General features: G+C 37.3%; 3 protein-coding genes and 2 long non-coding RNA genes across 6 annotated transcripts; all 5 read left to right on the plus strand.

The window, feature by feature from the left end:
- Positions 1 to 26081: 26081 nt before the first annotated feature.
- On the plus strand, positions 26082 to 27110 carry LOC114286610 (uncharacterized). Its single transcript, XM_028229785.2, has one exon. It carries the CDS (start codon positions 26082 to 26084, stop codon positions 27108 to 27110), a length of 1029 nt encoding a protein of 342 aa, XP_028085586.2.
- Positions 27111 to 27331: 221 nt separating this feature from the next.
- On the plus strand, positions 27332 to 27952 carry LOC145821614 (uncharacterized). Its single transcript, XM_082918149.1, has one exon. It carries the CDS (start codon positions 27332 to 27334, stop codon positions 27950 to 27952), a length of 621 nt encoding a protein of 206 aa, XP_082774275.1.
- An 11932-nt stretch (positions 27953 to 39884) lies between these two features.
- Positions 39885 to 41706, plus strand: LOC145821036 (uncharacterized). The gene is made up of 3 exons (XR_014363074.1): positions 39885 to 40280; positions 40363 to 40432; positions 40584 to 41706. It is a non-coding gene; the product is annotated as an uncharacterized LOC145821036 (long non-coding RNA).
- Positions 41707 to 45811: 4105 nt separating this feature from the next.
- Positions 45812 to 48910, plus strand: LOC114263894 (uncharacterized). 2 transcript variants are annotated; one of them, XM_082920097.1, is made up of 8 exons: positions 45812 to 45969; positions 46052 to 46236; positions 46633 to 46730; positions 46852 to 46974; positions 47059 to 47173; positions 47573 to 47692; positions 47857 to 47946; positions 48571 to 48910. In XM_082920097.1, exons 5-8 carry the CDS (start codon positions 47060 to 47062, stop codon positions 48664 to 48666), a joined length of 420 nt encoding a protein of 139 aa, XP_082776223.1. In that variant the 5' UTR covers positions 45812 to 45969; positions 46052 to 46236; positions 46633 to 46730; positions 46852 to 46974; position 47059; the 3' UTR covers positions 48667 to 48910. The 2 variants fall into 2 exon arrangements, 1 of the variants encoding a protein (XP_082776223.1); XR_014364158.1 differs by having other exon boundaries at positions 45815 to 45969; positions 47799 to 47946.
- A 189-nt stretch (positions 48911 to 49099) lies between these two features.
- On the plus strand, positions 49100 to 50075 carry LOC145822615 (uncharacterized). The gene is made up of 2 exons (XR_014364159.1): positions 49100 to 49277; positions 49622 to 50075. It is a non-coding gene; the product is annotated as an uncharacterized LOC145822615 (long non-coding RNA).
- The last annotated feature ends 22014 nt before the right edge of the window (positions 50076 to 72089 follow it).

Raw genomic sequence — 72089 nt, forward strand, 5'->3', positions numbered from 1 at the left:
TTGAAACTGTTCCAGTGCCTATTCATTCTCAGTAAGAGATGCAGTCTTAGCCTTACCCTTAACGGCAACTTCTTCTTCTCTCCCGGTCTCTCCTGTCTGTTCCTCTACATCGGACTCTTCCTTACTCAACCACTCATTGCTAGTTTTTGGCTGGCTCGGGTCCCACCATCCCATATGTACACAACTTGTGTCTTCTTCTTCGAAGAAGTAAAGATCCTCCAGATCCTCTTCTAATTCTGCCAGATCCTCCTCTAGGTTTACTAAGTCATGCAGGCCTTGCTCGGGCCACTCATTCTGATTCTGTGTCATTTGGTCTTCCCTGATAACATTAATGCTGAGAAGGTCCGGCAATATAACCACTGGTTTTGACTGATCGATGACCACAATATATAAGCTGGGATCATAATCCTCTACAAGTGAGACCCCCTTCTTTATGACATGGGTATCAAGCAACCCTGTCTTCAGTACATTCTTTCATTTCTCCATTTCTACTACCACAGGTTTGGATTGGGTTTATGGTGTTAGATCCATCATGCACATGTCTGTGCTTTCTGGAATGATCACCTCTGGTTTTGGTAGGTGGGATGAGATAATGCATATGCTGGGGTTGAAGGTGGGCGGTAATGTATGGATGTGGTTAATGTTTCTGGGTAGGGGACTTGGTTATTACGTTTGGTTTTACGGGTGGGGCGATGACTTTGTTGTCGATGAGATCCTGAATCTCAGGACATAAGCGGTAGTACATGTCTGTGGAATGGCCATGTTGTTGGTGGAAGATACAATGCTGGGTAAGGTCATGTTTGGGTGGCAATGGGTCTGGAAGTAGACGAGGATCGAGAGGCTTGAGATGTCCCTTTCACATCAATAACTTGAAGGCATGAGTTGGGCTTATATGGAGGGGGTAAAGACTTTACGGTTTCGGGGTGGACCATATTTTGTAAAGGTTGTGAGGTTGTGGCAGTAGCAAAAGGATCAGCTATCTTGGCCAGTGAATAGTGCTACTGCTAGCATTGATATTCTGAGAAAACGGCCTTCTTGCGAGTTCACCTCGATGTTTGTGTAGACACCCCATTTTTGACCGACCTTAAGACTCAGACGTCATCGATTGAGCGCTCAGTGATTGCCCATGTTGTGCTCGTTTCGAGGTTTCGGAGTTCTTGGCTGAGAGCCTCACCTCTGGACCTCAGGACTCTTTGCACTTTGACTCGGTCTGCGGAATAAGTCTTGTTTTCTCTTCCTAGAGGGAGGGAGAGGTCTTGTAGGCCATCTCTTAGTGGTTATAGACTACTTTTCGTGGTCGTAGGCCACTGTTCCCGTTTGGAGACTAGTTTCCGGTTTTCGGAGTCGTCGGCCGCGCGCCTTGGCTCGGGACTGCTTAACACTCTCCGTTTGGCACGATTTTTGGAACACACCTTGTTTCCTCTGTCTAGATGGACACTGTGGCCCGGGAGACCACTTTTATGGCCGTACGCTACTTTTGGTGCTCAACAGCCAGTTTTCATGGCACCCGGCCGCGTGCTTTGCCCCCCGAACTCTCGTTTTGCATCCGTGTTTGTTCATTTTTGGCATGAACCTTGTTTTCCTTGTTTGGGAGGTGGTACAAGGGTGGGCGACCACATTTTCTTCTTGGAGACCACTTTCTTCCCGCCAGTCGATTTTCTTGTCGGGAAGCTGGTTTTCTTGGTCTTTGGGCCACATTTGCTGGTCTCCCGCCACATCACTAGCTTACTTTCCATGTGGAGACCACCATTTGCCTTGGCCGACCAGTTTTTATCTAGGAGACCACTTGCCCTGGTCGGCCGACCAGGGGAAGTGGTCGGCCGACCACCTTTTCTGGTCGGCCAGCTCCCTCTTGTTTTGTCTATTTGAGTAGGTGCCAGTTATGCCAGCTGGAAGGCACAAACTGTATCCTCCATACACGTGTATGGAGGATCTTGAGCCTTGTTTTAGCTTCTTGAAGAAGCTTTGGCCTTGTTTGTCTATAAGAGAGGCCCTCCCCCTCCTTATACTAGGTTGAAAAAAAAATGCTCTAAGGCAAAGCTTATATCTCTCTCTTTGTCTCTATATTTTAGGCTTAGAAAGTGCTTTGTTCTTGGCCTATTGCACACCACCTCATAACCACACACCTCCACCATTGTCACTGAGTTGCTGGAGGGTTTTGAGAGGTCTCAAAAGTCGGGTTTTGGTTCAGAAAAGTTGCTGGTTTTGCTGAGCTTCAAGGGTAACTCTTTTTCCCTCTTTTTAAGCATTGTTTTGATCCTTCTCTTAGCCGCATTTGCATGCTTATTTGAGCTTTGTTGTCAACTGAAAAAAGCTTCATATTTAAGTGTTTTTCATGTTTGTTTAAGGCTCTTTTGGTGTTGAGGGTCATCTACCCTCTTGCATGCTCTATTTAGCCCTGTTTTGTGCCATGCCATAAGGCATTTGAGCTAGTCTTTGCTTGGACTTCCTACCATTGAAATCTAGTGGATTTTCAGTGGTGAGAATGTGGCTTTGAGGGCCTAGATCAGAGAGAGATGACCCTCTCTCTTGTTGTCTTGTTTACTAGCATTTTTTGCCTACCAAAGGAACATATGTTTATACCATTTGGAGGCCTAGTTCAAGCACTTTTTGGTGACTTCTAAGACCTACCTAGGCTCTGACCATGGCTGGTTTGGTCCCCTTTTGCTTGCTTCTTGCATGTGTAGAGTAACCCCTTTCATGGCTTATCAAAGGAGCATGTCATTCTTGCATGTATTGATCTTGTTTCAGTGGGTTTTTGGCCATCATTTGGCATGCCATGATTATGTTTTTGCTTGGTTTGGTAGTCCTTTACATGCCTCATATGCTTGTAGTGTAAATCATGTTCACTAGCTTATAATGCATGTTGTTTTGGCCCTCTATGCTAGCATATTTTGGCCATGCTCCAAACTGATTTTGTTCATATTTTGGGCTGCCTTAGCTCTTTTTTGAGGTCCCTTGGTCGAATGATGCTTTCCATGTATGGTTGTAGTGTAATAGCCTTGCTTAGCCTTGAGTTTTGAATCCCCTTGCATGCTTAACTTGAGGTGTTTGCATGTTTTAGCATCATTGAGCATGATATTTCAGAGCCTATAGGGGTGCTACACTCCCATATTTTCCATGCTTTAAGTGCTCTTTAGAGTTGTGCATTTATGCCCTATTTGCGAGCCATTGCATGAGCTTCACTTTTGTGCCTTTCAAGCCATCATCCCAACCCATTTTGCTACTGTTTTGGGCCTGCATAGGGTCTATTTGGGGTTGGTTTCATCATTTGAGCATCGCTTTGCATGCCTATAGTGTAATGCACTTCACTAGATTCAATGCTTGAACCATTCAACATGCGTTATGTGAGTTGTTTACATGATTCGGAGTCATTTTGGAGTCATGTTATATGCCATTTCAGAGCTAGAATATACCCCATTGTACTCCATGTTTAGTCCTTTCAATGCATGTGCAAAGTTGTGTTTTTGTGCCTTAGGCTTGGGTCATTGCATTTTGTATACTTGTATGTGTTTTGGTGCCTTGATTCCGTCATCATTGGCCACTAATTTGGGTGTGGCCGAGGCCCATTCATTTTGGTTTAAGTCCATTTTGCATTGAATATGCCATTGTAGTTCATAGCATTGCGCATGCCATGTAGTTCGTCGCATTGAGTATGCTATTTGATATTCGCATTGTGTATGCTAGTCGCATTTTGTCATATTGTTGCATATGTTGTCTTGCATTGAGTATGTGTGGTTTAGCATTGTGCATTGTGCATGCCATTAGCCTTGTTAGGTTGTCCATGTTGCATTTCATATTGGCATTGTGTATGCCATCATGTCTCTTGCATACTCGCATGCTTAGTTGCATAGCATTTAGGTTGCATACCTAGAGTTGCATCGATGCATGCCATATTTGTTGCATTGTGTTTGGGATAGGAGTTAGCCCAAACACGAGAAACGAGGGACGTTTCATACTTGAAGTGATGAAACGTGCCTCGATTCCCAGTTGCCGACACTCTTGATTACACATGATGGAGTTTAGGCATTTATGTATTCATATGTGCATTCATTTTATATTAAGTTGTGCAATTCGGCTCCTCGGCCATCATGCATCGAGATGCGTGATTGGTGGCTAGATTATCGAGACCTACACTCCCTTGAGCTTGTACAATGATGGGGAGAGTGGTCGTGCATACATATGTTGAAAATACCTTGCCATGCCTCTCTCTTGCTCCTTGTTGCAGAAAATCAGAAACCAGAGGCAAAAACTAGTCGGTCGACCAGCTTTTCTGGCAAGCCGACCACCCCTTTTGGTTTCTTCCACAAAAAGTGGTCAGCAGGTGGTCTCCAAGGCCAATAGCTAGTCGGCAGCCTTCCCACAGATTCCTAGGGTGAAGTTTCAGCCTTCTGGAGCCTTGTGAAGTGTTCTGAGGTTAATTGCAAACAAAGGCAAGTCGGGACGTCGCGAGGGATTTCCGAACAAGGCAATTCAAGCATGCATGCATCCTTCATCATCCAAGGCAGAGCTGAAGCAGTCCACATTCATGTAGCTTGCATGCTAGTTTAATTACTTACTTAGTTAGTTTGTTAATTAATTAGAGTTGGGTAATAATTAGCTGTAATTTATTATTCATTTTGGTTGTGTAATAACTAGCTTAATTAGATTAGCTAGTTGGTTCTATATTATTCATTCGGACCCTCCGTCGGGAGGGCGAATTTTGTAATACATGTGCGTGTGTGTGAAGCATGTTTTCCAACCCCACGTCTTTCTTCCTTTTATTTACCTGCTTTCGATGGTTAGTTTTAGGGCATGTTTCAATTAGCATCCTTATGCTTCGCATGTTTGCATTCATTCATCTGTCTTGCATGCACCGGACTCGGCGCATCATACTAACTGCATTGTATTTCAATTCCAAGTTGAATACATATTATCTGTAGCATCTCATATGCCATCTTAGAATAGCCGAGCCTATCTTAGTTGCATTTTGCATGTGTTGCATTAGCCATCTCAACATGAACTAAGATCATGCATTGATTACTAACTAGCTTCTGTTTTGGCTTGGAGTACTCGGTGAGTGTTTATGCTTTAGCATCTTTGCATGTATGTGAGTGACTGCCATGATAACATGCTTGCTATGAGGCTAACTGCTTATGTGATATACCTGCCTGAATGCCTGTGGGTGAAGGTTGGATTATTTAAATTGGAACAATTTACCGATTGCGAGTTTCAAAGCCCACTTGAGAGTGGCAAATCACCATGTTTTCAAAGCCCACTTGAGGGTGGCAAAATCCACATTTTAGCCTACTTGCGAGTAGCAAACCGCTTTAGAAAACAAACATGAGATGTTTTGTTCCAACTTAGACGATTCAATCTATACTTGTAATAAACAGAAATAAGAGCACATATGTTTTCAAAAACAAGATATCATGTTTAGTAGTGGCCGATCTTTGATCGGGCGAACGGGGGTGCTCATTACATGACCTTTCCCAATCGTACCCAAGTTCCCGAGCCGAGGCAACTTTGGTGATGACGGACACGTGGCCTTAGGCACGAGTCAGGGTTTTCTAAATTCCCTCAAAATAAAATATTTAAGTGGCGACTCTGTATCTGGCAAAGCAGTTCATGTTTGGCACTTCTTTCTAAAAAATCAATTTTTCAAAACGATTTGCCGGATTTGGACTCTTTGGTGATTTATCAATCTCGTATTGCACTTTACGAGATCAGATTAAGAACCGTGACATTTGAGTTCGAACTGTAGTGAGCCCAATGAACAAAACGAGATTTTTCCCGGGACGTTCGGGTGCGTCTGCAGTTTGCACCTCCCCCACCCCACCCCACCCCTGTTTTTATTCCTTTATTGATGTATCGCTTTTGCTTTGTATTGGTTGATTTATCAATAAAGGTTCTCTTTTGATTGATCCAAAAAAAAATATTATTTTACAAATTTTTCATAAAAATAGTTTTGGAAAACTGCTTGTGAAAAATTACTTGTGTGTTGAAATAAAAAATTTAAAAATAGAAAACAAAAATAATACCAAAAATACTTATATTTCAACATAGGTCACTTTTTTTAGTCCTTGGTAAGTAATTTGTAATCAAATTTAAACAATATCATACCAGTAAATGTTTATATGCTACCCAAAAAAAAAAAAAAAACACCATGTTTGGTTTAAATTTTTTTAATTTATTTATTTATTTATTTTTTTCTATTTTTGTTTTTATTTTTTTTTTCCTTCTATATTTTAGTCAAATTTTTACTTTTTTATGCATATAATTTAGATGTACTTTAAAAGTAAAATTTTGTGAATAAATATAAAAAATAAAAAAAAAAATAGTTCATCAAAGACAAAAAAAAAATTTAAATTAAATTAAAATGGGCATTTTTTTCCCTTCCTTTTTGTCTTTAAAAATAATCATATTTCTTCTCAAATGTTTTACTTTTACGTGCATCTAAATTTTTTTTAAAATGATTAAAATATAAACAAAAAAAAATACCCATTTTGAAAATCAAACAATTAGATGTTTGAATCTTGAATTTGTCAAGGGAAAAGAAAAAATATATATAGTATTAATTATATATACTCATTTTTTATATGTAACTATATAAAATTATGATTTTTTGACAGATATATATTTACTTTCTTCTCATTCTTTCACCCAACCAAGAAAAGAGAAGAAAAATAAATAAATTGCTACTTAATCATTTTTGCCCTATCTTTTCTTTTTACTTCACTTGACAAATCCAAGAAATTCAAAAGCAGTATAAAAACGAGAGATTTGCAACAGCATAAATAAAAGAATACGCAACATAAATATATAAAATAAAACAATCAATAAAATTATTACGAATATAATTACCAAAATGAAAGAAAAAATACTTACCAAAATTCACTTTCTTCTCCTACTTGAGTGCACTAAATCCAACTCAACTTTGCAAAGGAGAAATATTTAATATTGGTGACGATGTAACCATATATCTTCTCTATTCTAATAAGCTCTATGAAAGCTTAAAACAATGATCTGCAGAGCCTAGAGCCTTCTAACAAGTAATTTTATTTAAACATTTTTAAATTGAAACATTGAGACACTAGGGGTCTGTTTGGTAACGTTTACGTTTTCAGTTTATATTTACAAAAATTTTATAAATTGATTTTTGTTTATTTTTAGAAAAACATAAACTACAAACGCGTTTGATAATTGACAAAATATTTTAAAAAATTTAAAAATATAAAAAAGAGTGAGAAATGGCAAGTGGTGGCAAGTGGCGGCGGAAGATGGTGGTGGAAACTGGTGACGGTGGGTGGTGGTGGCGGTTGGGTGGGTGACAGTGGTGGGTGGTGGGTGGTAGGTGGTGGTGGCAGGTGGGTGGCAGATGGCGAGTGGTGGTGGGTGGTGGCGGGTGGTGGCGGGTGGGTGGTGGTGACGGGTGGTGGTGGTGGTGGGTGGGTGGGTGACAGTGGCGGGTGGTGGGTGGTAGTGAGTGGGTAGTGGTGGTCGTGGTGGTGGTGGCGGTGGCGGGTGGTGGATGATGGTGGCAGATGGGTGGCGGATGGCAGGTAGGTAGCGGGTAGTGATGGTGGGTGGATGGGTGACGATGGCGGGTGGTAGCGAGTGGGTCGTGGTGGTGGCGGGTGGTGGGTGGTGGTGGTAGATGGGTGGCAGATGGCAGGTAGTGGTGGGTGGTGGCGGGTGGTGGTGGTGGTGGTGGGTGGGTGGGTGACGGTGGCGGGTGGTAGCGAGTGGGTGGTAGTGGTGGTGGCGGTGGCGGGCGGTGGGTGGTGGTAGTATGTGGGTGGCGGGTGGGTGGTAGTGGTGATGGTGGTGGTAGTGGCGCCGGGTGGGTGGCTAGTGGCTGGTGGTGGTGGGTGGCAGGTGGTGGATAGTGGTAGCAGGTGGGTGATGAGTGGTGGTGGCAGGTAGGTAGCGAGTGGTAGATGGTAGTGGCGGGTGGTGGGTGGTGGCGGGTGGATGACAGGTGAGTGGTGGGTGGTGGTAGTGGTGGTGGTGGTGGTGGCGAGGGGTAGGTGGTGGTGGCGAGTGGGTGACAGGTGGGTGGCGGTGGCGGGTGGTGGGTGGTGGTGGCGGGTGGTGGGTGGTGGTGGTGGTGGTGGTGGAAGGCGGTGGTGGGTTGTGGGTGGTGGGTGGTAGTGGCAGAAGACGGTGGTGGAAAATGGTGGCGGGTAGTGGCTAGTGTTGGGTAGTAAAAAAAAAAAACTCAAAACTCAAAATGGAAACGCATTTTTTAAGTTTACATTTTTTGGCCAAATTTATAAACTGAGACCACTGATTTATAAATCAAAAATTTACCAAACAATTTTTTGTTTGAGTTTTTTTAATTTTTGTAAATATAAACTGAAAACTGAAAACGTAAGTGTTACCAAATGGCACCTAGACAATCTGATGGTCAGATTACCATCATGCAAAGCTACTTCAATTGAACACTTGTACAACAATTCAATGAAAAGTTAACTATTAGTTTTCAAAAAATCACTATGCAACATTTCTCACATTGGTGATGCTATTAATGTTTGATACAAACACGCACTACAAATGACTTTTTTGCGACGGCAGATGACTTTTAACGACGGCAAGTGGGAGGTCGCAACAAATGGCGTTGCTAAAAGGTTTTAGCGACAACACAATCCCGTCGCCTTTTTTTTACGACGGTAAAGTTGCCTTTTTGCGACGAAACTCTGCCATCACCATTAATATGTAAAAATCTAAGATTTTTTTAGACGGCACTGTGTTGCCGTCGCTAAAAGTGTTATTTGCGATGGCAAAAATGCCGTCGCGAAAGTGTTTTATTGCGACGGGTAACCTGCCGTCGCTAAAAGATTATTTGAGACAGCACGACGACGCCGTCTCTAAAAGGTTATTTGCGACGGCAAATAATACCATCTCAAAAGGTTTTTTTTCAACTATTGTCAATATCTTTTGCAACGGCATTGCTTATGTCGCAAAAACAATCTGATTCTAATGTTTTTTGAGACGGTGTGGTGCCGTCTCAAAAAAAAAATGCAATAAAACTATTAAAATATATGAAAATTACCTGTATTAAATGAAAAATAACTGAAAAATAAACTGATAATTACATAATAATATAAAAATTCCAGTATAAAAATAACAATTCATCTATAATAAAAATATTCTTCCATTCATAACAACACATCAGCAAAATTATCCCACTACATAATGTTGCATAATACATATACAATGTTTAAATACATAATGTTGTTCACAATTCAAAATAACGTAAATCAAAAACAAAAGTTTTCGTCATGATCCTTCCGTAGGTAACAAAAACAAAAGTTAATCGCAATCTTCAAACACCTGCATTCCACAAGAAGCAAACTACTACTGGGGAAATATCTGAAAACAAAAAATAAAAATAATTAATGACAATATAATTATGTGTTCATATTTTAATTACAAAAAAAACATAAAAAAATTAACTACTATATAATTACAAAGATAATTAAGTAAATAATTTTGGCTATACAGAAATTCGGCTCTAACTCCCAAACCGGGAACCCGATTCGAGCCCCGTCTTCTCCAATAAGTCTTTCGTGCCTAGGTGGTCATGTGTGCTAAATTCATGCTAATCTGACCCCGTTTGATAATTTTGGGGTGTCAACACCTCAAATTCAAGTTTCTTAAGGAACTAGTTTGCCTAGAGTGGAATTCGGCTCTAACTCCCAAACCGGGAACCCGATTGGAGTCCCGTCTTCTCCCACAAGTTTCTCGTGCCTAGGCGGTCGTGTGTGCCAAGTTTCGTGCCAAACCGACGCCGTTTGGTGATTTTAGGGTGTCAACGCCTCGAATTCAAGTTTCTTAAGAAATTAGTTTGCTTAGAGCAAAATCCGGCTCTAACTCCCAAACCGGAAACCCGATTGGAGTCCCATCTTCTCCCACAAGTCCCTCGTGCCTAAGCAGTCGTGTGTGCCAAGTTTCGTGCCAAACCGACGCCGTTTGGTGATTTTGGGGCATCAACACCTCGAATTCAAATTTCTTGAAGAACAAATTTGCCTAGACCGAAATCCAGCTCTAACTCCCAAACCGGGAACCCGATTCGAGCCCCATCTTCTCCCACAAGTCTCTCATGCCTAAGCGGTCGTGTGTGCCAAGTTTTCTGCCAATCTGACCCCGTTTGGTGATTTTGGGACATCAACACCTCAAATTCAAGTTTCTTAAGGAACTAGTTTGTCTAGAGTGAAATCCGGCCTTAACTTCCAAACTGGTAACCCGATTGGAGTCCCGTCTTCTTCCACAAGTCTCTCATGCCAAAGCGGTCATGTGTGCTAAGTTTTGTGCCAAACCAAAGCCGTTTGGCGATTTTGGGGCGTCAACACCTCGAATTCAAATTTCTTAAGAAACTAGTTTGCCTAGACCGAAATCTGGCTCTAACTCCAAAATCGGGAACCCGATTCGAGCCCCGTCTTCTCCCACAAGTCCCTCGTGCCTAGGCGGTCGTATGTGCCAAGTTTCATGCTAATCCGACCCGTTTGGTGACTTTGGGTCGTCAACACCTCGAATTCAAGTTTCTTAAGGAACTAGTTCGCCTAGAGTAAAATTTGCCTCTAACTCCCAAATCGGGAACCCGATTAGAGTCCCGTCTTCTCCCATAAGTTTCTCGTGCCTAGGCGGTCGTGTGTGCCAAGTTTCGTGCCAAACCGACCCCGTTTGGTGATTTTGGTGCGTCAACATCTCGAATTCAAGTTTCTTAAGGAACTAGTTTTCCTAGAGTGAAATCCGGTTCTAACTCCTAAACCGGAAACCTGATTGGAGTCCCGTCTTCTCCTGCAAGTCTCTTGTTCCTAGGCGGTCGTGTGTACCAGGTTTCGTGCCAAACCGACGCCGTTTGGTGATTTTGGGACATCAACACCTCGAATTCAAATTTCTTAAGCAACTAGTTTGCCTAGACCGAAATCTAGCTCTAACTTCCAAACTGGAAACCCGATTTGAGCCCCGTCTTCTCTCACAAGTCTCTCGTGCCTAGACAGTCGTGTGTGCCAAGTTTCATGCCAATCCGACCCCATTTGGTGATTTTGGGGCATCAACACCTCGAATTCAAGTTTCTTAAAAAACTAGTTTGCCTAGAGCGAAATCCGGCTCTAACTCCCAAACCAGGAACCTGATTCGAGCCCCGTTTTCTCCCACAAGTCTTTCATGCCTAAGCAGTGATGTGTGCCAAGTTTCGTTCGAAACTGACGCTGTTTGGCGATTTTGGGGCGTCAACACCTCGAATTCAAATTTCTTAAGAAACTAGTTTGTCTATAGTGAAATCTGGCTCTAACTCCCAAACCGGGAACCCGATTCGAGCCCTGTCTTCTGGCACAAGTTTCTCGTGCTAATCCGACCCCGTTTAGTGATTTTGGGGCATCAACATCTCGAATTCAAGTTTCTTAAGGAACTAGTTTGCCTAAAGTGAAATCTTGCTCTAACTCCCAAACCGGGAACCCGATTGGAGTCCCGTCTTCTCCCACAAGTCTCTCGTGCCTAGGCGGTCGTGTGTGCCAAGTTTCATGCAAAACCGACCCCGTTTGGTGATTTTGGGGCGCCAACACCTCGAATTCAAGTTTCTTAAGAAACTAGTTTGCCTAGAGTAAAATCCAGCTCTAACTCCCAAACCGGGAACACGATTCGGGCTCTGTCTTCTCCCACAAGTCTCTCATGCCTAGGCGGTCGTGTGTGCCAAGTTTCATGCTAATCTGACCCTGTTTGGTGATTTTGGGGCATCAAAACCTCGAATTCAAGTTTGTTAAGGAACTAGTTTGCCTAGAGTGAAATCTGGCTCTAACTCCCAAACCAGGAAACCAATTGGTGTCCCGTCTTCTCCCACAAGTCTCTCGTGCCTAGGCAGTCGTGTGTGCCAAGTTTTGTGCCAAACCGACGCTGTTTGGTGATTTTGGAGCGTCAATACCTTGAATTCAAATTTCTTAAGAAACTAGTTTGCCTAGAATGAAATCCGGCTGTAACCCCCAAATCGGGAACCCGATTGGAGTCCCGTCTTCTCCTACAAGTTTCTCGTGCCTAGGCGGTCGTGTGTGCCAAGTTTCGTGCCAAATCGATGCCGTTTGGTGATTTTGGGCCGTTAACACCTCGAATTGAAATTTCTTCAGGAACTTTGCCTAGACCAAAATCCGGCTCTAACTCCCAAACCGGGAACCCGATTAGTATCTCATCTTCTCCCACAAGTCTCTCGTGCCTAGGCGGTCGTGTGTGTCATGTTTCGTGCTAATCCAACGTCGTTTGGTGATTTTGGGGCATTAACACCTCAAATTCTAAGTTTCTTAAGAAACTTGTTTATTTCTTAAAAGTGAAATCCAGCCCTAACTCCCAAACCGGGAACCCAATTCGAGTCCCGTCATATAATGGTGTAGCAATGGGGCCCACCATTATAATACACAATATTTCAAGAAAACCTAGAACCAAAAGAAAGCCAAACTCATCCAAGTGCTAGAATTATCAGACATTTCCCCCCAAAAAAAAAATCTAGTATAATCATGATTTTCCAAGATCCCCCTTATATTTCCACAAGGATTTGTAGTTTATTTTAGTATCTTTGTAATCTATGGTCAAAGAGCCAAACTTTCAAGACTATGCAAGTTCATCTCACATAAATGTTCACTATTGGGCGAACGAGATTAGGAATAATAACATAAAATGGAAAATCAAATCCCAATTTCCTCTAAACAACATAATTGTCAAATTTTGGGAGGTTTGCAAAGGAATAGCAGATATGTATACACATATATGTTATATATATATATATATATATATATATAGAGAGAGAGAGAGAGAGAGAGAACCTGTTCTACTTTTCTTAAGTGTACATGGTTCCCTCTCTGAGAAGCTATTTCTCCATTCCACATCACCACCTAAAAGACAAATCAGTGTTTATGCACCAATTCAAATCTTATAATATAATATAGCAACACAAATAATTGACAAGATTTTTAAATTTAAAGAAGAAGGAAAAATAAGGAGCAGAGCAAGTATGATCCAAATAGTATTCTAGAAAATATAGATAAGGACTGAGGTATATTCACTAATTTATTTGGCTGCCAAGAAAACTTGAAACTAAAGATTTTCTTTACTTTTTGGGACATTAAAGGACAAGAACCTCCACTGAGTCGAGCCAAACCAAAGGTAAGAAATGAGATTAGCAGCTTGAACAATGGAGGGCCAAGCCTTTTGGAACCCTAAATTGAATAAAAGGAAACAATTTCAAGAAACCTAGACAGAAACAAAATGTACTCACCCCCATAACAACTTCATGATCTGCTTGAAACTCCTCAGTTTTTCTCTTGATGTTGAACCATTTCCTAACCAATTTCTGTGACCAGGAGAGCTTTACCAAACAGAAGATAAAACATTTCAGAAGTGCATAGAGAGGGGGAGAGAGAGAGAGAGAAAATCATCATGTTATTTTCTAGGAAAATGAGGGGGGGCATAGAGGGAAAAACCTTGCTTTTCTTTGTATTCTCATCTCTCATTGTTTCACTCCCTCTTCATACAGAGCTCTTCTTCTATATCTCTCTCCTCTTACTTCCACAATTTTTATAAATGTTCAAATAAATGTTCAAGACTATACAAGTTCCCCCCGTTTATGGAACGAGAACCAGAATGGGAATAGGAAAGGGAACGAGGTGGTTGCTAGGCTTTGCGGCAAAGCTGTTGGTGGTGGTGGAGGAAGAGAAGGGGCGGTGCGTGTCAATGGAATGGATTTGGAGGATGAACATTCTTAGGGTTAGGATTAATGGCCTGCATGTAAAGATTGACATTCGTAGGGTGAATCGATCAATGAACCCTTACTCCAAAGGATCTAGAAATATAATAAAATGAATCAAACAGAGGTGAATCGATGATGAGCACTTACCGCAGAGGATTGATCGATGATATCGTCGAGAGAGATACATGAAGGAAGAGAGAGAGAGAGAGATAGAGGAAGGATTGATCGATGATATCGCTCAACACCATTCACAAGAGAGAGAGAGAGAGAGAGAGAGAGATGGCGATTTTTGTGGTTCAAAAATTAGGGATTTGAGATTTGGGGGTTTTTGGTTGAGGGGGAAAAATGAGCACCAATCAGATTTTGAGTGTTTATTTATTTATTTATTTTTGCGACATCAAATATAACTGTCACAAATGAAAATTTAAGGTAGCGTTTGGTAACGTTTACGATTTTTGTTTATGTTTACAAAAATTTTATAAATCGGTTTTTATTTATTTTTAGAAAAACATAAATTACAAACGTGTTTGATTTGAACAAAATATTTAAAAAAATTTAAAAACATAAACTAAAAAACATGTTTGTCTATGCCTAAAATATTTATATTTATTTTTATTATTATTTATGACGATGGGATCATACACATTATAATTGAAAAAAAAAATATTTGAAAAGAGATGAGAGAGATAGAGAAGAGAGATGTGTGAGAAAGATAGAGAAGAGAGATGAGTAAGAGACATAGAGAGAAAGAGACAGAGAGAAAGAGAGACCCATTTCATTTTTTGACTTTTTCCTCTTTCAACAACAATGGGCTCAGAGAAAGAGATGAGTGTGATTGAGAGAAATGAACGATTGAGAGAGAAGATAGATGAGTGAGAGACAGAGAGAGAGACAGAGAGAAAGAAAAAAAGAGATAGATAAATAGAATGAGCAAAAGATAGGGAGAGAGAGAGAGAGAGAAAGATAGCAAAAAGAGATGAACAAGAGATATAGAGAGAGTGAGAGGGAGAAGAAAGATAAGCAAGAGAGATAGAGAGAGATGAGAGAGCCAAAGAGGAGAGTGATGAGTGAAAGAGAGAGAGAAAGAAAAAAAAAGAGAGAAAAACAAGATGAGCAAGAGATAGACACACAAAGAGAGAGAGAAAGACAACAAAAAGAAATGAACAAGAGAGAGAGAGAGACATAGAGAGAGAGAGAGAGATGAAAGATGAACAAGAGAGATAAAGAACGGCGAGAGATGAGAGAGCTAAAGAGAAGAGTGATGAGTGAGAGAGAAGGGAAAAATGAGGGAAATTAAGTTTGGGCGGGCGGGCAGGTCTCGTAAGTCAGTGAAAAAATGGGGGAAATTTATTCATTTTTATTTTAATGAAATTTTTTTATTTGGTAGAAGTAGGCGTAATATTTTAATGAAAAATATTTTTCGTTAAAATAAAGTTAATCTTTTATGGTCAATGAAAAGTATTTTTTTGTGGCCCACTTTTTTTTTTTTTTTTGGTTACTAAAAATTAAGAGCTAATTTTTTGTGGTTGTAGTGAAGGTGGTGGATAAAAGGTGATGGTGGTAGTGGTGGTGGTGGTGGTGGTGGTGGTGATGGCGAAGGAGATTAGTGGTGAAGTTGTAGTTGTGGTAGTGGTAGAGGAGATGGAGTGGTGGTTGTAGAGGAGAGGTAATAGTAGTAGTAGTAGTAGTAGTAGTAGTAGTAGTAGTAGTAGTAGTAGTAGTAGTAGTAGTAGTAGTGGTGGTAGCAGTGGTGGTAATGGTAGTGGAGTGGTAGCGATGGTGGTAGTAATGGTAGTCGTAGAGGTGGAGTGGCAACATTGGTAATAATGGTGGTAGTGGAATGACATTCGCAGTAGTGGTGAAGGTGGTAGAAGAGATGGGTGGTGAGAGAAAGATGAGTGAGAAACAGATAGAGAAAAGAGATAGACAGAGACAGAGTAATGAGCGAGAGAGAGACAAAGTGGTCGCTAAAAGTGCATTTTCTTGTAGTGGAGAGCTCGGTAAATAGAGAAGAGAGGAGGGAAAGAGTGAGCAAGGTGAACACGATGGGGGAGAGAGACAGACAGACAAACATTGAGAGAGAAAAGTGAAAGATAGACAAACAAACACAGAGAAAGAAAGAGAGAGAGAAGAGTGATGAATGAGAGGGAGATAGAGAGAGAAAGAGATATAGAGAGAGAGACAGAGAGAGAATGAGATAGAGAGAGACAGACAGACAGACAGAAAAATAGAGAGAAACAAGAAATGAACGAGAGATAGACAAAGAGATAGAGAGAGAAAGAGAGCGAAAAGAGATAATCGAGAGAAAGACATAGAGAGAGAGAGAGAAGAAAGATGAGCGAAAGAGACAAAGAGAGATAGAGAGATGAGCGAAAGACAAAGAGAGAGAGACAGAGACAAAGACAGACAGACAGAGAAGAGTGATGAGTGAGAGAGAGAAAGAGAAGAGAGATAGAGAGACAAAAAGAGAAAGAAATAGAGAGTGAGAAATAGAAAAAGAGACAGAGAGAGAAGAGAGATGAATGAGAGAGACAGAGAGAGAGATAGAGAGAAGAGAGATGAGCGAGATAGATATAAAGAAAAGAGAGATGAACGAGAGAGATAAAAAGAAGAGAGATGAGCGAGAGAGACAGAGAGAGATGAGAGATGAAAGAGATAGAGAGAAGAAAGATGAGTGAGAGAAGAGAGATAGAGAAAAGAGAGATGAGCAGAAGAGACAGAGAGAGAAAATAGATGATAGAAGAGATAAATGAGTGAGAGACACACAGAGAGAGAGAGAGAGACAAACAGACAGACAGAGAGAGAAGAGTGATGAGTGAGAGAGAGAAAGAGAAGAGAGGGGAAGATGAAAAAATGGGTGAAAAGAGATAGACAAAAAGAGCAAAAATAGATAAACAAGAGAGAGAGAGATGAGCGAGAGAGCGAGAGAGATAAAAAGAAGAGAGAGAGAAGAGAGATGGCCGAGAGACATAGAGAGATAGAGAGACAGACAGACAGACAGAGAAGAGTGATGAGTGAGAGAGAGAAAGAGAAGAGAGACAAAGACAAAGACACAGAAAGAAAGAGAGAGACAGACAGACAGAGAAGAGTAATGAGTGAAAGAGAGAAAGAGAAGAAAGACAGTGACACATAGAGAAAGAGAGAGACAGATAGACAAAGAAGAGTGATGAGTGAGAGAGAGAAAAAGAAGAGAGACAGAGACAGATAAACAGAGAAGAGTGATGAGTGAGAGAGAAAGAAAAGAGAGACAGAGACAGAGAGATAGGAAGATGAAAAAATGGGTGAAAAGAGAAATGTTCAAAAGAGTAAGACGACGTCATTTTTTTTTTGTGACAGAAAAATACCGTTGCATTTATTTAAACCATTTTGTGACTATATATATGTATGAAACCGTCTCAAAGTCACAATATATATATATATATATATATATATTTTTTACTTTTTTTTTTTACAACGGTACCTATTACAGTCGCAAAAAACTCTTCTTTTTTTTTTGCGACTGCAGCTGGTGCCGTCGCAAAAACTCTATTTTTTTGCCACAGCAATCTCTGCCGTCGCAAATACTAATTTTTTTTTTTGCGACAGCAATTTCTGCCATCGTAAATACACTCTTTTTTCGCGACAGCATTTTATGCTGTCGCAAATACTCTATTTTTTGCGACAGCAAGTTGTGCCGTCTCGAAAAGTCACATTTTTTGGCGGCGGCAAGTTGTGTCATCGCAAAAAGTCACATTTTTTGCGATGACAAGTTCTACCGTCACAAGAAGTCATTTTTTGCGACGGCAAATGTGCCGTCGCAAAAAGTTCCGTCTTTTACGCCCCCTTTTCTTGTAGTGACGACAAAAATAATTTGGCAAGCAGGAATAGATTTTGTAACTACAACTTTGAAATATGAGCTCATAGGAGTTTCAATTAGACACGTGTAATCTCTACCTATTGTTTTATGTCATTTAAATATTTTTTGAGTAAAAAAATAGTACTTTTTTTTTTTTGACAATTGGTAGAGGGGGGGATATACACGAGAAGGAAAAAGTTGTATAGTGCAACAAGCTAACTTGAACCCAAGCATCATGGTTAGAAGGAAGTGACTCATTCATCAAACTAATTCCTTACTCTTTTATTTTTTACAACCACTTAAGAATATATAATTGAAAATTTCACTCCCCTCCCCCATTCCAACCAAAAACATTCTAAAACCCCCTCCTCTATCCTTTTCTTAATCCAACCAAAAATCTCAAAGAATTATGATAAGATGCCAAAGGTAAACATATCATAAAAAGACTGAGATTGATCATGTCCTAGCCATTGTCGTAATGTGATATTGAATCTTTTCTAACATTCAACTATGTATAAAGGCAATTATCAAAGTATTACTATAAAAGGACTGTAAAATGAATGAGAATAATGACTTGAAAACCCTAAACTTAGAAAAGGAAGGGTTGCACAAGCCAACAATAGAAAAACCATGAATAAGAATATACAAGAGAAAGAAAGAAATATTCACTCAAAAAAAAAGAGAGAGAAAGAGAGAAATAAATGAAATGAAATGAGTGCGATTCAAAGAATGAAAATGCACCAATTGATCGCAAGGCAAAGCAAAAGAATTTACCTATTTCACTTTCTTTATCAACAAGAAGCAACGAAACTAGCTTAGGATATCAAATTGTAAAAAAATCTCTCTAAATTAAGAAATTTCTTGTTGCTGCATTTGAGAAACTCGATCAAGGATGGTATGGCAACTCACAGAGCTTATAACCCTACTTAAAACATAATCAAGGTGGTTTTAGCAAATACACCAAGGTATTCGGGCGCTCAAGTTGATGATGGGACTACCATTACAAGGCATAATTGATTGTGCAAAGTTAAGGTGATTGATTTCTTCCGTAAAAAATGAACAATGGTTGATTCATTGATCAAAAGTAGAAGTAATGTTTAATATTGGTCTGTGACAGAACAACATGAGTATGCTACATTTGGCACCTGACACAATTATTGACGTCATCATCACAAATACGACAAAATGATGGGATGAATGCAGATTAAATTTTGTAACAGAAACATTAATTAAAAGTTGAAGTTAAGCAGTAATAATGAGGTAGGTATGAAATGAGGCTTTGTTGGGCCTGGGCATAGGGTTTGAAAAATGGCTTCATAGCCCGTCAAACTGGCCCGTGAACCTACCAAAATTTATGGGAAGAAATGCAGAAAAACCTTAAAAAATGAAAAAAATTCCCCCAAAAGTATAGGCTTTTAATCTTAGCATGTGGGGCTACGCACATAGGTCAGCCCAAGAGCTCGACTTGTTGGTCCCTAAGAGGCAGTTCATTTTTCTGGCCCATTAATCCATTTGGGCCAAGCCCATTGGGATTGGGTCAAATATTTTCGCTCATGGCCTAGCTCGAACTAAGCTCGTAGAAAAAAAAAATGTTGTTGGGTTTAGTCCCAGGCAAGCTTGGGCTTCATTTTGCAAACGAACTAAGCACGATCCTAACTTTTAGGCCCGTTTAATAAACGAGCCAAGCTCGAGCTCGAATAAGTTCGTCTCGTCAAGCTCGGCTTGTTTATCTTTATATAAATAAAAAATAAATATATAATTTATATATTAAATAATATCATAAATATATTATTTATATGTTAGAATAATACAAATAATATTTTTATTAAATAATATGTAAATTTTGTTAATCTCATCTCAAGATGTTACTCAAATTTTTTTTTTTTTTTTTTGGTATGAACTACTTTAAGAGAAAAACATATATTTAAACATAAATTTGAGTAAAAGTTTCACCGTAGAGTGGTAAAATTTAGACCTCACAAAGTTTTGAAAGTTTGAAGTTAAACTCAATTTCGTATAAACTTAGGTCAAGAAGCGGAGAATAGTTTTTTACACAAATTTAAGTTTGATATAGGTTTGAGTCAATGGAGCAACAAAATGCCCCACAAAATGTCTTTGGACCGTCCATTTCCAATTTTCTTTCCTCGCTAATTAATTGCAAAAATACTTTGGATAACCCATTTAATACCAAAATCACCTTCCACCTTTTCAAACCCTAACCTTACCTCCATGCTTACCCTCAACCAACTTCGATAGCTCTAGCCACCATCTGCTACCGTTTTTTCACTCTGACTGTCACCTTCAGTCCCTCCGCACCTTTTGGCGCCACCTCTTAGCCCCTTTCCCACATTCAACACAAAACCCCACCCTATCAAGCGGCTCATCCTTTTTTCATTGACACTTTGCATCCCCTCATTTTTCTTCTTCCTGGATATAACTCCCTCTCTCTCTCTCTCTCTTATGTGAGCTTCGCACCGTGCTTTATTTTTGATTTGGAAAAAGAGTTGTGGTTATTACAATGTAGGAATGAAAATCAAGTAATGGTCTAGAAAGTTAAGGTCGTGGTGGTTGTTGGAAAGAGAAGGGTAGAGGTGAAGAATTGGGAGTTTTAAAGAAGAAAGGAGGAAGAGAAGAAATGAAAAAGGGTGGGATGGGGTTGGGGTGGGGGTAGAGGTAGCTGAAGTTGGGAATGGATGGGAGAGGTTGGACAAAGTTTGTTGTGGTAAGTGGAGGATAAGGTTAGGGTTTGTGAAAGGTTAGATAAGAAGGTAAAATAAGTATTTCATAATAGAGTAAAATTGTAATTGTTTTTTTTTTTTTAATATGTAGGGTGGTATAGCAACATGGGTTAAGACCCAACCATTTTATACTCTTTGATTCAGGATCCAGTACTCATTGTTGTTGGCTATACTCATTTTAGTCTTGTTGTTGGTTGATTGAGTTTATAGCGAATTCGGTTTTAACCCATCCTTTTTTGCATCTTGGACTCAAGTTTCTTGGTTCCATGTTGTTGTATATGTGTTACTTCCCTTGCATCTCCTTAATTTTGGCTATTGGGTTGTTGTGGTTGCGTTTGGGACAGGTTGGTTGCTTAGTTTCTAAACTTTTATTGCCTATGTTTTTGCTCCTCCACTCGAGCGGCAATTCTTGCGCTCGAGCGAGCTTCACAAACTCTCAGTACTTTTGCAAGTCTGCAAAACTATTGGGAGAGTATATTCTACACTTGAGCGGCGTTTCCTATGCTCGAGCGGGTGTGAGCTTGAGTGGTCATTCTTGTCTTTGAGCGATATTCTTCTGTCTGCAAAACTACTGTGAGTGTACATTCTGTGCTCGAGCAGAACAACTTATTGTGTCTGACACTCGAGCGCCAACTCTTTCGCTCGAGCAGACTGTGCATATATTAGTTTGTAACAACCACATTTTACATCACTTTTCCATCCCTTTCTCTCTCTAAAACTCTCAAAAACCATAGATCTTGAGTTTCTCTCTCTAAAACTCATATTCTCTCTACTATTTCACCTAGATTCATTGGGTTCTCCACCCTAGTGCCTTTGAGAAAAAGATAGAGCATTCCTAGAGCTTCGTCTTGATCTGAATGAAGCTTGGTTTTGGAGCTTTTTAAATTTCTCTCTTGCTTCCGTGGTCTTCTAAGCATAAGGTAAAGACTTTCTACACTTTTCTATAAATTTTAACTTGGTTATTTGTTGATGGGTAAAAAATGTTGAGACTTGTTGTGAATTTGGAACAAACCTAGGGTTTGGGTTAAAATCAAAAGAGGGATTTTCAAACTAACGTATTGGAAATGGTTATAGGAGTAGATATGAGCTTGTGTTGTGTTAAAATGGTTGATTTTGGTGTTTGGAATGAGATTGGAAAAATGGGGGTTTTGCCCTAAAATGTATTAAATAATTATTTTGTATAAATAATGAAATTGGTATTGGAGGAATATGAAATTGGATGGAGGTTTATATAAATTGTGGAATTAGATATGTATTATCTCACACCTATGGAAATTTGAATAGTTTATCTGTTATAAAGATTATATATATATATATATATATATATATCTGTTTAGAAATACATATTTTGGGCTATCAGTGATGGATAACCAGGATTGTTATAGAAATTGAATGTAGATTAGGTAAATTAAAACAAATCTCTTAGCCATTATCATTGAATATGATTATGATTTATATACATTGTACATGTATGATGTTTGGGAGGAGAAAGGGGATGTACTCCATGTTTGGGAGGAGAAAGGGATGGACTCCATTAAACTAAGTTGGCCTGTGTCCAAGGTGAAAGTCTTGAAAACCGTACGTATACATGGGTGCCGATTTCAGCAGACGAAATTTCTATAAAATGGCAAGTGAATGTATAATGTATGATAATTATGTTGGTTGGAGGCCTATGGGGTATATCCTCTATTTGATTGACTAAATGATGTGAGTATAACTAATGAATTGAGATGTAAGTTTGACATAACATGGTTTTGGAAAAGGGTGTAAAAGATCTGTCATTTGGAAATTGAACATGTGCATCATACTTATATCTTTGTCATATTCATATATTGTGTTAGATTGTTTCAACTAGGCATTGGCTCACCCTACTTGGGAAACCATTTTCAGGTACCGGTGACATGCCTCCTCCAAGGACTTAGCTTGGGAGGACCTGGGAGCTGAAGGCTTAGTTTTGTCATTTTGTATTTAATATTTGTGCAAGCTTAGGACTTTATATGTATGAAGCTTAAGACTCTCTCTTTTGTTGTAACCAAGCATAGTCTTGGAAAGATGTAAGCCTGTAAGGCATTTATTTTGTTGGTCATTAAGTTGGTATCACAAGCTATAGATTCAGGGTAAGACTTATGAATGTATATCTCTTGTGTCCCTTTTTTGTAAATTAACTCTGATTAATGAAAGATTACTTGTCTGTTCATGTCATTGTGTATATGTTGTTGGGGCCCGATTTATGGCATTTATTTCAAGGCGTCACAGGGTTTGATTGTTTGGAGTTGTTGGATTATGTTTTGAACAAGTTAGAAGTTAGTATTTCAAATGAATTTTTGTCTATTTGTTGTTGAGTTCGCTCGAGCGATCTTTCGTTTCTTCTAGTTTATGTGTTTTCAGTTTGAACTTCTAAGAGAGTGGTGTTATTCGCTTGAGTGGTCTCTTTGCAGGTTTGAAACTCTGAGAGGATATCATTCTTTGCTCGAGCAATGTTTAGCTTGCTTAAGCGATCTACTCTACAAGGTTAGGGTTCTGGGAATTTGGTTTCTTCACTCGAGCCATGGTTTGGTCCTCAAGCAGTGTTCTGTGTCTGACGCTCGAGCGATGTTTTGGTCGCTCAAGCGGTCTGTGCATATAAAGGTATGAAAAAAGATATTTTCTTCCACTTTTTGGTTTCCTCTCTCTAAAAATTTTCTGAACTATTTTCTTTACTCTCTCTCTCTCTCTCTCTCTCTCTAGTTCTTATATAAATCACCCCATATACTTAAATCCCTGAATCTCGCAGCCTTGGTGCTTTGAGATAAAAGGTAAAATGGAAAGAGGTGGTCGTTTTGATCTAAAAAATGTTCAAGATCCAACTCCGTTGATTTTGGGATTGTCCTTCTTCTCTTTTTCTTCTTTGAGGTAGGAATTTCTTTAATATTTATGCATGATATTTAGCTTTGTTATGTGCTCCTTGAATAAAGTAGCATTTCGAGATATTTCAGTTTGATTTGGTTTTAATTTGGGTTTGAAATAAGTTATAAAAGAGGGGTTTTTGAATGGGTTGTTTTGAAAGGTTATGAATATGGGTATATTGATGAGAATGGTTGAAATCTTGAAAACCTCACTTTAAAATGGGTTCTTGAAAGAAACATATATTGTTTTGAAAATCTTGAAAATTATTGGTTTTGAGTAAGAATGAGAAATGTTTGGATCCTTGATAAGTTGCAAAGTGGAGTTGGAACATGTATTGTTACTCCTGTATTGAAATTTTGGAGATTTATATCTGTTTACTTAAATTATCTTTTAAATATAAAAATATCTGTTTTAGCTATTGGTGGAAGATAATATTGATTTTCGTAGCAAGTGCATAAGAACTAGGTTAATGTAATAACCCGATCCTCGTACATGTTTTCCGGTATGCTTTTAGTTCCTTATTCTGTGCTTTTATGTACTTGCTGTGAAATTCCATGTGAAATTAAGTTTAATTGAGCGAATCTTATCATAATAGATTCATCTCCGTCTAATAAGAGAAATATATGTTACAATTATGATGTTTGGATCAGAAATTGGAAGCCTTAGGAATTTGATGATCTGAAATTGACTTTATAATTGAGTTCGGCATAATTTTTAGATCATAATATGATTTTCTGTAAAAATCTGTTCGGAATGATTAAATTGATTGATTTTTATTTTTAATCAATTTTTATGTATCTCTATCTATTTCTTATACTCTTAACTTGATAAGTCTCTCAAGAAAATATCTTCAGAGAGAGAGAGAGAGTAGAGAGAAAGAATCAAAGAGGAGAGCTTTAACAAACAAGAAAGTTGGAACTTGAGAAGAATTTGAGAGATTTAAGCTCAAGGTAAGGTTAATTCACCTTGTCCAACCTTTTCTTGGAGTTGAGTAAGAATTCTCTTTCATTCATACCATCTAGGGTTTGTAATTGAGATCTTGTGTGTGTATGTTGGTTAATTGGCAAGATAACCTTATCATTTGGTTGTTTTGACTTAACTTGAACTATCTAGTGAGAAACAACATTTTATTTCTTCAATTGTCTTGTTTGAGCTCATCTATGTGGACAAATGGCTATATACGTATGTATATATATATATATATATATGTGTGTGTGTGTGTGTGAAAAGTTGGAAATATTATGGAATTGAACTATGTTTATGAGTTTCAAGGAATTAAAGACCTAATTCAGTTTGTGATTCATATTTATATGTTATTGAGCCATATTCTTGCAATAAATTGACCTATTTTGAGCCTTGTAATATGTTTGCCAAGTTGGGTTTTTGCCCTGATTCAAAGTGCACAAAACGGAGGTAATGACCGCACGTGCGGGGCTCACAGCCGCACATGCGGAAAACAAGGGAACTCGAGGCTTGGCTACTGAAATAAAAACATATGCGGGGGAGGATTACCGCATGTGCAGCCCACCTTCCTGCACGTGCGGAAGGGACTGTCGCATATGCGGCCCATGCCGAAAAATTCTGTCTGCTCCGTTTTCCTTGTTTGACCCTCTGATATTATTAAAATCTGTATTTGATGTTTTTAAAGTGTTGTAAATTCATTCGAAGCGAAACAAATCAGATATTGTTTAAAAAGGAAAATAGACTAATTTCTGAACTGCATGTGTATGTAGGGCACATACCGGAAGGAACTGCAGCTCCACCACAGCACTATGAGTAATAGTACTGTAGTAGTACATTCGCTTATTGTTAATAATTATTATTATTAACGCTCTGTTATGCCAAGTTAACTATGCTAACCTTTATGAGCGATTGGAAAATCTGTGTACATCTGTACAACTCTGGAATTATTCTGCTTTGTTGGTATCTGGGCCAGAGGCCAATCTGTAAAGTCTGTTGCGCTAGAGGCTAATCTGTAAAGTTTGTTGGGCCAGAGGCTAATCTGTAAAGTCTGTTGGGCCTGACGCCGATCTGTAAAGTCTGTTGGGCCTGAGGCCGTTCTGTATGTTACTAGGCTTGAAGCCACTTTGTATAAAGATTGGACCCAAGGCCATTCTGAAAACATTTACAGAATAAGATTTATCACGTACTTATATACATTATAATTCAAGTTTATTCAGTGAATTGCTTAAGTACTATTATTCACTGAGCCTTGCTCACTCCGTGTTATGTCTGTCTCTGTAGGTAATCAACCTGGAGGTCGGTCTTAGTCCAGCTTCGGTCACTTCTTTTTGGTCAAGTAGTGTGAAGGAGCTTATGCATTTTGTGGGGTTCCCTTAATGTCCCATAGCTTGGTCCTTAGTCTTTTGTCTAATGTGACTAATCGTGTATAACCTTCTATACAAATATTTTTGCTATACGCCCACGTGCGGGGCTAGTTCTGTATATATGCCTATATATATGTATTTGTGTGTATGCAAATATCTGTTTCTTGTATATCTGCTTATCACATGTGGAACTGTTTAATGACGCATTGAGATCCTGGCATATAGGTGTTAGCTCGATGGATGTTGTTTTATGTTATTAATTGCTTCCGTTCAGGCCTCATAAGTTATACATATCGAATTTTATGTCTGTTTTTGAAGTGATTATGCCCAAACTTTTAGGGGCAAGTTTGGGGTGTGACAAGTGGTATCAAAGCACGAGTTGCTATCTCACACACACGAATCCATTGAGCCTTAGGATGTCTAGAAAAGACTTAGGCATCATGCATAATATTCTGAAAGCATATGAAAAGATTGATGGCCACGTTAATTGTATATGTAATATCTGCTAACTCCAATGATTATGATCCATGTCCATTGTATATCTCTTGTGTATATTGTAATTGATTGTCATGTAGAATATGGTGAGAACAAGAATGGAAGGCCCAGAAGATTTTGCTTCTGCACGGTTGGACAGAATGGAAAGAATGATCATGGAAATGGCGGAGACTTTACGACAACAACAGCAACAACCACAACCACAATCGCCACTGCCACTGTCACTGCCACTGCCACCGCCACCGGTACCTCCGCCTGTGGTACATGATTTCCACGCTGAGGACCGAACCATTACACTCACAAAGGAATTTAAAAAGATGAAGCCGCCATCATTCAAAGGAGGAATAGAACGAATGAAAGCTGAAGCGTGGGTGTTAGGGATAGAAAAGTTGTTCGAAGTTTTTCCTTGTACCGAAGCCCAAAAAGTGCAACTTGCTGCCTTCACTCTCGAAGATGAAGCACGGAGGTGGTGGATGCTTACAAGGACTGTACACCAAGGATTAACCCGGGACAATTTTTTGGAACTATTTTACGACAAGTACTTCCCTCAAAGTACGCGAGATAAGAAGGTGGCAGAATTTGAAACTCTCAGACAAGGAAATAAGACCGTTGCGGAGTATCATGCCCAATTCGCAGAACTAGCCCGGTTTGCACCTCATATGGTGGATACAGATTATAAGAAAGCACAAAAATTTGAAGGGGGATTATGGAATGCTATCCTTGATCGAGTCAATATGTTGAAGTTACCCACCTATGTTGATGTGTTGGAGAGGGCTGTTATAGCAAAGGGAAACATTGCTGCTCAAAATTGGATTTCCGAGTGGAAAGGGAAGAGGCAGAACATTCAATTATCAAAGGGGTCAGCCACTCCACCAAACAAGAAACAAAATTCAGGGACCTCTAGTACTTCCACCCCTACTCAAGATTCAACTCCTGTTTGTTCAGAATGTGGAAAGAAGCACCGTGGGACTTGCTATCGGTTGACTGGAGCATGTTTTAGGTGTAGCAAAATGGGTCATCTAGTAAAGGACTGTCCTCAGAGAACTCAACAAAATGGAAATAGGGCTACTGCAAGTTTAGCAGGGTCTACACCAGCTCCCAACACCAAGTGAGCTGCGAAGCCTATTAACAATAAAGACACTGCGAGACAAAAGAGGGTGTTTACATTGGTTCCGGGAGATGTGCAAAATGCTGCAACAGTGGTGTCAGGTACATTTATTGTTCACGGTCATTCTGCTCATGTATTGTTTGATTCTGGCTCTACCCATTCCTTTGTGTTAAAACTATTTGCTCAAAATTTAGATAGATCTGAGGAACTATTATCTTATTCGTTATGTGTGTCTTCACCTTTGGGAGACTCTATGGTTTGTACTCCTGTATATATTTTGCTTGTGAACTCCTAATTGGGGATATCCGGGTATATGCCAACTTATTGCCTCCTGACATGACTCACTTCGATGTTATTCTGGGTATAGACTGGCTGAGTGACTATCGTACGACAATTGACTATCTGACTAAGCAAATCAGTTTCCACCCTCCGGGACAATCAGAATTTACCTTTCAGGGACATGGAGTGACTTCTCCACCTTATTTGATTTCTGCAATGAAGGCCTGTAAATTAATTCAGAAAGGGTGTCAGGGGTATTTGTGCAGTGTCTTAGAAGGGCCACCAATGAATGGGAGTACTAGTATGATTCCGGTCGTTTGTGAATTTCTGGATGTTTTTCCAGAAGAGTTACCAGGAGAGTTAGTAGACCGTGAAATTGAATTTACAATTGAAGTGGTGCTGGGAATTCAACCCATTTCCAAAACTCCGTATAGGATGTCACCAATTGAAATGAAGGAATTAAAGATTCAGTTGCAAGATTTACTTGATAAGGGGTTCATTCGCCTGAGTGTCTCTCCTTGGGGTGCACTAATTCTGTTTGTGAAAAAGAAAGATGGAACACTCTGATTATGTGTGGATTATTGGGAGCTCAATAAGGTGACAATCAAAAATAAATACCTCTTGCCCAGGATTGATGATTTGTTTGATCAGCTACAAGGGGCACAAGTCTTTTCGAAAATTGATTTACGGTCTGGATATTACCAATTGAAGGTCAAGGTTGATGACGTTGAGAAGATAGCCTTCCGAACCCAGTACGGACATTATGAATTTTTGGTTATGTCCTTTGGAGTTACCAATGCACCGGCGGCATTTATGGACTTAATGAACCGTGTCTTTAAGCCATACCTGGACGAGTTTGTGGTGGTATTTATCGACGACGTTCTGACCTATTCAAAGAATACAGAAGCTCATGAGAACCATCTTCGTTTAATCCTTCAAACATTACGAGACAAGAAATTGTATGCAAAACTGAAGAAATATGGATTCTGGCTACATGAGGTGGCATTCTTAGGTCATGTGATAACGAAGGAAGGTGTATCTGTTGATCTGCACAAGATTGAGGCAATTATAAATTGGCCAACTCCTACCAATGTAACTGAAGTGAGTAGTTTCTTGGGATTAGCAGGGTACTACCGGAGGTTTGTAAGAGATTTTTCTAAAATCGCAGTGCCACTTACCCAATTGACTCAAAAGAGGGTTTTGTTTGGGTGGTCAGAACAGCGGGAATCTGCCTTTCAGGAGTTAAAAACAAAGTTAACCACAGCACCGGTTCTAGCACTACCATCTGGTACTGAAGGATTTATAATCTACAGTGACGCTTCTTATAAAGGACTTGGCTATGTACATATGCAAAATGGGAGAGTCATCGCTTATGCTTCCCGACAACTCAAACCCCATGAAAAGAATTATCCCATACATGATCTTGAGCTAGCAACAGTGGTTTTTTCTTTGAAGATATGGCGACACTATCTATATGGTATTTCCTGCAAAGTTTATACTGATCATAAGAGCCCCAAGTACCTTTTTACCCAAAAAGAGTTGAATATGCGAAGCGACGATGGTTGGAACTTATTAAGGATTATGATTTGCCAATTCATTACCATCCTGGTAAAGCCAATACAGTTATGTAGACACCCCATTTTTTACTAACCTTAAGACTCAGACATCATCGATTGAGCGCTCGGTGATAGTGCATGTTTGTGCTCGTTTCGAGTTTCCAGAGTTTTCGACTGAGTGTCTTGCCTCCGGGCCTCTAAACTCTTTGTGTTTTGACTCGGTTTGTGGACCAAGCCTTGTTTTCTCTTCCCTGGAGGGAGGGAGAGGTCTTGTAGACTACCCTTTTGTGGTCGTAGACCACTTTTCCTGCTTGGAGACTAGCTTCCGATTTTCGAAGCCTTCGGCCGCGCGCCTTGTCTCGGGACCGCTTAACGTTCTTCGTTTGGCTTGATTTTTGAACCATGCCTTCTTGACCTTTCCTAGAGGGATATTGCGGTCTAGCAGACCACTTTTTGTGGTCGTAGACCACTTTTCCCTCGTAGACCACTTTCGGTGCTCATTGACTAGTTTTCGGGGCTCCCAGCTGCGCGCCTTGACCCCCTGACCCTTGTCTTGCATCCTTTTTGGTTTGTTTTTGAAATTATTTTCCTTGCTTGGAGGGTGGAATGAGGGTGGGAGACCAGTTCTTCCCCTTGGAGACCACTTTTCCTGCTTGCCAGCCAGTTTTCTGGTCGACCAACTGGTTTTCTTGGTCTTTGGACCACCAATAGTGGTCGGCCACCACACCACCACCTTGCTTTCAGTGTGCAGACCACTCCTCCCCCATGGCCAACCACTTTTTATCCTGGAAGACCACTTGTGGTGGTCGGCCGACCACTACAAGTAGCTGGCCGACCACTTTAAGTGGTCTGCAACTTTCCAGCACCTTTTTGGAGATATTTTCTAGCCAGCTGTAACAGTTAGAGGGCACCGAAACCATCCTCCATACACGTGTATGGAGGGATGGCTTTAGACCTTAAGCTTACTCAACAAGCTTAACCTGTGGTTCTCTATAAAAGAGAGCCTCCCCCCTCATGCCTTAGATTCAGATTTTTGTGCTTGAGCTATACATATCACTCTATCTCTATAATCCTCCATCTCTTTCATATTTATGCCTTAAAGTGTCATTTTATCATACTTTTGCACACAAACACATAGTGAAACACCATTTTTTGTTGCTGAGGCTATTTGAGGTTGGTTTTGGAGTTTTTGGATCGGTTTGAGCTCAGAAAAGTTACTGGAGTTGCAGCTTTAAAGTTGTTCTACAAAGGTGAGTTTCTAACCCTTAAAACCCTTGTTTTTGTTTAAGCTTTTGGACCTACTTGCATGTTCTTTTAGGCCTAACTTTCTACTGTAAAAAGTTCTTATTTTGCATGCTTGTAATGTTTGTTTAAGGTCTCTTTTGTGTTGAGGGTGGTCTACCCCCTCTTGTGCCCTGTTTGGCTTTGTTTTACACCATCACTTTAGGCCCTTGAGATCACTTTCTCTTGGCCTTTTAACCAATGAAATCTAGTGGATTTTCAGTGGTAAAACTTGTGTTTTGAGGTCTTAAATAGAAGAGGGTCATCCCCTCTCCTTGTATCTTGGATGCTTGCTTCATTTGCCTCATGTTTGAGCATGTTTGTTAAGCTTATGTTGGCTCCATCTTAGCATGTATTTGGAGTTATTTTGGCATGGCATACCATTGTTTTGATTTGGTTTTGTCACCTCATGCATGCTTAATACACTTGTAGTGTAAATCTTACAAACTAGCTTTGTGTGCTTCATGAAGTAGCATGCCTTTTTAGCATGTTTTGAGTCCATCTCAGTAGGTTTTTGGTGTTTTTTTAACATGCCTTAGATCTGTTTTGGCTTGGTCTGATGGCCCCATGCATGCTCCATGCACTTGTAGTGCAATTCCATTCACTAACCTAATGTGTATCATGCTTTAGACCATCATTCTAGCATGATTTTGGCTTAACTCTAAGAAGCTTTTATTCATGTTTTAGCATGCTCTAGCTCTGATTTGTGTTGTTTTGGTCATGCATGCAATGCTTTGTATAGCCATAATGCATTTTAGCTCATTAGCTTTGAGTTTCCATGCCACTAGCATGCATTGCTTGGACTATTTACATGATTTGGCATCATATGTTATGTGATTTCAGAGCATGTTTCATTGCCATGCATTCACATCTTTCACTCTTTCAATGCATTAGAGAGTTTGTGCTTTATGCCTTAACATGAGTCATTGTGTATGCCTTCATGCCTAAGCTTGCAAGCTATCATTTCAGTGTGTTTTGGGGGTTATTTTGCCATGATATAACTCTGATTTTTGTTGGCGAAGCCATCTCATGCTTGGTCTTAGTAGGTGTAGTGTAATCCTCCCTTTTGGCCTTGCATATTTCATGCTTCATGCTCACCATGCTAGCTTATTTCGGCTTCCTTCCATACATGTTTTAGCATCATTTTGACATGCTCTATGAGTGTTTTGGGTTGCCTTAGCCATATGCTTCATGTATTGCATAGCTGTAGTGCAATTGGCCTTACTAGCTTTGAGCTTTGGGCACCATAGCATGCTTCATTTGTATCATGTACATGATTTGGCATCATTTCACATGTCATTTCAGAGCATATAGGACTTCCATGTTCCCATTTCTTTCACCCTTTGAGTGCCTCTAAGGGTTGCGCATTGTTGCCTTGTTTGTGGCCTAGTGTATATGCATGCATGATTAGAGCATTTGAGCCCCTTCTCAGCATAATTTGGTCTTTGTCTTGACCTATTTGAGTTCTGTCCATGGTTGGTTCATGCATTTGTGCCATGTATTGCATGCCTCTTCTATAGTCCTCTTTGCTAGCTTTAATGCTTTAAGGACCCTAGCATGCTATGCTTGTAGTGTTTGAGTGATTTGGCATCATTTCTTACTTGATTTCAGTGCTTATAGTGTTGTTACACTTCCACATTTGTCACTCCTTGAGCACCTTTAAGAGTTGTGTTCTTATGCCTTAATTCTTGAGCCAATTGGCATGCATGCTTGTCTTGCTTTCATGCCTTCATTTCTTAGCATAATGGCCACTGTTTTGGGCATGACTGAGGTCTATCCATATTCGGTGTAAGTCCATTGAGGATGTTTGTTTTCATGTTGTTTGCATGCTTATGTTGCCTTGCATTGAGTATGCATGACATTAGCATTGATAGGTTACTATGTTGCTTTGCATTAAGTATGCATACCATTAGCATTGTGTATGCTATGTTGTTGTTTGCATTATGCATACCATGTTGTTGTTTGCATTATGTATGCCATGTTACATTGTATTGTGTATGCTATGTTGTTGTTCACATTGTGTATGCCATGTTGCATGCATTACATTTTGTTTAGCATGCTTGAGTTGCATTGCATTTGTTTGGATTAGGTGTTAATCAGAACATGAGAAACGAGAGACGTTTCATACTTGAAGTGATGAAACGTGTCTCAATTCTCAGTCGTCGACACTCTTGATCAAGCATGATAGAGTTTAAGGCTTTATGTGTTATGTGTGCATTCATTTCATATTGATTCGTGCAATCTTGGCTTCTTGGTCATCATGCATCGAGATGCATGATTGGTGGCCCGAGGGTTGAGGTCCGCACTCCCTTGAGCTTATGAAATGATAGGGAGGGTGGTTGTGCACACATACCTTGCAAATACATTGCCATGCCCTTTTTTGCTCTCTGTTGCAGCAAACTGGAGAAGTGCAGCAACAACTGGTCGGCCGACCAGAAAAACTAGCTGGCCGACCACTTTTTCTGGTCTGCAGCAAAGATAGGTGGTCGGCAGGTGGTTGGCAACACCAACAACTGGTTGGCAATGTTCCTACAGGTTCCCATGGTGGAGTAAACACTATCTGAAGCTTTGTGCAATGTTCTGAGGTCAATTGAAAACAGAGGCAAGTTGGGGCATCGCGACGGATTTCCGAATGAGGCGACCGAGTATGCATGCACTCCTCACCCCCGAGGACCTCTTTTTACTACTTTCCTTAACTAGTTTATGCTTTGGTTGTGTACTTAAGTAGTTAATGCACTTAACTCTTTAATTTGTGTTGTAATAACTAGTTAGTTAACTTGTTAGTTAATTAGTTTGTTTTGTAATAATTAGTTAACTAGGATTAGTTAATTAGTTCTGTTTTGTAATAATTAGTTTAATTAGCTTAGATTAGCTAGTTATTTCATTATTCGGACCCTCCGTCGAGAGGGCACAACTGTTGTAATAAGCGTGTGTGTGTGTGTTGTGCATGTCTTCCAACCCCCACTTCTTTCTCCCTTTTACTTAACTGCTTACGATGGTTAGTTTTAGAGCATGTTTCAATTAGCATCCTTATGTTTGCATGCGTGCATCCATTCATATGTTTTGCATGCACCGGGCTCAGTGCATGATACAAACTGCATTGTATTTCAATACCAATTTGAATACATGTTATCAAGTTGCATTCATATGCCATCTTAGAATAGCCGAGCCTATCTTAGTTGCATTTTTGCATGTGTTGCATTAGTCATCTTAACATGAACTAGGATCATGCATGATTTCTAACTAGTTCTCTGTTTTGGCTCGGAGTACACTGTGAGTGTTTACGCTTTAGCATACCACATGAGATGTGTATGTTGCCATGTTAGCATGCTTGCCATGAGGCTACCTGCTTAAGTGTTTAATTGCATGAAAGCCTATGGATGAAGGTTGGATTGCTTGAATTGGAACAATTCATCAAAACTGTGAGTTTTAAGCCCACTTGAGAGTGGCAAAATCATGTTTTCTAAAGCCCACTTGAGGGTGGCAAATCTACGACTTAGCCTACTTGCGAGTAGCAAACTTCAAATCATTTTCACAAACAAATATGCAATGTTTTGTTCCAACTTAGGCGATCTAGTCTATACTTGTATGTTGTGCGCATCACGTAGTAAGGTTAGATTAACAACCGGAATAAGAACACATGTGTTTTCAAAAACAATATATCATGTTAGTAAAGGCCGATCTTTGATCGGGCGAGCGGGGGTGCTCATTGCATGACCTTCCCCTCTCGTACCCAAGTTCCCGAGCCGAGGCAACTTTGGTAATGACGGGCACATGGCCTTAGGCACGAGTCAGGGTTTCCTAAATTTTTTCAAAATAAAATATTTAGGTGGCGACTCTGTATCTGGCAAAGCAGTCCATGTTTGGCACTTCTTTATAAAAATCAGTTTTTCAAAATGATTTGCCGGATTTGGACTCTTTGGTGATTTATCAGTCTTGCATTGCACTTTGCGAGATTAGATTCAGAACAGTGACATGAGTCCGAACTGTAGTAGCTAAGAACAAAACGATTCACGCCCTCACGCGCGGAGAGTAGAGTTCCGGGGTGGTCTACAAGTTGCAGATGCACTGAGCCGGAAAGGTACGGGGAATTTGGCAAATTTCCTTACGGAACAAAGAGAGTTATTAGTTGAATTGGATAAAATGGATGTAGACCTTGTGATGCATGGACAGCAGGCCATAATAGCAGCAGTGATGGCCCAACCGACATTAATTGAAGAAATCAAACTACGTCAAATAGAAGATGAAACTTTGAACAAGATATGTGATGAGTTAGAGACAAAACCGAGACCGAGATTCAATTTGATGAATTCAGTACTCAAATTTCAAGGCAGATTATCTATTTCCAATGTGTCAGAAATTAAACGGAAATTGATGGAAGAAGCACATGCCTCAAGATTTTCAATGCATCCTGGGAGTACTAAGATGTCTCAGGATTTGAAACAAAACTTTTGGTGGCCAAGTATGAAAAAGGAGATTGCGGACTTCGTCTCGAAATGTTTGCAGTGTCGGTAAGTAAAGGTAGAGCATCAGAGACCGGCAGGCTTATTATAACCCCTTCCAATCTCGGAATGGAAATGGGAACATCTGACCATGGATTTTGTTGTAGGGTTGCCACGGACTCCTCGGGGTATGAATTCTATATGGGTCGTTGTAGATCGGTTAACTAAGTCTGCCCATTTCCTACCTGTGAAAACTCAGTACAATGCAAACAAACTTGCTGTAATCTATGTGAATGAAATTGTGAGACTCCATGGTGTTCCAATTTCAATAGTATCGGATAGAGATCCGAAGTTTGTATTTAGATTCTGGCAAATTCTACAGGGAGCAATGGGTGCAGAATTAAAGTTCAGCACAGCTTTCTACCCTCAGACAGACGGACAATCCGAGAGAACGATTCAAACATTAGAGGATATGCTCCGAATGTGCATTTTGGATTTTCAGGAAAGTTGGGAAACTCATCTACCATTGGTAGAGTTCGCATATAATAACAGTTACCATTCGACTATTGGGATGGCACCCTATGAGGCTCTGTATGGAAGACCATGTCGTTCCCCCATGTGTTGGGCAGAAGTTGGAGATAGGTCATTGTTAGGGCCCAAAATAGTTCAACTGACAACTGAAAAGATTCAGACTATTCAGGAATGACTGAAAACCGCCTGAAGTTGGCAAAAGAGTTGTGCGGATAATCGACGAAGAGACTTGGAGTTTGAGACAGGTAATCATGTCTTTGTAAAAGTTACTCCGGTAAAGGGACATCCCAGATTCAGGAAAAAGGGTAAATTAACACCCCGATATGTTGGTCCATTCCAAGTTCTGGAGAATGTGGGTTCGGTGGCTTACCGAGTTGCTCTTCCACCAAGTATGAGCCAAATACATAATGTATTTCATGTATCAATGCTTCGAGGGTATCTTCCGGATCCGTCTCATGTCATTGATTACCACCAAATCGTTCTGGATGATAAGTTAACTTATGAAGAAAAGCCAATTCGAATTCTGGATCGGCAAGTAAAACAACTACGGAACCGAGAGATTCCGATGGTGAAAATCGAATGGCAGGAACACTACGGAACCGAAGCCACTTGGGAAAAAGAAGAGGAAATGCAACACCAATATCCGGAATTATTCCCATCATAAGGTAAAACAAGTTTGAGGGACCAAACTTATTTATGGGGGGGGAAGAGAGTGTAATAACCCGATCCTTGTATATGTTTTCTGGTATGCTTTCAGTTCCTTATTCTGTGCATTTATGTACTTGCTGTGAAATTCCATGTGAAATTAAGTTTAATTGAGCGAATCTTATGATTAAAGATTCATCTCTGTCTAATAAGAGAAATATATGTTGCAATTATGATGTTTGGATCACAAATTGGAAGCCTTAGGAATTTGATGATCTGAAATTTACTTTATAATTGAGTTCGGCATAATTTTTAGATCATAATATGATTTTCTGTAAAAATCTGATTCAGAATGATTAAACTGATTGATTTTTATTGTTAATCAATTTTTATGTATCTCTATCTATTTCTTATACTCTTAACTTGATAAGTCTCTCAAGAAAATATCTTTTGAGAGAGAGAGTAGAGAGAAAGAATCAAAGAGGAGAGCTTCAACAAACAAGAAATTTGGAACTTGAGAAGAATTTGAGAGATTTAAGCTCAAGGTAAGTTTAATTCACCTTGTCGAAACTTTTTCTTGGAGTTGAGTAAGAATTCCCTTTCATTCATACCATCTAGGGTTTGTAATTGAGATCTTGTGTGTGTATGTTGGTTAATTGGCAAGATAATCTTATCATTTGGTTGTTTTGACTTGAACTATCTAGTGAGAAACTACATTTTATTTCTTCAATTGTCATGTTTGAGCTCATCTATGTGGACAAATGGCTATATATGTGTATATATATATATGTGTGTGTGTGTGTGTGTGAAAAGTTGGAAATATCATGGAATTGAACTATGTTTATGAGTTTCAAGGAATTAAAGACCTAATTCAGTTTGTGATTCATATTTATATGTTATTGAGACATATTCTTGCAATAAATTGACCTATTTTGAGCCTTGTAATATGTTTGCCAAGTTGGGTTTTTGCCTTCATTCGAAGTGCACAAAACGGAGGCAACGACCGCACGTGCAGGGCTCACAGCCGCACGTGCGAAAAACAGGGGAACTCGAGGCTTGGCTACTGAAATAAAAGCACGTACGGGGGAGGATTACCGTACGTGCGGCCCACTTTCCCGCACGTGCGGAGGGGACTGCCGCACGTGCGGCTTATGCCAAAAAATTTCGTCTGCTCCGTTTTCCTTGTTTGACCCTCTGATATTATTAAAATCTGTATTTGATGTTTTTAAAATGTTGTAAATTCATTTGAAGCAAAACGAATCAGATATTGTTTAAAAAGGAAAATAAACTAATCTCTGAACTGCATGTGTATGTAGGGCACATACCGGAAGGAACTGCGCTCCACCACAACACTGTGAGTAATAGTACTATAGTAGTACATTCGCTTATTGTTAATAATTATTATTATTAATGCTCTGTTATGCGTAAGTTAACTATGCTAACCTTTATGAGCGATTGGAAAATCCGTGTACATCTGTACAACTCTGGAATTATTCTGCTTTGTTGGTATCTGGGCCAGAGGCCAATCTGTAAAGTCTGTTGGGCTAGAGGCCAATCCGTAAAGTCTGTCAGGCCAGAGGCCGATCTGTAAAGTCTGTGGGGCCTAAGGCCGTTCTGTATGTTTCTGGGCTTGAAGCCACTTTGTATAAAGATTGGGCCCAAGGCCGTTCTGAAAACATTTACAGAATAAGATTTATCATATGTTCTCTGCACTTATATACATTATAATTCAAGTTTATTCAGTGAATTGCTTAAGTACTATTATTTACTGAGCCTTGCTCACTCCGTGTTATGTCTGTCTCTGTAGGTAATCAACCTAGAGGTCGGTCTTAGTCCAGCTTTGGTCACTTCTTTTTGGTCAAGCAATGTGAAGGAGCTTATGCATTTTTGTGGGGTTCCCTTAGTGACCCATAGCTTGGTCCTTAGTCTTTTGTCTAATGTGACTAATCGTGTATAACCTTCTATACCAATATTTTTGTTATATGCCCACATGTGAGGCTGGTTCTGTATATATGCTTATATATATATATGTATTTGTGTATGCAAATATCTACTTCTTGTATCTCTGCTTATCACATGTGGAACTGTTTAATGACACATTAAGATCCTGGCATATAAGTGTTAGCTCGATGGATGTTGTTTTATGTTATTAATTGCTTCCGTTCAGGCCCCATATGTTGTATATATCGAATTTTATGTCTGTTTCCGAAGTGATCATGCCCAAACTTTTAGGGGCGATTTTGGGGTATGACAATTAACGAAAACCATTCACTCTCGCATCTCACATTTGAACATTGGTTTCATATTTTATGCATTAGAGTGTATTGTTTTGAAAAAAAAAGGTCAATACCTTGGTGAATCTGATTAGGGATGTGGTTGTGATTATTATTTATGTTAGCCACTGTGTTCTTGATAAACGTCTAGAAACCGGCGTGGTTAGATATCGATATTTCTAGTTAGTACCGGTAAAATAGCTTTGGTAGTGCTTGTATAGCCTACTGGTAGATACATGCTTAAACTTTGTCAGTATTGTGTATCCACTGCCTTATTTTCTAATTTAAAAGGGTATAATTTATGAATTGGATTATGAAAATGGCATTGCGTTGTTTGAGAAGGAAAGAAAATGCATTCTTTTGGTAAATGGCATTCATCTGCATTCACCATATGACATTGTTAAGCATCATACTGTATGTTAAGCTAATCTCTACTAGGCTTTAACTCACTTTATGTAGAAACCAACTTTCAGGTGCGGATGGTATGTCTCTGCCAATGACTTAACTTGGGAGAATCTTGGAGCTAAAGGCTCATTTATTTTTATGTTGTAAATATCTTTTATATAAGCCTCGGGTTTTTTTTAATTTATATTGGGCTTGACCCACTTTTGTTGTAATCAAAGTATCGTCTTGGGAATATGTAGTTCTTAGGCAAGAACTTCTCTTTTCTTCTTTTGTTATATATATATATATCCATCACATACTATAGATTCATAACTTAGGGTTTATGAATGTATTAATGCATACGATGTCATCTTTATACTACATTAAAGGAATTAATGAAAGGTAATATTATGATATTATTGCCTTAATGAGTGATTAAATTTGATAAGCATTCGTATATCTATTGATAGGTTATGAGATTAGCTGTTGTTATTATTAGGGGACATTACAGGTGGAATGACATTATGTAGGGCATTTAGAAGCTCCATTGAGTTAAGGATAAAAAAATGCACTAACAAACCTAAACTTATTATAATCACTTTAAGCTTTATCAGTAGAGAATGTTCATAGACCGGTTTAGTTTAGTCATGAGGGAACTAAGAACTAAATAGATCTTACAATTTTAAAAATTAGAATCGAATCAAATTTTGAAACCTTTTGAACCGAACTAGAAAAAAAGTGGTCTGCTTCCAAATTCATCATTTTATCATGATTATCTTATATAACAACTAAGGAGTTCCAAATGAATTTCATGAGTGTAATTCAAAACTTAGAGTATAATCCAACGAAAATTTCATATTATATATATACTATAGCTAATTACTATCCACGTGCAATTCTCAATAATGTAAGAAGTGTAAACATCACATAAATATTGAAAAAAAATACATAAACAGACATATTTTATTGCACAGAGAAAATAGTCAGGGTTAGATTGGACTTTGAGGACTACAACAAAATTTGCCTATTACCACGTTTTTTAGGCAATGTTTTTTTGAAAAACACTGTGGAAGACCTAAAGTGAAATTAAGACACGCGTGTTCCACCTTATAACGGTACTCCGTCTCCTTTGTCCCCATTCCTCTTTCCGTCATATTGTTTTCTCTCTCCATTTCTCTCTATCGTTTTCTCTCTCCGTCCTAGATCTAGAGTTTTTTCTGTCTCCTCATGCTCCTTGAGAGGTTCACCAGGGTTGATTCCGATCAGTTGTTCAGGTCTAATTCTAAATCCATCGATTCTTGCATCAATTTGATTGAAATTTCTTGATGGTTTTTTTGTTTTCCTTGATTCTGATTCTGATTCTGATGATTTTGCAGAGGAAGATGGTTCGGTTAAGCTACACAAATCGGCGGGGTTACGAGACCGAGGAGTGAAGAAGGATCAAGATCATCGGGATCAAGATAGGGACTGGGACTAGGACCGAAACCAATCGAGTCGGAGCAAGAGGAAACCAGCTGATGAAATGATAGGCTGTTCCAAGAAAAGCTCGAGCGCAATGGCATTGGATGCCAGTAGTATTTATGAAGTTGACAATTTTGTTTGAGGGGAATTCAGATCCATCTAATAATGCCAGTAGTATTTATGAAGTTGACAATTTTGTAGAATTATATAATTGAGAGAGAGAATGTTGGGAGGAGGTACACAGAAAAGCTTGAGGAAGGCACTTGGAGCTATTAAGGATTCCACTATTGTCAATCTAGCCAAAGTTAATAGTGATTACAAGGTATTTTCTATTGGGCTCCTCAGTATGGTTCTTGCAATGATGGATGGTTTTTGACCTTCTTGAATGAGTTTTGGAATTGTAGGAGTTGGATATTGCAATTGTTAAGTCCACAAATCATGTTAAGCACCCAGCGAAAGAAAAACACATAAGAGGTTGGTAATTTCTATCGAGATGGTGATGGCTTTTTTTTTTTTTTTTTTGATGAGCTCGCTCCTTTGTTCATATTTGTTCCGTTTTGTGCTTATCAATTTTTAATATGCCTTAAAATGGGTTGTGATGGACAATTTTTGTTTTCCCTTGTAGCTATTTTTGCTGCTATTTCAGCTACGAGGCCTCGAGCGGATGTAGCTTATTGCATACATGCTTTGGCAAGACAATTATCAAAGACACATAATTGGGCGGTATGTGTTCAAGAAAATCATATTTTTATAATGGAAACTTATCCTATGGAGCACATTTTTGTGCTAAAGTAATTGCAACTAATCAAAGTTACAATTTAAAGTGCTTTCAAGGTTTAATCTAAGAAATATATAGTGATCGTCAAATTTACAAGTGCATGCAATATTTCTTTATGTTTAAGTGAATAAGATTTAGCGAGTGGAGAGTAAGTTGAAGTAACACTTCTTCTACTTTATGCTTTTTAGTATTTTTTCCTTGCTCAAGTACTAGTGCTAAGTATTTTAAAATGTGGGACAAATTGAATATATGAAATATAATATTATTTTTATTAAAATATCTTAACGGTTTTTTTGTTTGTTTGTTTGCAATGGAGTATATGAGTTTGCCTGCAAGTCAGTACTCTGTGTTGGATGCAGAGAGTATTGAGAGAGTTGACAATAGCACCTTCAGGTGTTACGTATACAATTTCAAGTTCTTTGCTTTTGAAGTGTGCCCTGTTTTGTTGGTTAGAGTTGAAGAGAAACCAAATGGTTTTTATATCAAGCTCTTGTCCTACAAGGTTAATGATTTTGCTCTGTTTTTTGTGTTCAAACTTCAATGTTATGTGTCCTTTTCTCCTAATGATTACTTTGTTTTTTTTTTTTGTTTTTGTTTTTGTGTTTTTTTCCCTTGTATTTTGTTTATGGCAACTTGAAGGTTCACCAGTTGTGGTTGCACAAAATGAGAAGATTGATGGTAAGAAGTTCATTCAAATTCTCTTTGTTTGCTGCAAAATGGTATAATTAGATTGTATAAGCAATGACTGGATTAGACAGTAATGTTTGATCTACTTTGATAAGATTTTTGTTTGTGGTGGGGTTTAATCTGCTTCAGTCTGATCTGTTGGGAACAACGCCATAATTGCTAGAATCATTTTTTTTTTAATGTTCAAGTCTGTTGATTACATAGTTTTGTTTGAAATATCCTCTTCAAAAATGGGGCAAAAAGGTTCTTATTGATCTGAAATAGTAAATTATGCTTTAAATATTTGGACAATGCATGACCTCACTTCTTACAAGCTAGTTTACAATTTGATGAATTTATTACAGCAAGGATAACATGTACTCTTGCAACCAATGCTGGTCATATTTTGAGTTTTGTCACACCAATTTTCTCGTTTTGTGTAGTTATTATTATTTGTCATAAATTATTGATTGAGATTTATGCAAATTTTAAAACCGATAATCATGTGAATCGTAAATTGAATCTTGTGATTCACTCAATTTCCGATTCAACACCATGATTCGAATCGTATGAATTGAATCATGAATCGTATGATTCTTATAACCATTCAGCCCATATTTCCAAAATAAATTTCAAACCAATGACGAAGTTTATTAACTTTAATAATTGAAATTATAAACTTTTCCAACACTTTGTAATTTTTTTTTGGTCTTCCAACTGATTCATAATTTCCTCAAAATTTTAAGAATGTTGTGCAACAGTTAAAGGCGTGCTTGCCAGCGTAACTGCTTCCTAGTGATGAAAAATGAATAGGTGCAAAAAGTATGCTCAAGGGAAGTTTATTTGACATCGAGAATCATAAAATAGTACTGTTTTATTAATGCCATATAACCTTTTTACTTATAACATTTCCAAATAATCCAGACTACCCAAAATTATGTACTCTGTTCAGGGGAAGTATGTTTGACATCGAGAATCATATTTTAGTGGAATGTTGCACTTTATTTTTAGCTTAAATTTTTTGGTTCTGAGTTGAATTATGAAATGCTTTTTTTCAGGAGTGCTTTGACACTGATTTTGGGTGGGCATGCAACTTCTATGGTGAATAGAGTATCATGCGATAGGAAACAAAGCGACTCCTCGGTGGCTAAACTCACTTCAAATACAGTTATTGAGGTAATTACTAATTGGCTTCTCTTCTAGCTGTAACATTTCATTTTGGAAGTTATTTTTATTTTTTGCAAAGTTTCTTTTGTTGTCATGTGAATTCCAGGTCAGCATTGAGATTCCTTTTGCATTTCGACCAATTCCCGTGCAAGCCATTGAATCAACCAGCACTCAAGTACTAGAACAAATATTGAGGATTATGCTTCCTTGCTTTATGGCACAGGTTTGTGATTTAGATATTTTCCCCCTTTAAATCAGATTCAAGATGAAACTTGGTTCTTAGGAAATTGTCTTTACCTCACAAATTTGAATTTCTTTAGTCAATTTTAGTTACACAAGGTTAAATGAATGTTGCAATTTGTCTCATATTTATATGATAAGCTGATTATGTTGAATTATATTTATGCTCTATAAGCCCACTTGATTAAGTCATTTGCCACATAAAAACAGGATGGTTAGTCTTATGAGCTTGACAGGTTTTGTTTGACACCATTTCACAATAAACACAAATTGTATTTCATTTTCTGTGTTATAATAGACTTTTTCCACAAGTACTATTGGGTATCACACTTCCTGAATTAGATATGTTGGACACTTTTGAGGATGTTGAGTATAATAGGTGCACTGTTGGAATTTTTTTCCTCATAAGCTTGTCTTAACAAATAAACCAGCATACACTATGTGATAGAACACAAGTAATGCTTATGTTGGAGCTAGCAATTTCATATTATCATAATGTTGAATGAACAAAAAAAAATGCCACAAGATTATGGCATTCTATTTTTTAGGCAATTTCTCTACCTATTGACATACATTTTCAGAAGTTAAGCTGAGATAGTTTAGTTTGTAGCTCCCATTAATCTGGCTAATTCTTGTTTGTGCAATTGATGATTTTGGATCAAATGAAATGTTTGTAGGGTAAGTAGGGATTAGACAATTAACGGAATGTGAATTTTATGAATTGGGTGTTAAAATGAGGGGAAAATGAAGCATTGGTTCTTTTTATCTGCTTGTTTACATACTAGATTATGTTATTTCTGATATAAATATATGAAAAGCTTATTGGCGTGTATGGTTCAAGAGTGGGGTTGTGGCCTCTGAGGTTGATTTTTGATATAAATATATATTTTTTCAATTATATATTTATTGGGTGTACTGAAGTGTAATGCTTTGTTGTATCATTGCTGAGCCAACATGATGAGTTGGAGGCCAAGTTTTTCAAGGAGAGAGCATCCTTTGAAGCTAAATAGCAGAGCACACTCCATATTAATTTTTTTTTTATTAAAATGAGAATATTAGCAATTTTTATTTTCATTTTTTTGTATTAACATAATGTGATTTAAGATTTTTGTTTTGGGTTATGGAAAATTGGAATACTGACTCACATTATGGTATATGTTTTGAAAATGGTGATGGATTATAGGTTGGTTGTTCTTTTTTTTTTTTTTTTTTTTTTTTTTGAGGAAAAATGTTTGCTTTGAACAGAAGTTAAAATATCATAATTTTGATTTTTTTGGGGAAAAAAAGTAAAGGTGGTGTTTTTATAAAGCGTCGCAAAATGACGTCATAATTACGTCATGGTTAACTCCTCTGACGGAAATAGTTAACGGATGTGAAGAATTGTTGACACTTAGAAAACGTCGTCTAAAGTCTATAGTGGCGTTTTTAAAACGCCACAACGATATGACGGCAGCCGTATCAGCGACGAATTTTTAAAACGTCCTATTATCTTTTTGCAGCGTTTTTCTGGCTTTTGCAGCGTTTTAAAAACGCCGCTAATTCTCGATTTTCCTGTAGTGGAAGTCGACGAAGAGTGCAAGCACCTTGTGATAAATATTAAAATTAATAAATAAATAAAGGAACGGTTCAGTTTGGTTCCATTTGATTCTTTTGGGTCTTAATCGTTGAAATGAATAAAACATTTTTTCAAGTTTCAAGCTTTTTTTTCTTTTTTTAATCATCGGTAAAGAGGGGAATATAGGAAAACAGAAAGTTGCATAGCACAATAAACTAACTCAAACGCAAACATCACACTTGGTAAGAAAGCAATTCATCCACCAAACTAACTCTTTTACACTTATGTTTGAGAACTTAGGAGAGAAAAGAAAAGAAAAGATTCATTAAGTTTTAAGAGAAAAGAAAAGAAATAGGAGGATGCACCAATAAATCCCAAATTAATAACTTATGCACTGTTTAGTCCTAAAAGTTTTGTTATAGACTGAAAGGTCCCATTACAATGTTAATAACATCAGATACAATGTTAATAATATCAGAGTCATGTTACAAACATTGGATTTCAAACATCTAATGTTCATCAAATTTCAATAATGTTTGAAAATATAGGATGAAAAACATCTAATGTTCATCAGATTTCAATAAATTTTGAAATTATAGAATGAAACATCAGATCATTTACGTCATTCACATCATGTTGATGTAAAAATGGGACTAAATGGAGCATAAGAAAACTTTTAGGACTAAATGGTTCAACGTTTCAAAAACTAGGACTTATGGGTAAATTTTCCAAAGAAATAATTGTGATTTTCTCTTCTTTTTTTTTTGGATAAGGAAGAAATAAAAGAAAAAAAATGATTGTAATTTCTCTCATTCTTGTTTGGTTAGATTTCATTAAGAGAAAAGAAAAGAAATGAAATGAAATTATTTTATGTTATATTACCAAAATAACCTTTTTATATTTTCAATCATTTTATTTCTTTTATTTTTATAGGGACAAAATTGGTATTATGAAAATAGTGGTTTCTTTTCTCTCTCAATCTCTTCACTTTTGGGAAGATTGAAAATGAGACTTATAAGAGAAATGAGTTTCTCTCAATTTCTTCTCATTTCTCTCCACTTAGGTTATTCAAATAAGTAAGAGAAATACATATCTCTCTATTTCTTTTCTTTTCTCTCCAAATCACTCAATCCAAACATAGTGTTAGTCATTTATTTTCTTTCAACCACTTGCAGAGACATACATGCACTACAAGAAAAGTAAGAATTAACGGCGTTGATTTGACGGCGTTTAAAAAAACGCCTCTGTTTCTAATTTTTTACGGCGTTTTTTCAAACGTCGCATTATTATTGACTAATACGACACCGTTTTAACTTCCGAAAGCGCCTTCAAATGTTTTTAGTTTTTTTTTTTAAGGTAAATAGCCTATTCTCTCTCTCTCGCTCTCACTATACCCTTGATTTCACTCTCTCTTGCTTCAAACCCTTTTGTTTCTCTCGATCCAAACCTCTTCATTTATTAATCGATTAATCTGCAACCCTTCTCCTCTTCAAGTATTCGATTCACCCCTTCGTTTATTCGATTCAAGTATTCGTAGATCGTCGATTCGCAGATCATAATGTGCCATCCCGAGTTCGTGTTCAAGTTCACAGGTCTTTCTTCATGGTAAGTGTTGATCAATCTCATCTCTATCTTCTCACATTCAAGTTCGATTGAAGATGATACTTACTGAAATCATTCGATTCAGGTATGCTAGGTTTTGTCTACTTTATCATTCTTAGATCAGATTGATTTCGAAGTTCAACCTTTTTCAGCTTGGTGATTCAATCTCAGATTCATCCGGCGATTTCGAAGTTCTCTCTCGATTTCAAAGCTCGGTGATTCAATCTCAGATTCATCCGGCGAGGAGAGTGAGCACCATCATCTACCAAGGTGAGCACCATCGCTTCAGAAAATCTCAAGCTCTATATCTCTCTCTCTCTCTCTCTCCCTATCTCTCTCTCTCTCAAGTTCTTCCTTCCCGTCGATTCTTCTCCTAGGGTTTTCAATCAATGTTTTGAAGAATTTTAATCTCTGTTTTTTATTGTTCAGTTTGGATTGATCAATCAGTGTTTTACACATCTCATTTATTTTTCCCCAGATCCCCAGAACTGATTTTTCAACCAGTGTTTTTTATTTTTCACTCTCTGTTTTTTTATTACCCTGTTTTAAACCCTAAATTACCCTGGTTCAAAATGACCTGTTAGATCTGGATACTATTGAACTAACAATATGTCTGTTTTCCAAGAATATTGTATTTTACTATTGAGCTCTTGTTGTCCTACCCAGATATTTGGCGGTGTGGGCATTGCTTGTCTGCCATTGGGACTTACTTTTCATTCTTTCGGCGTCCAAAAACTGTTATCACTCGTTCACAGTATATTAAGGTACTTTTTGCATTGTGCTTTATGTATCCATATGAAATTACCTACTTCTGCCTTCTGTATCAACGTAATGGTTATTTGCATGTTCAAGTTGATTATAGGCAATTGACTCGATAATTTGTAGGAAGCAACTGAACTAGGTAAGAAGGCAAGAGAATTGAAGAAAGCAGCTGATGCGCTTCGTCAGGAGGAAAAGAGTGGCTCAAAGGGAAGGAAGTGGCGTAAAAATGTAAAGGCAGTAGAAAAGGTATTAACCTTTATCAGTTATTATTGCACATAATGTTTCTGTTTCTTCCCATGGAACATAAGGTATTGGGGACTTTCATCACAGAATGGAAAGATGGGAGGTTAATGCCAACAAACTGCTAGCAACGAAGGAGTCTGCCCACATGTATGCTGAGCGCTTGACTGAACTAGCTACTGCTTTGGGATTTGATGGGTGGCTGGTAAAGTCTTCTTTTCTTTCCTTTTTTCTACAACATAGCCACTGCCATCTTTTGGTTCCTCTTTATTCTCTCGTGGAGTTCACATTCTTTATGTTCACACCCTACTTATTTGTTTGATAGCTTATTTTTATGAACTTGTTGATGTATTTTGTAGTCTTTGCAGACCTGAAAATCTGTTGTCACAAGATGATCTAAAAATTTGACTGCATGGTTTGGCTTGGTTGGCATGAGACAATTGTTCCTTTGATCTTCAAGAATCTGATACCTTTATCATGAAATTACCATATGGATATTGATTAAATTATTATTATTATTTTTGTATCTTTTTGTTTGCATTTGCACGCATTTTTATACCACTGTTTAATTTCCTCAGTTAATATTTTTCGTAATGTGGTCCAGGAAAAATTAGCTCATGGATTGACCTGGATTCAGAAGATGAGATACTCAGTGTTGAGTGCCATTTCCTCAACTCACTTTCCTTTTGATTTGTATTCAATCAATGCCTTTTGTTCTAGGCAGGTACATTAGCAAGTACAATTCATGGGAGGTTATTTTGCATCTTATATGATGATTTCAATTTGTATGATAAAAATGACGTGTTTTATTTTGTGTTCTTGCACTGCAGGTCTTCCAATCGTTGCATAAGAAGCTTATTGTTTTCACTATTTGCATTTCTCCTGCAGGCTTGTCTTCTTCCTACTCCTAAAGGAGCATCCTGTGCTAATTATGCTAGATGTGTGAATCAGATTCTACAGAATCTGACCAACATGCAGGTGCTAATCTTAAACCATATATCACGCATCCACTATTTGAGTCTTGCTTCATGTCTTACATTGTCTCTCCTTTTGTGTAGTCTTCGTTCTTATTATTTATTTCCATATTAAAGTTTGAACTTGCTGTATGTGAAATATGCCACTACCCAAAGTTGATCTGCTTATTAGGGGTGGAGAGCTGGAGTGCATGCGTTTTAATTTTCTGATTTGTTTGAACTTAGCATATGCAAATGGAAAGTTATTTTGTCATGGAATTGCTTCCTGTCATCTTGGGGTTATGCCTCTCTCTTATGGCTGGATCATTTGTAGTTTCTTTGCTCCTATCCAATTAATTTTTGAATCCTGAAGTGTGTGTTTTTTTGGCCTAACAAGATTTTCTGTCTTGTGTTGGTTCACGGTTTCTCAAATAGAATGATCAATTCTGAACCTTAATTTTCCGAGCCTGTGATTAATTGATCAAAATCTACCCTCTCCTGTTTCTCTGATTAGTATTTTTCTAATTAATCCATTGAAAGAACTTTTAAGTGGTATGGTGTGAAGCATGTGTAGATTAGAAATTGTTGTGATAACTGTGTAATAAATATCAGTTTTATCTTTACAAGCCCTTCTATTTTTGCCTAAGAGAGTGGAGGACAGGTCGATTCTTGGGAAACATGGAATTCCTTCCGTCTTCTATGTGAACATCACAGTCAGTTGTTCATTGCCCTTGATGTTTTGTGAGTATATATAAACATTAATTTATATATAGGAGATGTATCTGTTTCCACCTAGTGTAAAATTTTTATTTACACCCCTCTGTAACTTATGTGTAAACTTTCACAAATCCTACCTTTGTATTTCATGCTTATCTTATACCTTTCGATCTTGCCAAATTTCAGTTAAATTGAAGGTCAAGAGTTTTCTAATCCGTATCGCTTTCATATATATAGTCATATTATACACAAAATGCAAGTGTATGGATAGCCTAATTTTTTTTTTTTTTATTGTTGATTGATCTAATACTTGGCACGCATGAATGGCAAAAGTTGAGCATGAAATCCATCGGCAGGATTTGTGAAAGGTGGCTTGCATAAAATGTTATAGATGTGTGTAAGAATAAAAATGTCTTACAGCAGGTGTAAATGGATCACTACTTTGCTTTATAGTTTTTTCATATTAGTTGTGGCTTATGTTTCTGAAAGGGGCTGCTTGATTTTATTGCAACTTTGATCTTTTTTGTTAAAAACCTTATTTTGCTTTTCTTATCTTCATAATAGGCAGCTGAAGAAACTGGACAGAAGTTGAGAGTTTATGCAGTGGAGAAAAATCCAAATGCAATTGTCACACTTCATGTAAGTTGTCAAATCCAATCATTTGAATCTGATTATTATTGTGCCTTGTTATAATGTAATTTGATGGTGTGGTTCTTGTTATGCATGCAAATATTGTACCACTGAAATTTTTGTAAAACTAGACTTCTTTAGGCTTTTACACTGGTCTAGGGTTTGTAAGTTAGTTCATGTCTTGATTATGTTGAACATTGGTCTGCAATAGTCACTTTGGAATTAGGAGGAGCAGGATTCTGTATTATTTGTGTTGCACTTGTTTTTCAGAAGGATTACCAATCTAAATCATATAGATTCACTTATGCTGACCTTTTTTTTCCCCTTCCTCTGAATTTTCTTGTACTGAACAGGGTATGAATGACAGAGTTGTCCCACCCTCAATGACAGATTTTGTGCAGCGGCTTCTACCAAGGGGCGATGGTGCATAAGCTCCTTTACGACGGCCATTTCACCTGTTATTATTTCTGTGACGAATGCCATAGACAGATTTTCACTACCATTTTTGGAAACCCACAAGGGCCACTTGCCGCTAAAGTAGATAGTGAAGCGATAATAGAAGAGGAAAACCTTGGTGATTCTGTCATGGACTGAGAACATTTTCTGCCATGAGAACCATTTTTTGTTTCTTAGTAGATGCTTTCATAGTACTTGTATGTATAATTAGTTTGAATTGTATCTTTTGTGCCGATTTGTTTTGTAACAACTTTCAACTTACCACTAGGTACTAGTTTAACTTTATTTTCATCTTGGAATTGAAATATTTTTGCGTATTGAGAAGCATGAATTGATCTAGTATTATGTTTACCTAAATTTAGTCAATATATTGTATATTTTTCATCTTTATAAAAGGTATTTTTTTGGGGTTAAATCTCACAGAATTAGCACAATTTATTATTATTTTTTTTAAAAAAATGAAGTTATAACGGCGTTGTTAAATGCCACTGTAGAATACTAACGGTTATATTTTTAAAATAAAAATGACCTATCACGGCGTTTTTAAAACGTCGCTAATGTGGAGTGACGTCATTGGACCATTATGCAGCACATTTAGTGGCGTTTTTTAAAATGCCACCTATACTGATATAGCAACGCTTTTAAAGCGTCATAAAGTTACAGCGACGGCCGCATCTTCGGCGTTTAGTACTAAACGTCACAAAAACAATTAGCGGCGTTTTTGATAGCTATAGCGGCGTTTTTTAAACGCCACTAAAAGCTTAATTTCCAGCAGTGATGACTATATCATTCCCCCTCCTCCATTCCAAAATGTGCTTTAGCAACCTAACCATCCTCTAAAAAAAATCACACCAAGTCGTGTGATGGATTGGTCCAGACTGATTTATGACTTCCACCATTTTTTATTTTGGACACTCTTAATTTTTAAGACACTTAACAAAACTCTTCTTAAAAATAGTTGTTTTACAAAATTTTCATAAAAAACAGTTTTGGAAAACTACTTGTGAAACATTATTTACGTGTGTTTGAAATAAAAAAAATAAAAATAAAATAGAAAAATAGAAAAAATAAAATAAAATAATACCAAAAATACTTATATTCCAACAAAGGTTAATTTTGGTTAGTCTTTTGTTTTACACTACCCCAAAAAAATAAAAAATAAAAAAATAGACACCTTGTTTAGTTTTAGATTTTTAAATTAATTTTGATTTTTTTATTTTTCATCTATTTTTTTAAAAGTTTTTTTTCTTTTTATAATTTAGTCAAATTTTTAATTTTTTTATGCATCTAATTTAGATATAGTATAAAAGTAAAATTTTCTAAATATATATTAAAAAAAAAAAAAGTTCACCAAAGAGAAGAGAAAAAAAAAAATTGAAAATGGGCATTTTTTTTTCTTTTATATCTTTAGTCAAAATAATCAGATTTCTTCTTAAATGTTTTACATTTTAGGTGCATCTAAAAAATTTTAAATAATGATCAAAATATAATAAAAAAAAAAACAAAAAATTCAAAAAATATATTTGAAAATCCAACAATTAGATGCTTGAATCTTGAATTTGTCAAGCGAAAAAAAAAAAAAAAAAAACATATATCATTACTTATAAATACTCTTTTTTTATATGCAACTATACAAAATTATGAATTTTTGAAAAATGTTTATTTATTTTCTTCTCATTTTCTCACCCAGCCAAGAAAATAGAAGAAAAAATAAATAAATAGTTACTTGATTTTTTCCCTATCTTTTTTTTTTTTTTTTTATTTCACTTGACAAATCAAAAAAATTCAGAAGTACTATAAAAACGACAAATTGCAGAAGGTTCTATGCAACAACATGAATAAAACAATACGTACCATATACATCTATAAAATAAAAGAATCAATAAAATTATTACAAATAGAATTACCAAAATGAAACAAAAAATATTTACCAAAATTCACTTTCTTCTCCTACTTGAGCAAGGACTAAATCCATCTCAACTTTCCAAAGGAGAAATATTTATCACTGGAGACAAAATAACCATATATCTTCTCTATTCAAATAAGCTATGTGAAATCTTAAAACAATCACCTACAGAGCCTAGAGCCCTTTTTTTTTTCTTTTTTTTTTTTTTTTGGATCAGCAAATAGAATCTTTATTGATGGCAAAACCATACAATACATATGGGGGAACATCAATAAGGATGAGAAACAAGAAAGGAGAAAAGTGAGAACCAAGCAAAATGTTGGTGAGGAACCAACAAAAGCACACTCAAAACATCACCCAGAACAGCAAAAGGATAACTTGCTCTCCACCCCTCAGTAAGCTTCACAGCAAAACAGCAGCATCAAAACACCAAACACAAGACCATTGTAGTAGTCCTGTAACGCCCTCAAATAATACATATAAACCCAACATTCTTGACATGCATAGACGTAAGAGAATAAGGCATATTTCCATTCATCAGAGTATTAAATACAAAAATATTACATGTTGACAACAAAAGTAAATGCTCTATGGGCTTACAACTTTCCAAGTCAACACTTGGATTCAACAAAAGAAGAGTTCTAACTCTTTATACAAAGTAAGCCCTTGGCTTGATTAACATGTAATACATAAAAAAAATAACAAAAAGGTCTTCACGCCTCTAAGCCTCCCAAGCTACGTCCTTGGAGGTGGCATATCACCTGTACCTGAAAATGATGTCCCATATAGGGTGAGCCAATGCCCAGTATAGATATACTAAACCAAGCATGAGAAATAACTAAAACAATAGCATTTGATATATGGTTAACACAGATAAACCAACTTACAATACTTTTCAATTCAACATCAAGTACACCCATTTTTCATTTCAATTTCCTTCACTTATACATTTTCGATTCATAATTATGGCTCAGAACCTAGCCAAACAATTCAATGAGACTATAACTCATATTAAAACACTTCCATACTTCTAGTGATGCACAGATTTGCTGTATCAGTGGAGTCCATCCCCTGTCTCCTCTCAAACCATAGAGTACATCCCCTATCTCCTCCCGAACAATATACATATAAAATGTATTTAAACACTTATCATATACAATGATCAATCAATATACACACATTTGATGTATTATTTCAACCATCATATTCAATGACATATTCAATATGATTAGTTTCAGTTTTCCCTAATCATCATACAATGGCTACAACAATCAAAACTATCCTCCACCGATAGCCCAAAGCAGTTATCTCTAAACAGATAATAAATTTATCATCAGATAAAATATCGACATTTTCATAGGTGAGTGATTAAATTATCCAACTACACCACTCCATCTCATAATTTCCCAATTTCATGAATTTCAACTCGATTACACAATTCCCCAAATTAATTATTCAAACTAATTGGGCACATTAAATTAGGGCTTCTTCCCCTTTTTCCCAACATTAGCCCTAAGGCTCATTTTCATCAATTCAACCACAATAATTCCATTTTTTATAACCTCACATACACATGGATTTTATCTTTTGAAAAATCCCCTTTTTATAACCTCAACTTAAACCCTAACTTTCCCAAAGTTACCAAACAACGCCATCTAATCAAAATGACTAAAATTTATGTTAAAACTCATAGAATAGAGTAGGTTATCCCTACCTCGAAATGAAGAGACCAAATGGAGAAAATGATGAAAACTCAAAGTGCTTCAAATCCATAAATTTTCAGATTAAAGTAAAGCCCACGCCACCCTCTATCTTTCTTTCAAAGAGATTAGGGTAGAAACACTCTAGAAATAGATGAAACCCTAGAGAGAAGGTATATAGAGAGAGAAAGAGCAGCTGGTCTAGGGTTTGAATGGAAGAAGATGATGAAAAAGTGAAGTGTAACCCATAGCTGCCAACTGATATATTCGAGGCTCGCTCGAGCGAAGGAGTGGTCGCTCGAGCGACCAGACACAAGGAGACCTCGCTCGAGCGTAGAAAGCCTCGTTCGAGCCAACAAATCGAGGCTTTAGGTCTGCAACCTAGAAGCATGCTCGAGCAAACAAAAGCTCGCTCGAGCGAAGGAAAGCTCGCTCGCTCGAGCGAAGGAAAGCTCGCTCGAGCCAAGAAATGCAACTCTCAGGTCCAGAACCAGACGCAGACGCAAGCTCGAGCGCAAGACTTCTCACTCGAGCCACCCGACGCATCACCCAACTCTGGCTCGAGCGAAGAAACAAAATTCTGGGCAGCAACTATTGGTTTAAACTCACTACCAACCTGTAACAAACCTGCCCAACACATTCCAAAGCTCGAATATAAAGAATTAAAGGATGACAACAAGATATATACAACAACCAACACCACAGAACCTAAGTCCGAAATACAACAACCAAATGGGGAAAAACCGGGATCGCTATAAGTCCACTGCAACATATCAGAGCACCTCCCCCTATTGTCAACCAGCACTCCACCTAATTTGGTGTAGATTGGATACAATATCATGAACTGAGTTATCCACCTTCAAGTGCCATTTGGTCCATAAAGCAATATGCATCTTAAACTTTTCACAAAAAACTTGAAAATCAGGATGGGCACCCTTGAACAAACACTTATTCCTCAACTTCCAGATAGACCAGAATACTATAGAGGGGATAATCTGCCAGATTTTGAGTACCCAAGACTTGAACCTAAATTTCTCAGTAGACCACCAATGTAGTAGCCCTGCTACAGAACCTGGTATAGCCCAGACCAGATCCTACCAGTCTATCAAATGAGACCAGCACTTCCACACCATAGGGCAGAACAGAAACACATGATCAATAGTTTCCACTTTAGCTTGGCAGAAAGCACACAGGTTATTAGCACTCACTGCAATAGCCCCTATTCTTTAGAGGAAGGAAGTTGTTTTAACCCTGCCTCGCCAAGCCAACCAACAAAGAAATTGCATTTTTGGAGGGGCAAAGCTCACCCAAACCCCTATTGGGACTACTAGACCAGGCCCTCTAGCCGCAACCCACCACCTCCACGCAGAAGCTACTGTGAACCTCCCTGACCTCTCTGCTAACCAGGAACAAGAGTCCTCTATATCGAATCTGAGGCAAAGGGATGATTCCAGCATGCCTAACAGCCTTTATAATTCCTCTTCTTCCCAAGCTAATAAATTCCTTCTAAATTGAAGCTGCCACCCTCCAGTGACACCAATTTTTGCCTTAATCTGCTGCAAAAATTCCTCATTCTTGTGGATAAACTGAACAATCTGGGAAATTCCTCCTTTAGACCTCTGTTGACTAACCAAGCATCGTACCAGAACTTTATTCTCCTCCCATTGCCAACTATGATTTTGACCTGGTCACCAAAAAATTCACCCAATTGCTGGTTAGCCTCAGACAGCTGCGAGATATCCTTTCATACTAGTAAGGCCCCTGCTGGTTGATTCATTGAAGGAGTCCATCCCCCACCAATTCTGCCATACCTAAAGCCCTTTTAACAAGTAATTTTATTTAAATAGTTTTAAACGGAAATATCGAAATACTAGTGTAATTTTGATGGCTAGGTTTCCATTATCTGGAGCTACATCAATTGAACATGTGTACAACAATTCAATGAAAAGTTAACTATCATTAGTTTAGAAAGTATCACTGTGCTACATTTGTCACATTGGTGATGCTATTAATGTTTGATATGAACACGACAAAAATAATTTGGCAAGCACAAATAGATTCTGTAACTGCATACTTTGAAAGATGAGCTCATAGGCATTTCATTAGAGATGGAATCTCTACCTATTATTTTATTTTAATTAAATATTGAATAAAATACTTTTTGAGTCAAAACATAGTACTTTTTTTTTTTTTTTTTTTACAATTAGTAGAGGGGGGAATACGAGAAGGAAAATATTGTAGAGTGCAACAAACTGACTTGAACCCAAGCATCACGCTTAGAAGGAAGCAACTCATCCAACAAACTAATTGCATAGTCTTTTGTTGTCTACAGTCACTTTAGAATATATAATTGAAAATTTCACTCCCCTCTCCCATTCCATCCAAAATGTTCCAAAAACCCCTACCTTAACCTTTTCTTAATCCAATCAAAAATATCTAAGAATTATGATCAAATGTCAAAGGAAAACATATTAAAAAGATGTAGGTGATACTTACAAATAAAGCACCAGAAAATACACAAAATAAAAGTTACAACAATTAATATAAGGGCTGAGGTGCGGGAAATTCGCTCTCTTTAAGGAGATTTAAGCCCTCTGCGATTAGGCAAAGCCTCACACCAGTGCAGCAGAAAAAACCTTGACTTGTTCGCCCTAGGATACAACAGCCCGACTAAGTTGTATGGTTAACCAATACTGCACGATTGGTTGAACCCAAAGCTTTATCACACACACCCTTTTTATTTTCCTGATAATCTCACATTAGACATAACAAAAGCAACCCAAAACTTCTTCACCTCTCGTGTATATATCTCTAGATAGGACATAAGTTCAGTATATATATAAGAGCCTATCTTGGTGGATAAGAAAACGAATGAAGACTTGGATAAGATTAGAGACTAAGACCAAGACCTTAGGAAGCTTACCTTGGAAGGGTGAAGACTTAGATGGATAAGCATAGTGGACCAAGACCAAGACTTGGCCAAGACCTTGGATAACTTAGAGGGAAAGAAAAGGAAAGCCAACCTATAACACATTATAATATTAAAATACCTGCTAACATTCCCCCACCTATTTTAATATTATAGGTAACAAAAACTGAGATTATTTGGCAAATAAGGATATTATACATCTTGGTAGGTGTGCTCTGCATTGACCTCCATTAGTGAAACAATAATATCTACTCCAGAGCCAATAGTATGCTCAGTATTGAACTATGACTACTTAAGGGAAATAAATAATTATTGCACACACATAATATTCCAAGTGTTCACAAAAGCTTTAAAAGCTAGCACATTACGGCCTTGTGCGATCCCAGCATTCATGAGTGTGTTTGAGAATTAGCCCAAATCTCATAGGTAGCGGCCACACTACCACACTCACATAGGTGAATTCTGTCAAGGGTGCTCCTGTAACTATGACACCCCACCCAATAAGAGTTACAGAAATTCATTAAGAGTTTTTAAATAACTCAACCTCTACAACGTTACAGGATAAATGCACTTACATCATAGGGATAGGAAAAAAGTAATTTAATGCATTTCTCACGGCCATCATATGATCGTTTTTCTCATTGAACCCAATTACAGGATCTCCGGTCCCTGGGTTGAGTATCCTCATACGTGGCTCCTGCTATATTCAATGGGCTTCAACTCCATCCCCCTCGATGTATTCCAGACTCTATCTCTTGCTAAGGCCTTAGTTAATGGATCTACAAGATTATCACCAGATTTAATATAATCCACATTTATAATGCCATTATTCATATAAGATCTCACAGTACTGTGTTTTCTTCTGATAGGTCTGGATTTACCGTTATAATAACGGTTATTAACTCGACCAATTGCTGCGGTGCTATCACAATGAATTAATATAGGTGGAATCGGTTTTTCCCAACAAGAGATTTCATTTAACAAATCTCTTAACCAATTTGCTTCTTCACTAGCTGTAGCTAAAGCAATAAGCTCAGCCTCCATTGTTGAATTAGCAATAATGGTTTGTTTTTTTGATTTCCAACTTATAGCACCACCTCCCAATGTAAATAAGTAACCAGTGGTTGATAATGAATCACCTGACAAGATATTCTAATCGGCATCACTGTAACCTTCAAGTACTGCAGGATACTTATTATAAAACAAGCCATATTTTATGGTACCAGATAAATATTTCATAATACGCTCAATGGCTAGCCAGTGATCACTGCCAGGCTTGCTAGTAAACCTGCTAAGTACTCTAACTGCATAGGCAATGTCAGGTCTAGTACAGTCAGTCGCATAACGCAAGCTACCAATCATACTAGCATATTCTTTTTGATTAATTACATCTTCATCATTTTCAACAGGAAATAAACGCGCATGAGGATCAAAAGGAGTAAGAACATACTTGCAGTTATAAAAGTTATATTTTCTCAAAATTTTCTCAACATAATGCGACTGATCAAGAAATATACCATCACAGGTTTTGGTAATTTTCATTCCCAAAATATAATTAGCCTCACCAAGATCTTTCATATCAAAATGGCTACTAAGCATATTTTTAGTTTCCACGATGATATGCAAATTAGAGCCAAATATAAGTAGATCATCCACATAGAGGCTAATAATGACATGTGAATTTTCTTCAGATTTATAGTAAATGCATTTATCACATTCATTCGTTTTATAGCCATTCTTAATCATGCAGGAATCAAATTTCTCATGCCACTGTTTAGGGGCTTGTTTTAAGCCATATAGGGATTTAACTAGCTTGCACACTTTGCTTTCTTGATCGGGTTCCACAAAACCCTCAGGTTGATCCATATAGATTTCTTCACCCTGGTCTCCATTTAAAAAAGTTGTTTTAACATCCATTTGATGAATTTTTAGATCATGAATTGCAGTCACTGCAATTAATAATCTAATGGATGTAACTTTAGTAACCGGAGAAAATGTATCAAAAAAGTCAAGATCTGCTTGTTGTTTAAAACCTTTTGCAACAAGCCTTGCTTTATATTTATCAATGGTTCCATCCGGTTTAAGTTTTTTTCTCAAAACCCATTTACAGCCAATAGTTTTACAACCTGGTGGTAAATCTATTAATACCCAAGTTTTATTGGATAATAATGATTCCATCTCATCATTTACAGCCTCCAAAAAACAGAGTCAGGAGATGCCAAAGCTTCTTGTAAAGTTAATGGAGTTTCCTCCACATTAAAAACATGATAGTCAAGGCCAAAATCTTTTTCTAATCTGGCTCTTTTACTCCTTCTTGGTTCAAAAACTATAGTATCTTGGTTTTGTAAAAGAGGAGTAGAGGAACCAGTTTCAGATAAAATATTTTCTTGATAATTTTGACCCCCACCATTTTTAGATTTAAAAAGAAATTTTTCTTCATGAAAAATTGCATCACCTAATTCAAAAATTATTTTGTTTTCAATATCAAAAAATCTATAAGTTGTACTATTTGTTGCATATATAAGAAATGCACAAGTGGCAGCTTTCACACCTAATTTAGGTCTTTTAGGGTCCACAAGTCTAACAAAAGCTAGACAACCCCAAACCCTCAAATATCTCAAATTTGGCTTATGCCCTTTCCACAACTCAAAAGGTGTAACTTTTGTTTTTTTATGTGGCACTCTATTCATAACATAACATGCAGTTAAGATTGCTTCTCCCCACAAATTTGAAAGAGCACCTGCTTCAATTAGCATAGCATTTGTTAAATCAGTTAAAGTTCTATTTTTCCTTTCGGCTACACCATTAGATGTAGGTGAATATGGTGGAGTAGTTTTATGGATTATTCCCAAAGACTGAGCAAACGAGTTGAATCCAAAAGATTCATACTCCCGGCCTCTATCACTCCTATATCTTTTAATCTTTTTATCGAATTAATTTTCAACTTCAAGAAGGAATTCTTTAAATCTTTCAAAAGCATCACTTTTATTTTTCAACAAGTATACATAAGTGTATTTTGAAAAATCATCAATAAAAGTGATAAAATATCTATTTCCACCACGTGTTAAAATTCCTTCAAATTCACATAAATCAGTGTGAATTAATTCTAACAATTTAGTATTTTTCACCACACTTTTATGAGGCCTTGTAGTTATTTTTGCTTGACTGCAAACTTCACATTTCTCAAACTTATTTGTTAGTCTGGGAATTAATCCTAAACTACTCATGACTCCCACATATCGACTATTAATATGACATAGATGAGCATGCCAAAAATTCATAGAAGACAGCATGTAAACAGAAACATGTGCTTTCTTATTCTCAACATTTAATTTAAACATTCCATCACAGGCATACCCTTTCCCCACAAATATGCCTTTTTTAGTGACTACAAATTGGTCAGATTCAATAGTCTGTTTGAAACCAGCTTTGTTGAGCAAATAACTTGACATCAAATTTTTCCTCATGGACGGTGTGTACAACACATCTTTTAAAACAAGCATATGTCCAGAGGTAAAATTCAGCTCAACATTCCCATACCCGAGCACCTTGGTTAAACTGGAGTCTGGAGTCACCAAGCATAACAGTCCTCTCCTCATTAAAAGGAGTGAAATCTTTGAACCAATCTTTATCATAGCAGACATGCCTATTGGCACCAGAGTCTGCCCACCACCCTTCCACAGATTGAACCATAAAAATATCTGTGATCATAGCCACAAATGATTCATCGGTAACATTAGCCTATGGTCGAGACTGTTGTTTCCGAAATTTGCAAGTTCGAGCAATAAGCCCACTTTTGCCGCACACAAAACATGTTACATTTGTCAGATCTTGTGAAGGGGATTCTTGGTTCCATTTCTTTTGCCTCGGGTAATTTTTATTTTGTGGCCTTCTAGTATTTTTCCAAATTTTCTTAGCTGGCTTTAAGTGACTATTTTTACGAAATCGACCTTTAGGTAAAGTATTTCCAGTAGTTAAATTTACCTTTGTAATGGAATACTCTTGTGTCATAAGCGCATCTTGTCCTCGTGCTTCCTCTTCCACCCGAATCCATGTGATTAGAGTCTCCAAGGACGTCTCTTTTTGCTTGTGACGCATTGACTTCTGGAACTCCCTCCAAGATGATGGAAGTTTGTCAACAATGCCTGCTACAACAAGATTGTCTCCAATTTTGATGCCTTCAGATCTAACTTCAGCTACTAAAATCTAAAAATCTTGAACTTGCTCCACCACTGATTTTCCATCTATCATCTGATAGCGGAAAAAACGGCTTGCAGCATATTTTTTAGCGCCTGCCTCTTCAGTGTCATATTTGTTCTGTAAGGCTTTCCAAATTTTCTTGGCAGTGGTGTAAGTAGTATCATAATAATCATAAAATTGATCTGAAAGACAATTCAAAAGATAGTATCGACATTTATACTCATCTGTGTTGTATTTTTTGATTTTTTCAAGATGAGCAGCATACTCCTCGTCGGTCATCTCTTCAGTGGGGACTTTGTTCGGATTTTTCTCGGTCAAGATATAGGCCACCTTGAGGAGACTGAGGTAAAAAAGCACCTTGCCTTTCCATCTCTTAAAATGGGCTCCCTTGAACCAGAAGGGCTTGTTGAGATCGCCGGTATTCTCGTTGGGCTTCTCTAGTACTGGCTCCATGAACTTTTACTAATTAAATCTCCTTAAAATTGTAGGTGATACTTACAAATAAAACACCAGAAAATACACAAAATAAAAGTTACAACAATTAATATACGGGCTGAGGCGCGGAAAATTCGCTCTCTTTAAGGAGATTCAAGCCCTCTGCGATTAGGCAAAGCCTCACACCGGTGCAGCAGAAAAAACCTTGACTTGTCCTCCCCAGGATACAACAGCCCGACTAAGTCGTATGGTTAACCAATACTGCACGATTGGTTGAACCCAAAGCTTTATCACACACACCCTTTTTATTTGCCTGATAATCTCACATTAGACATAACAAAAGCAACCCAAAACTTCTTCACCTCTCGTGTATATATCTCTAGATAGGACATAAGTTCAGTATATATATAAGAGCCTATCTTGGTGGATAAGAAAACGAATGAAGACTTGGATAAGATTAGAGACTAAGACCAAGACCTTAGGAAGCTTACCTTGGAAGGATGAAGACTTGGATGGATAAGCATGGTGGACCAAGACCAAGACTTGGCCAAGACCTTGGATAACTTAGAGGGAAAGAAAAGGAAAGCCAACCTATAACACATTATAATATTAAAATACCTGCTAACAAAAGACACTGAGAATTTTAAAATAAATAAGCCTATAGTGATCCTCTTCTAGTCATTGTTGTAGTGTGATATTGAATCTTATCTTACATTCAACTATGTACAAAGGTTATCATCAAATTACTACTATAAAAAAACAGTAAAATAAATGAAAATAATGATTTGAAAACCTCGAACTTAAAAAGGGAAGGGTTGCACAAGCCAAAAATAGAAAAGCTTAGGAATAAGAATATACAAGAGAAACAAAAAAAAAAAAAAAAATTGAAATGAAATGAAGAGTGGTTCTGATAATGAAAATGCACTAATTGAATGCAAGGCAAAGCAAAAGAATTTACCTATTTCACTTTCCTTATCAACCAACAAGCAACGAAACTAGCTTATTATAGAAAATTGTAGAAAATCTTTTTAAATTTAGAACTTTCTTGTTGCTGCAATTTGAGAAGCTCAATTAAGGTTGTTATGGCAGCTCACAGAGCTCACAACCCTACTTATAACATAATAAGGGTGGATTAAGGTAAAAAAAAATCAAGGTATTCAGGCGCTTTAGTCGGCCATGGGACTACCATTGCATGGCACGATTGATTGAGCAGAGTTTAGGTGATTGATTTCTTCATTCAAAAAATGAACGGTGATTGATTCATTGACCAAAAGTGGAAGTAACGTTTAACATTAGTTTGTGACAGAACACCATCGATGCTTGGTTATCATTTTTCAAAAATACATTTCAAAAAATTCTATTTTTTTATTTTCTATGTTTTTTGTTTTTACTGAATTTTTTTAATATTTTGAGCAATTTTTTTAATTTTTAAACATACCTAACATACATATACCTAAAAAGTAAAAAAAGAAAAAAGAAAAAAACCTTTTAAAAATTCACTAAATACCAAAAATATAACCAAAAAAAATACGAGAATTCAGTATATTTTTTATATTTTTATGTATTTATTAATTTTTTAAAATATTTTTTCACAAATTTTTTACTTTTTAGATACATCTAAGTAAGGTGCATCTAAAAAAGTAAAAAAAAAAATGTTTAAAATTTTAAAAATATTCACTAAAAACAAAAAAAAAAAACAAGAAAACCAAAAAACTCAATTTTTAAAAAATTTAATTTGAAAAACTCAAACCAAACACACTGATCCATTTGGCATATTCCTGACAGAATTATTGACGTCACCATCAAAAATAAGACAAAATGATGAGATGGGTGCCGATTAAATTTTACAATAGAAGTTAATATATGAAATATATTAATATATTATATATGTATATAATTAACATATTATATATGTATATATTATTCTTTGTATTGTATTCCATATTTAGATTATAGGCTCCTCCCTATTAAGTATGTTCAAATCTTGCCTTTTTCTTTCCCTACCTTATTCTTTCCTTACCTTATTCTCTCCCTACCTTATTCTTTCCCTTTCCTTTGTACAACACTCCTATATAGTCCTATATATATACCCATAGCTTTGTACTGTAAAATCATTAATTCAATACAATACATATTATTTTCTCTCTCTACTATTCTAACATGGTATCAGAGCTTAGAGTCAAAATCCTTGATCCTCTTAATTCCGGCAGTCCATAAACATTGCTCCATCCCCTACACCCAGTTTAGCAACACCACGTCTCCATTCTTCTCACCTTGTTATTTCTTTTTTATTGCTTTCTATGGATCGTTCTGATATGGCCCAACCAATTTCCATCATTCTTGATGGTCCTAATTACACCATTTGGGCTTAAGCCATGTCTAGTTTTCTCAAAGGGAAGAAGTTGTGGCGTCTTGTTACTGGTGATCCTGTCAAACCTGTCAAAAATACTGATGAACTTGCCTCTAAATATGAAGAACGACTTGATGATTGGGATAGTAAAAACCATCAAGTCATCACATGGTGCCGTAATACTTCCATTGTCTCCATCAATCTTCAATTTGGGCGCTTTGACACAGCAAAGGAAATCTGGGATTTTCTAAAGACTCGTTATAGCACCACTGCTCTTGCTCACCAACATCAACTTCTTAGCCAGCTGCATCACATGCGACAAGAGTCTGGTCAATCTATCAATGTTTTTCTGTCCCAGATGTATGCTGTTTGGGATCAACTGTCTTTGTCTGAACCTAAATGGAACTGAAAGGAAGATGCTAGTCAGTTCTCTACATATTGAGATGAACAACGCTTGATATCCTTTTTGATGGCCCTTCAGGATGATTTTGAACCTGTTCGGGCTTCTATTCTCCATCGTCATCCGCTTCCAACCTTAGAACATGCCATCTCCGAACTCCTTTCTGAAGAAACTCGTCTTGGCTCTCTCAAAACTCCACAGACTCACAATGTTCTTGCTACTTCTTATCAGCCTAGCAAATCATCCGTTGCACAATCATGTACTTATTGCCATAACTCCAATCATAGTTTACTTACATGTCCAATCCGAATTTGTAAGTGGTGCAACAAGACTGGTCCTGGCCACTATCAGAGTGACTGTTTTAAAAATCCCAATTGCTAGCCTCATGACAGTCATTCTAATGGAGGTCAATCTCGATCCCATTACCGCTATCGGCCCGCTGCTCATTCTCATTCTGCTACTGTTACTGCTGCCACATCTTCCTCTGATGTTGCTCCTCCTGAGCAAAACCAAACCTTCACACTTCATGACATTGAATCCATAGTCAAACAGGTTCTCTCTACTTCTGGTACACCCTCTACTGCTCTGTCAGTCACCTCAGGTACCTCCTCATGGTTCTTTGATTCTGCTTGTTGCAATCATATGACATCGGATTCTACTATTTTCTCTTATACTATGTCTGTATCTAATATTCCTACCATTTATACTGCTGATGGCTCTCCCATGCATGTTAACCATATAGGCCATGTCTCTACTTTTACTGTTTCCCATCCTAGCACTTATTTAATTCCTCATCTTACTCTCAATCTAATCTCTATTGGGCAACTTTGTGATCGTGGTTTTACTGTTCTTTTCTCTTCCTCTGGTTGTGTTGTGCAGGACCCCCAGACAGGCCAGACTCTTGGGATTGGCCGTAAAAATGGGCGTTTATACGAGCTCATTCATCTTCACATTCCATCTCAACTCTCTTATTCTACAGTCGTCGCCTCCACTAGTTGTACTCTCGATCTTTGGCATTCCCGTCTCGGCCATGTGTCATTCAGTCGTTTACGTAGTTTAGTGTCAAGTAGTCAGTTAGGTCATGTTACAAATAATTCAGTGGATTGTTTTATCTTGTCAACTTGTCAAACAACCATCTTTACCATTTAATAAAAGTGATTCAATGTCCCATGCACCTTTTGATCTCATACATTCTGATGTTTGGGGGCTTTCACCACATCCTACCATGGGGGGATCTAGGTATTTTGTAATTTTTGTGGATGATTTTACTCGCTTTACATGGTTATTTCTAATGAAAAATCGTTCTGAATTACAACAATATTACTATGATTTTGCTAATATGGTCAAGACACAATTTTCTCACACCATCAAAATTTTTCGTGCCGACAATGCCCAAGAATATAAAGAAACTAATTTTTTAAAATTTCTCCGTCAACCCGGTACACTCCTCTTGTCCTGGCACATCTCAACAGAATGGTCGTGCTGAGCGTAAACATCGTCACCTTCTTGACACTGTTCATACTCTTTTAATATCTGCCTCTTGTCCAGAGCGTTTTTACGGAGAGGTAGTCCTCACTGCTGCTTACACTATTAATCGTGTTCCATCTCCCATCATCAACAATCAAACTCCATATGAGTGTCTCTATGGTAAGTCCCCGGCTTATAATCATCTTCGTGTTTTTGGTTGTGCATGGTTTGTCCTATTACAGCCCCATGAACGTAACAAATTAGAACCTCGGGCTCGTCTTTGTTGCTTCTTGGGATATGGCATTGAACACAAAGGTTATCGTTGCTGGGATCCCATCTCTAAACGTCTTCGTGTCTCTAGACATGTGGTCTTTTGGGAACATAAAATGTTCTCTTCCATGTCTCCATTCCACAACTCTGATTCTCCCACTACACCTTTCTTTACTAATCCTTTTATTCCTCTATTTTCTGATGATGTGCTTGATACAAATGCTACTAATGAGCTTACTACCAGTCCACTCCCATCTACAGAGTCTGGCTCTCCTGATGGTCCTGCATCTCCATCTCCTATTCCTAGTCCTCCTGCTTCCCTTGAAGTCCCTACCTTTACTGATCCTCCAGAACTTCCCACTGAATCTTCTGTGTTTCCTACTACATCTCTTCGTCAATCTACTCGGGTAAAAGAACCTTCTCTCTTGCTTCGTGACTATCATTGTTATTCTACTATTTTCTCTCAACATGAACCTCACTCTTATCGTGAAGCTAGTACTAATCCCCTTTGGCAGCAAGCAATGACAGAAGAGTTACAAGCCTTGGACCGAACTGGTACATGGGAGTTGGTTGACCTTCCTTCTAATAAGCCTTTGGTTGGTTGTAAATGGGTCTACAAGATTAAGACACACTCAGATGGGACCGTCGAACGTTATAAAGCCCGTCTGGTTGCTAAGGGCTTTACACAAGAATATGGAATTGACTATGAAGAAACCTTTGCACCTGTGGCTCGTCTCACCTCTGTTCGAAGTTTAATTGTTGTTGCTGCCATTCAAAAATGGACATTATTTCAGATGGATGTCAAAAATGCATTCTTGAATGGTGATCTTCAAGAAGAAGTCTATATGCAACCACCTCCTGGATATCCTCACTCATCTAATCAGGTCTGTAAACTTCGAAAGGCACTCTATGGACTCAAACAAGCTCCTCGCGCATGGTTTTCAAAGTTTAGTTCCACCATCCAGGCATTTGGTTTCTCTTCCAGCTCTTATGATTCTGCTCTCTTTATCCGCAAATCTCAACATGGCATTGTTCTTCTTCTTCTTTATGTGGACGATATGATTCTTGATGATGTTCATGGAATTTCTGCACTCAAAAAGTCTCTTAGTGAACACTTTGAGATGAAGGATTTAGGTACTCTCAAATATTTCTTGGGGCTTGAGATCTCCTCTAGCTCCGATGACTATTATCTCTCTCAAGCCAAATATGCTTCTGATCTTCTAGCAAAGGCTGGCCTCACTGACAGCAAAACTGTCTCTACTCCTCTCGAGCCTAATGAACACATAACACCCCTGGATGGCACACCTCTTCCCAATGCCACCTTGTATCGACAATTAGTAGGCAGTCTCGTTTATCTCACTGTTACTCGACTTGACGTTGCACATGCTGTTCACCTTGTTAGCCAATTTTTGTCAGCTCCTCGATCTACACATTATGCTGCTGTGCTCCGTATTCTTCGCTATGTTAAAGGCACTTTGTTTCATGGTCTTCACTACTCCTCTAGTTCTGCACTCTTATTACGTGCCTATTCAGATGCTGATTGGGCTGGTGATCCGACTGATCGTCGCTCTACCACAGGATTCTGTTTCTTCTTAGGTGATTCCCTTATATGTTGGCGTAGCAAGAAACAAACCTTGGTCTCTCGCTCCAGTACCGAATCCGAATATCGTGCTCTTGCAGATACCACTCAGGAGCTCATTTGGCTTCGCTAGTTACTTTCAGATATGGGCGTTACTTCTTCCAGTGCCACTCCTCTATACTATGACAATCGTAGTGCTATCCAAATTGCGCATAATGATGTTTTCCATGATCGCACCAAACACATTGAGATTGATTGTCATTTTGTTCGTCAACATGTTACTCAAGGCACTATTCATCTTCTTCCTATTTCCACTGTTGATCAGATTGCTGACATCTTCACCAAGACCCATCCACCGGGACGTTTCCAAGATTTGGTTTCCAAACTCAAGTTGCTTTCTACCTTGCCACCTTGAGTTTGAGAGGGGATGTTAATATATGAAATATATTAATATATTGTATATGTATATATTATTCTTTTTATTGTATTCCATATTTAGATTATAGGCTCCTCCCTATTAGGTATGTTCAAATCTTGCCTTTTTCTTTCCCTACCTTATTCTTTCCTTACCTTATTCTCTCCCTACCTTATTCTTTCCCTTTCCTTTGTACAACACTCCTACATAGTCCTATATATATACCTATAGCTTTGAACTGTAAAATCATTAATTCAATACAATACATATTATTTTCTCTCTCTACTATTCTAACAAGAAACATTAATTAAAATCTGAATTGAAGAACCGATAAGGATATAGGCATGAAATGAGGCTTAGAATGGAACCGAGCCTAGGGTTTGAGTCTGGATTGATAATCCGTCAGACTGACTCGTGAAGTTGTCAAAATTTATGAAAAAGAATGCCAAAAAACCTTAGAATATGAAAAAAATCCTGACAAAGTATAGGCTTTAAATCTTACCATGTGGGGCGACGCATATAGATCAGCCCAAGAGCTCAACTTGTTGGTCCCTAAATGGTTATTTGTTTTTCCAGCCCATTAATCCATTTGGGGTTGGGTCTAAGATTTCGACCCATGGGTTGACTCGAACCGCGCTTGGGTCTAAGGTTGTTGGGTTTAGGCCTAGGCAAGCTTGGGCTTCATTTTTGCAGTTCGGCAGGACCCAATGTTGACCCTTAATTTTGAAATTTTATAGTTATATACTCATAGAAACTCATTTTTTTATAAGTAACTATATAAAATTATGATTTTTTCTCAAATATATATTTATTTTCTTCTCATCTTCTAAGCCAACCAAGAAAAGAGAAGAAAAATAAATAAATTGCTACTTCATTTTTTCCCTATCTTTTCTTCTTATTTCACTTGACAAATCCAAAAATTTAAATCTAGTACAAAAACCAGAGATTGCAGAAGGGTGTATGCAACAGCATGAATAAAAGAATAAGTAACATACATATATAAAATAAAACAAAAACATAAAATTATTACAAATATATAATTTCCAAAATGAAAGAAAAAATACTTACTGAAATTCATTTTCTTCTCCTACTGGAGTAAGCACTAAATCCAACTCAACTTTCCAAAGGAGAAATATTTATCACTACAGATGAAGTAAATATATATCTTCTCTATAGTAATAAGCTCTGTGGAATCTTAATAGAATCATCTACAGAGCCTAGAGCCATTACAGGAAGTAATTTTATTTATACTAAAACATTGAGACCCAAGAGTGATCTGCTGAGTTCAGATCCTCTCATCGTCCTTCATTTCCTCCTTGCAACGGCAGAGATCAGCCGTTGCAGATCCAACGGCCATAAAAAAAAATGAAAAATAGAGGGAAGTTTGAAAATTCTAATTTCAAACCTAACTATATATGCGTACACATTTCTGTCTTCCTCATTCAATCTCCTCTCTCTCTCTCTCCCTCCCTCTCTCTATTTCTTCACACTGCCATAACAAACAAAAGCCACTGCCGGTGCCGATGATCACCGGAACCGTTCACCACCGTCGTCGTCGTCTACCAGTGCAATCTCTACTACCGCCATCGTCATTGCCACCGTTCTATGTTCCAATCCACATCCATCACCTACATAAACTCAGTGTTTATTACTCTCGTTTTCCCTATCTTTCTCAAATCATTGCACCCACCAGTTGCCCACAGGCAAAATTGTAGCTTCAAACTTAGCTTTGAATGATATCTCCATGAACAGAGGCTCTCACCATTGAAAATAGGAACACCATTTAGGTGTTTTTCTTCTCTTTTTTAAAATTGGTTTGTGGGTTTGTGACTGTTACTAATTTTTTTTTTTAAAGTTTTGTGTTGAGTCTGTGAACTTTAGATGTTTGATTAAAGTACTCAAAGAAATGTTAGTTTACCTGTTGCTCAGAGTGCTAAACAGTGCCATTGAAACGTGTGAATCCATTGCATTATGTAAGGCTATTATGATGATATATGTACATATGTCATTTGAGATTCTTTTGTTGCTAAAAATAGAGGGAAGTCTGAATCTTTATGTAATTGAATGAATGAGGAAAATCAAACCATTAACTTTTATATACAAACAGATGAGTAATAAAGTTTTTGAGTTCTTTGTGGGCAATGTGGTTTGGATTATTTAATTGTTAAGCATTTTAGTGCTCATAAAGCGTTGTGAAATTGCAAATTGTTAAGCAATATGCATTATATATGTATAAGAATAAAATTCTCTTTCTCTTGATTTTATTTTCTGAGCTTTCAAAATCTTGATTGGGATCATAAAATAATAAGAAATGTCTGTTCATCTTTGAAAGATTCAAAGGCTAATTTACAATGTCCAGATTGATTTTTGAAAGATTCATAGATACTATGGATTGAACACAAAACATGTTGGTAAAGAAATGTTGCCTTTAGATACTTGCACTTAATTCCCTTTCTCAGCATAGATCTTTATGTCCTCAATTTTTTTTTTATTTAATTTTTTTTTTTATAACTATTCTAATTTCTATCAGTTTTTTGAAATCCTGACTTCCCCAAGATGCATATCTAGTTCTTGAGTTTTACAGTTATCTTCTTGAGTTTGTTACAATGTGCCAACTTGTCATAAATCATAATCCAAAGCAATGATTTCCATAGGATAAATTTCCAAATAGCAAAATTACCTATGAAAACTACAGTAAGAAAAATATTTAGAATTTAAAATGTGTATGTATTAAGGCCATGTTTATTGGAGCAAACTAGATTAGATAGGATTAACATTATTAATCCCTTTCTCCACACATTATCAATTTCAGCAACAAAATTTCAACACACACACTAAATTTCAGCAACAAGCCATTTACATTAACAATTTCAGCAACTTTTTCAGGAACATGAACAACAACCTTTGGCACAACAACAATTAACAAAACGTGAAATATTTCCAGTGTAAATACAAGCCATAACACACACATTTCAGCCCAATTTCAGCACATTCTATGACAGTGTTTGATTTGGAATGAACGCAACTGATGCATTGCTTAACATGAACCTAAACAGAATATCTATCTCAAGATATGCATTTGCATATCTATCTCAGATCTTATTTTTTTAGTGGAAGGGTGCATCAGAGCATCTCCAACCCATCCTCCATATCTTCAAATATGGAGAATCCTCTCCCAAAAACAACTCCAACCCATCCTCTATATCCTCCTCCATTTGGGAGGAGGATGAATTGATCCTCCAAATATAGAGGGAGGATGAAAAAATGGAAGAGACTCTAAAACACTATTCACTCTATATTTCTTAATTATATTCGAAATAACTTTTAAAGTGTAAATTTAATTTTTATAAAAATGACATCAATAAAAAGTATAAAATCATACCTTTAAAATGAGTATAATATTAAATATGTTTTACAAAAATTTTAAAATTAAATATTTATTAATGAACAAAAATTACTTTTTGATTGGAGTTTGAATGAATGAAATGAAGGTTTGTGATTGGAGTTTGAATGAATAGTGACCTCCTCTATATTTACTTTTTGAATAAAAAATATTATTTTCATCCTCTTGAGAAGAGGATGTGGTTGGAGATGCACCAAAATCTTTTTTTTTTTTTTTTTAATGAACCTAACTGTATATTATTTTTTTATAGTAGTAAACTTTTATGGACAATGTATATTGTGGATTGACAGTGTGCACCAAAATCTTATAAGTGAAATGTGCCAAATTCACAGGGATGGTTTCACACCAAATTCACATCAACATTAATATATTCACACCAAATTTCAATTTCAACCTCCATCATAATCTATTCAATTTCACAGCAAGTTACAACCTCCAACATTAATCTATTCACCCCAAATTCAACCTCATACATGTTCACACACAAAACAAGAACAAAATCAACTTCATACATGTTTACAACAATTTCAGCAACATAAAAAAAAATAAAAAAAAAAACATTTCAGCAACAGAGGGACAGCAGTTTGAGCAACATTTCAGCAACAGAGGGACAACACATTCAGCAACATTTCAACAACAGAGGGAATGTCTGTAAAAAAAACAACATTTCAGCAACATGGATAAATTAAAAAAAAAGGATTGTCTTTAGAAAGCTTCAAGAAAAAAAAAATGCAGAGACAAATTTCAATTTAAAAAATGAAGGACTAACTTGTGGAAATGTCTGTAAATATATATATATATATATATATATATTTCAGTTTTCAACAGAGGAAGCCTCAGTGAATTAAATCTTAAACACACACACCAGTAGCAGATTTGCAAAATCTAACAAAAAAGAAAGTCATTACATGGATAAATAAAAAAAAGAAATGTCTTTACAAAGCTTCAAAACAAAAAAATATATATAAAAAATGTCAACATAAATTTCAGAACATAAACCTTACACTTTGGATCATTTACCATGTGTATTATCAAGAAATCAAGACAAAATGACATACCTAAATCCATTGATGAACGGTTAAACGGAAGCGTGATTATCAATGAACTCTTTGTTATTGATTATGTTATTGCCTTCTAATCCTTTCCCCTTTGGTGCCTTATGTTTCTCCTTGAGAGGATTTAGAAAGAAAAATGGCAGTGTTCTTATTTTTCCACTTGGGAAGGAATAGGGACCATAACCTTTTAAAGATTGTAATTGGTTTTCAAAACTGAAAGGTTGTGGAAGTTCAAAAGGAATGAAAACCAACTTTA

Source organism: Camellia sinensis, chromosome 3, assembly GCF_055761805.1.
Source record: "Camellia sinensis isolate YWXY chromosome 3, ASM5576180v1, whole genome shotgun sequence".
Lineage (NCBI taxonomy): Eukaryota > Viridiplantae > Streptophyta > Magnoliopsida > Ericales > Theaceae > Camellia > Camellia sinensis.

Coding starts and splice junctions, on each gene's coding strand:
- LOC114286610 (XM_028229785.2), top strand. CDS start 26,082: ATGGTGAGAACAAGAATGGAAGGCCCAGAAGATTTTGCTTCTGCACGG.
- LOC145821614 (XM_082918149.1), top strand. CDS start 27,332: ATGTGTGTCTTCACCTTTGGGAGACTCTATGGTTTGTACTCCTGTATA.
- LOC114263894 (XM_082920097.1), top strand. CDS start 47,060: ATGGAAAGATGGGAGGTTAATGCCAACAAACTGCTAGCAACGAAGGAG. Junction 47,693..47,856: donor ATGCCTTTTGTTCTAGGCAG/GTACATTAGCAA, acceptor TTTCTCCTGCAG/GCTTGTCTTCTTCCTACTCC. Junction 47,947..48,570: donor AGAATCTGACCAACATGCAG/GTGCTAATCTTA, acceptor TTTGCCTAAGAG/AGTGGAGGACAGGTCGATTC.